The sequence below is a fragment of the Embiotoca jacksoni genome, unplaced genomic scaffold (assembly GCF_022577435.1).
Source record: "Embiotoca jacksoni isolate LCO1_2020_lvr unplaced genomic scaffold, fEmbJac1.0.p SCAF_2, whole genome shotgun sequence".
NCBI classification, from domain to species: Eukaryota; Metazoa; Chordata; class Actinopteri; family Embiotocidae; genus Embiotoca; species Embiotoca jacksoni.
The window spans coordinates 19,449,032-19,521,120 of NW_027185340.1; the positions used below are offsets into that span (position 1 = coordinate 19,449,032).

Here is a 72,089-nt window from a genome sequence, read left to right on the forward strand (position 1 = left end):
TTTCCGTTTGTCCACTTGGCACTCATGCAGCAACGCCTCTGCAATGTTTCCGTCGCTCCCCCTCTCCCTCTCCTCACTCCTCCTCCCGCCTCCTCACTCACTTTGGCTCCTGCTGGCCCTTCTTTCTTCATCACCTCCTCCTCTTTTTTTTTTTTTCTCATCACCATCCTCTGTTCATTTTCCCACATCCTCCTGGACTCTTGTCTTGGTCTCATGCTCATGACTCATCATCCCACATGGAAACATTTTCTCTGTGGACGTGAAGGAGATTTTACTGCTGTTAATGAAAATTTAAACAACACCCTCTCTCCCCCCCCCACACACACGCACGCACGCACACACACACACACACACACACACACACACACACACACACACACACACACACACAAGTTGGAGAAAAGACATGTGGAAAAAAAAAAAAAAAGGGGCAAGAAATTCACGTTTCTCTTTTCTTATCCAAACATTGCTACTTTTGATGAAAGCTTTATGTCTATGCCTCATTTTAGCATCTGGGAAAGAGTCATGTCGGGCAACTGTGCGGTCTCTATGAGATCACGCCATCTGTCAGTGAAGACTGCCTCCCATTTGCTCACCCCCCCCCCCCCCCCCCCTTATGTAACCCCTTCCCCCGTCGAGGGCATTCCCCGTTAGGTCAAACTTCTCCAGCAATCGTGAGCCTGCTTCTGAGCTGTTCTTTGATGTATGAGCTCTGACAGACTAAAACCACAAACCCTGCATCATCCATCCAGTTTGACAACAATAGAGTGTGCAGAATAATCTGCATATATCCATATTGTAATGTAACCTGGCTGCGCTGACTGTTGCTCACAGCTTCAGTTTTCTTCACTGCGAATACAGTCTGGTTAACTCGGCTCGTTTTCGCGTTTGCAAAGCCACTCTGAAGGGCGGACCAATCAGCGAGCGGTGTCCTTCACTGTGATTGGACGGCTGGTGACACTGACAAACGTAGCGCTAATATTTTTCAATTCTGGCTGACCGGAAAATAAAAATTAAAAAAATCGCTGAACGTTCAGTGTTCAGCGCAGAATAAACGCTCATCACCTTGTCAAGCTGCTGGTGTTCATTAAAACTATTGTACAAATATGCTGTACTGGTGGACACTGTAGGTAGTTGCAGCGGTAGCGAAGTGTCGACCGGTGTCGGCGCATGCTGATTGGTTCAAATTAACCCGAGGTCTACGCCCAGTAGTATAGAACAACTGCAAACGGTTCTCTGTGGAGGATGACCAGACCCACATTCATGCAGTGAAATTGGGTTCTGGTTCGCACCACGTTAACTGCAATGCGCTAATGAGCATCACTTACTGGTACGAAAACAAACAGGGAACTACTCCGGCGCCATGTGTTTGCACATTCATAAGAACACTGAAAACAGGAGCTAATTTGCCAAACTGTAAATAATTACAAGCTTTAAAAAACAACAACAACAGGGCTTTGAGATGTAACACAGCAGGTGTGTTCGTGCGGCACCCCCGCGGTCCTCTATAACATCATGACAGTGACATGTGCTGTGATGAGACAGAAGTCACCTATGACCCCTGGAGAAAAAAATGACCTCACCAACAAGAGTTCCCAGCTCTCTGCGAGCATCTGTGCAAAATGGCACGAAGCCACCGACTCAGTTCGCACGGGTTTTGTTTTTTTTCAATTACACAGTTTTTATTTTTTAAAAAAAAGGAAAGAACACAGACTGTTCAGTCCTCCTACGGCTTTACTGCCTCTCCTGTGTTCATGCTAATTGCTGCTAAAGTCTGCTATCATTCGTCTTACTGTGAATAAGATGATTGCACAGAACAGATAAACCAGTGATCTCAGCCTCTTCAAATGAAACAAGCTGGACTGGAAACATCTGAATGACAAAGACTTCTGCAACGTGGAGGCCGTTTGCATGCGAGGAGTGAACAACTCAGCAAAGACACAACTCATTTTAAAGCCTGACAACTATTTTTGTAACAGAAGCTGTAATTTCTCACAGAACATTTGTGTTCTTGATCAGCGGAAATGGAAAATCCCACCAATGTTCAGCCTTTTCCCGACAGAAGTCTTGCCGATATGTTATCAGTCTTATCCATGTAACTCTGGATGAAGGCATGGCCTTTACTTTCATAAAGGCTTAACCTTCAGTAAAGGAAGTTCCCACTGTTTGCCTCGGAGTCGTTTTACTTTGATGCTGAAAATCTATGGGGTTGAATTGGTGTCATAACAACTGAACACAATCCACCAAAGAGAATAAACATTTGCAAGTCCAAAAAAATGTATTGTAAGAAAAGAAAAACAAACTGAAAAATGTGTCAGCAAAACTCGAAAAAATGGCCGCAGAGGAGAAATGTCCATAAGTGCTTAAGAAAGACAAGAATATTGTGAACACACGTCACTCATGCATCATTCTATTGCATATCTAGCCTTTGAGATCATTTTTGGGGTTTCAACATTTTCAAATTCTTTTACAATTTATTGATGTTTGCTCGATTCTTGGCAGATTTTGTTCAATTATTATGACATGGATCGAATACCATAAAATTCCGGTCATACAAGCGTGGGACAGACAGAAACATTCTTCATTGAACCAAGATGTGGCTGAAATCTGCTGCTAGACGCAGAGCAGTTGAAGTCCTGAGAGCCCCGTTACAGAAACACAGTGACCTTGTGTCTTCACTTCAAAGAGTTTCCCCAGCTGGTTCAGAAAACTGTCTGGACATATTTTATGTTTTATTTGAACCTGTAAAACTGTGTTGGTTATCCGCACGCATCAAGTTACTCACTGCTAATGGTCTGATGGGCACCGAAGTTGCACCGTTAAAACTGATTTAGTGTCCGTGGCAGGATATAAACTCAGGTTTTTCAAATTAGCTCAGTTTTCTTGTTGACTGTCTCAAAGATGTCCAAAGTTTGGAGCTGCACGGGGACTGAATGTATGAAAGCTGTCAGTTTAAATACAAAGATTTAGATTGGAAGGTCTGATGGAACAAAGGAACTTCATGGGTTTCTCTTTCACTTCTACACACACACACACACACACACACACACACACACACACACACACACACACACACACACCAAGGTGCGGTGAGTCAGCAAATCCCAAATTATAGAAAAACGAATGTTAATGGGAAACGTAATTCAAATATATTCTTGCACTGTTCTTGATGTGCAGACAGTGAAATAAATGCTGAAGGTTCATAAGGAGTAAATAACCTTTTTCATTTTTCTTCTGTTAGTTATTAAGATTTCATATTTTCTTTAAAGTTACTTCCGCCGTGAGCTCATGTCTTTGGTGTAGATTGTTTGTCAGCAGGATTACAGAAAAACGAACAGCCCGGTTTTTATGGGACTTGGTGGAAGGGTGTGTTGGGGGCCAAAGAAGAACCCATTACATTTTAGAGGAGATCTGATTCACGGGACAGATCCACAATTTATTTTTTCACTTTCTTTAACATTGCCAGATAGGGCACTTTGCCTACTAAATGAAACGCATCTTAAAATCCAGCAGAGGGCAGTAAAGTTCATCTGCCACAAAACATAGGTCATTCTGAAGAACACTGACTTCATAATACAATCCACAGCCAAGGGTACCAACAATCCTTCAGGAAACACATGTACCCGCTCAACCTTTATATAGAGAACAATCATCATGGAGGACTCAGTTTATGGTTTCATTACAGAGAAACGATATGGTAACAATCACTGAGAGGCCTGAGGTCAGCACAAGACTATTCTGACACCCTTCAGATAGTGCTGGAAATATAACCAGACATATATAGAAGTGAGAGTTGCAGATCTGCATTTCAAAAAATAGAAGACTATTGACCTTGGCAGATGGTTGCACGCTCTGCGTGTGCTTCTAATTTAATAATGCGTCTACTCATGTATTCACTTTATCAGGAACACTGCGGCATGCGGACAAGAGTAACTTAAGTAGTAACTCAAGTGACTCACAACCAAGTCGTAGACAGACGACCCAAAGAGCCAAATAAGTTGCTGTTAGCCACATGTGAACAGAGGTGCTGCTGCAATTTGAATCGTCCTTTTCAAGCTGTGTGGGTTCATCTTACCAAAAATATGTTCCAACTAAATTAGCGCACACAGTAAGTTAAGACGTACAGCAGGCATACTTTAGCTTTTAAACGGAGATACAGTTGACACTTCACTTCTCTCTGACTCCGCAACTTCAGCTCGGCGTGTCGTCAGGCCAGATGAACTGTGTGGCTCCCTGACATGTGCCTCTGTGTACTAATTTAGTCGCGCTGTGACTCTTCAAGGGCAGCAGGAGCGATCAGGTTCGGTTACCTTCTAACAGCACTTGTGTTGATTGACTGTGTCTGGAACGCTGCTGTCATGCAGCCAATGCTGGTTCAACACATGCCCGGACATGGGTCGGAGTCCACACGTGTTTGTTTACAGCATATACACCAACAGATACTGTTACATTCCCATTTACAGATGAGATTTATATATATATATATATATACACAATAATAAATGAGCAAAGAGACTGAAAACTTGAACCAGAAAAAACAATGCGAAGATGTGTCTTTAAATAGGTTAAACTGAAGAAACCCAGCATGCGTAAACAGAATGGCAATTTCCATGTTTGTAGTCGTTTCCAATGTGTCATTTTCAAGATAAAACAAAGCATGCTATGAAATAAATGAGCTCCTTGCAGCCGCAAACATGCAAAGAACGGCCCTGACGTCGGTGATTTCACACCAAACGCCTGCCACTTCCTTTTTAATGCCAAGCCACAATGAAGATAAAATAACTCCAGAGGAGAATAAGTAGCGTGTGTTTCAAATTCTGCTTCAAAACAGGAACCAGAGATGGTGAAAAATGAAAAAAATAAATAAATAAATCAACAGCAGTAGTTCATTTTTATGAACCGACGGATGCCAGATATGCCTTTACGGAATAAAATGTCCCATTATTTTGTATTTATTTATTTTATACACTTTATTAATCCCCGAGGGGAAATTTCTTCACTACAGCAGGGGGGCTCTCAGGGGGGAGATGCTGCAGCTCCATGTCAATTCAAGCTGATTTCAAAAGCATCAGTTTTTTATGGTTTTTATATTTAGCAATAACATGTATTATTACTTTGGGGGAAAAAAAAAAGCAGTGAAACGAGCAGAAAAACCTTCAGCCTGTTACTTCTAATTATTTAAAGGTTGATGTTACATCATCTTGATTTAACTGAAACTTGTTTCATTTTCCAAAACGATTGATGTTATTTTGGGGGCATACGTATGCAGTTTCTCAAATATCAACTCACCTGATGGTCTGATGTGGTTTTATGATTGCATAAATACACTTTGCTTCCTCAACCATCGTGTTTTTCTTCGTCTTAACGTGTTAACTGACCCGAGCGGTCGCTGTAAAGCAGCACCGACCTGAAACAAAACTCCTAAATGAAATGAAATGAAATGAAATGAAAGAACACTTCATTAGAAACAGCAAAATATTTATTCACCAGTCAAAACATAAACTTCAAGATGTGAGATGTGAGGATTGAACTCCACACGGTGACGCACGCATGCCAAGACTCCCCGTTAACCTGACGACGTCTGTCCCGAGGAAACTTTTAAGTGCAGCAACAGAATGGTGTGTCCTGTACGCGCTGGTTTATGGAGGGTTTGTTAGGCCAGCAATGACAACAAAGTGACGGTGATCAGAGACGTACATCCTTTGAAATTTGACCCAAATTTACACATGTGAATTAGAGGGCGTGTTATTCGCTGAACATAAATAGTCACGTGTTGGGAGGAGAGCTTGCAGCATTCATGCAAGATGATCTGTGTTTTTGGTACATCTTTATGAGGGAGTGGGACGTTGCAGGAAGGACGCAGAGTTTGTCCAAACTTCTTCCTCAGTACCGAGCGGGTGAAAAAAAAATAAAAAATAAAAGGGGGGTGGTGGCCGTGGTTGCTGTGGGTTATCAGTTCTCGAGGAAAGCCACGTAGTCAGTGAGTCTGGCCAACTGCTGCTCATTTGGAACCAACGAGACAGGGGGAGGATCTGTTGAGAGATGAGAGGAGAGGGGAGAGAGGAGAAGTTGAGTCAGAGGGGGATTCCTCATCGTGCCAAGCTCAATCGATCTTTTTACATTTCGCTGGTGTAAACTCTGCAGCTACAGGCCACGTGTTGCAAATCAGAGACTCGGCGGGGCGCGGGGGCCTCGAGTAAACCACACCGTCTACATCTGCATGTGAGCTCAGCGCCTCCTTCCCCCCGCTTAACAACACCACCTGCGGAGTCTGCCCATGTGGCCGCGAGACGTTTTGCCTGGAGGCGATTACAGCACGTTACATTCATCCTGACCGGAATGACTTCCTGTGCGAGATCCACTCTGCAAACAAAAATCACCTAAACAGTTTCAGTGACGTGCACAGAAAGGGAAAAAAAAAAAAAAAAAGGGAGACAACTGGGGATTAATGGTGAGCGGCTACATGTGCACAGCAGATGTTTCAGCAATGCAAAAAGGTCCGATGATTACAGACAGCAGCCGTTTCCTCGTATAGCTGTATAAATCAACAGGTCTCTCGTACATGCGCTCAAATCAGACGGATCCATCCGTGTCCCTCTGACTTAAAGACAAGTGATGATGTCATATAAATTCTTACCAAAAAAAATCAAAAAAGAGAGCACGGGAGGAGAAAAGAAATGGGAGCAGGAAAGATTTGGAAATATGGACGAAGAGATTCCAGAAATAGGACATCAGTCTTTCCCCGAGATTGACATGTCTCGTAAATCAGGGCAGCATTTTTATTTCCGTCTCATAGAATCGAAGAGGAAGGGAAGCAGGGAGGTGGGAGCGGGGGGGTTAGCTGGGAAAAGAAAACCTCCAGAGTATCGGGAGCTGATATTGGGTACGAGTCAACAGAGCAATACTGCCACCTACCTGGCTTTTTGGGCATCACCATCCTGGTTGCGGGGTCTGCCTGCCAGCCTTGGCTCACCACACCTTTTGTCACAAAGAAAACAGCCTCGTCAGCGGATGTATGAATGGTAATTCGATGGAAATGAAAAGCACTACGGCCTCGTGGGAGTACCGCCGGACAGCAACGCTTATTATTACCAGAGATCTCCCATCGTTTGGATTCTTTACGCACAATGACAGTGATGCTGAGGTATTTCCTGCGAGGAGGTAGATCCAGTCTTACCCTTTACTGCCTCCTCCACAGAGTAGCCCACGAAGGCAGCGAAATCATCGGCGGCGATGGAAGTGTACGCCTGGGCCACGAGACTGTACGCCCTCTGCCGCGTGCTCTCTGCAAAGACAATCGATATCAGATAGGCGCACACGGGAGTGCATACGAGCTAAATGCGTGCTCTGGTCCTGTTTAAAGAGCGTGCAGTCCACAGGCAGCGTGCAGCAACTCGCCGTGATCTTCCAGAGGCGGGACGAGCATTTGAACACGGTATTCGAGCGTCGCGTCTCATGTAGACGGAGCAGCTTAATGAGCAACAGCGCTGTAAATACCAATGACTCGACAGTGACTTACACATTTACAGTGGAGCCGGCGACGATCGCCAGCAATCGCAGTCGAGTATGTTTTGGTCAAATGTCGAGCGAGAGCCGGATGTTTGAATGGAACGGTTTTCTTTTTCTATTTTGTGCTTATCCTACAAATCATGCAAACTTTTCATCTTAATGATTGCTCGTGTTTAATCTGTGTGTTTGACAAGTCGCTCCCGCTCTCCCCCCAAAAACGAGCTCAGGTTCACATGCAGCTGCAGCTCTAGCAGGAGCCGCTCCGGGGCCGAAAATAAAACAAAGCAACTCAAACTCCGGGTTGTCTGCCTCTACTTGCTTTGACCATCTGGGTTTGCTTGAAATGAAATGGCGCAGTTTCTTGTTTGGGAATGTTTGATTTGACCGAGTTGACCGTTATGAGCTAAAAGAAATTCGGTAATGAAGAATACTTAACAAAAGATCTCACTAAATGAAGCAGGCTCGGGACAAATCGTGGGTGTTGTATGCGGTGAAGTGATTATGAGCAGGCGGACAGCTTCAGCTTGCCCGCTGCCCAGGCGGCCCCGTTCTATCTGGCCCGATCCGACGTGCTGCTGCGATAGCGGAGATTAGTCTAAGAGTGACGGTGGCCTCAACAACGTGTATCCGCTCCTGCAGCTATCACGTAAATGCCTCGGGGTTTATGGCCTTTGGTGTTTTATAGCCTAGCAACAGGTGATGTGTTGCAGCAGTAACAATAACAAGCGGGATAAGAAAGGACAGCTGTGGAGGGGAAAATCGGAGGTTTGTCAGGAGCGCTGATGTCCAAGGAACTTCCTGCCCTCCACGTGATTGAAGTTGTTTATAAGGACGCGGAGTGGGAGATGATATCTCGTTGGAAAAGGAATTCAACACTGTGTTTATGTATCAGCTATGTTGAAGGCACTTTACTTTCATTCTGTGAAGGAGTTAATCAGAGTTTTGCCTGTGAAGTAATATCTGCAGTTTTAACTTAAACGCGATGGTAATTAAAACCGACTATTTAAAAAAAAAAGGTGTGTTCACAGATGTTTTGTTCCTTTGGTGTGTCACCATTAACGGACGACTGAGGAACCTGACCGAAGTGTTTTCCCATCTCTGGTCAATATATAATTAGCATGTGTTAAAAGTGAACCATCTATCACAGCTCATAAAAGAACTTCGTGTGCTGGAACAACCTTCCTGCACCTGACTGCAGATTAGTTTTCTCCCGACCCAGAATAAGCGGGTCATCCGCGGGGGGCTTTTTTGTAACCCAGTCCCCAGGAAGACGAGTATTTTTACCGTGGCCTCTTGACCGCCCAGTGGTGACTTGTGTGGCAACTGGACCGGCCTTTCTTAGCTCGACCCTCTTGACACTTCAGAGTCGGGTTGGAGGCTGCTGAGCAAGCCGACCGTGAGTGGGAGCTCTTATGGAGGAGAAACAGGACCTGGCCTGTCCTTCCCTGACAATCTATTCCGGGGCCGGTATCATTTCTCACCCTCTCACCTGCTAAAAATAGCCCTCACTTTTCACCAGCAAAGGCAAAGCAGACAGGACGTGGCAAGGACTTTTATTTTTAAGTACAGTCTATCGCCGAGTGAGAGCAGCAACAGGCTGGGAAACATTTGGATGGAAGCAAGAGTTCATCAGGTTTTCTTCCTGTTTGTGTCCCCTTGATTTAAAAATCACGTTTTTATATTCAACCTAACAATAAAGCAAGCCGGCGCTTAACTTCATGCAGCTTTATTCCATGTACCAGTAAAGACAGATTTGGCGTTTACAGGTTGATCATCTGATCACCAATTAAACACAAACAGACAAAGTGAGATAAGAAATCTACGAAAACAACTATTTCCATAAGCTACATATGAAGAAGGAAAAAAAATGTGCATTCTTCAGACGTTCTGTTATTACATTTCTCCCGACTTATTTTCCATTTAACTGAAGTACAAAAGTATAAAAAGACATCAAGAAAATGTACGAATGACGTTGGAAATCAAATATTGCACTGAAAGTAAGGGCAGTCATTTCAGTCCACGTCCACGTCCACCGACCCGAACCTCATATTTCATTCAACATCAAATCCAGAGTCCTTCCGATCAACACCTCCGTATTTCCAAAAACCTTCAAAAGCACTTTAAAATAGTCAAGTCCGTAACTACTTCGGTTTTCATTATTCCTCCTCCTCCTCCTCCTCTTCCTCCTCCTCTTCTTCTGCATCCTCAAATTCATCTTCATCGGCCACTCCAAAGGCCATTTTTGAAAGGACTGCTTCGGCATGCTCTGTTGACAAAGTGAAGTGGTCCATCTTCTCGAAGCCCGGCTCCGGCCTGTCTTCTCCCAGCGCGGACTTGGCTGCGTCTTTGGTCTTTGTGATGAGGCCCTTGGAAGCCAACAGGAACTCGGCGGCTCCCCCCTGCTCCAAAGCCCTCACGGCCGAATCCGTCAGCACCGTACTGGCCTGCAGTCGTTCGCCGTAACGTTGAGCCAGCGCCCGCAGAGCCGCCACCTTTTTGTCTTGCTCTTTCCCGATCTGCTCGAGTAGAATGCCCTTGCGCTCCTCGAGGACGGCGTACAGCAGATCGAAGCGTTCAGACAGCCCTTGTTTAGCGCGCTGCGCGTTCTCCTGCACGGCACGGCAGGCGTCGTCCATCTGATTGAGCAGAGCCTGCAGGCGCCCGTTGCTGGCCACCAGGGTGTCGATAGCGTTACTCAGTTCACCCTTCTGGGCCTGGTAAATACTCGGTAGAGCTGCCACCTCGCAGTCCTTATGCTGGCCGAACACTTTGCACATGGAGCAGGTGGGTACCTGGCAGGTCACGCAATATATGTTGATTCTCTCATCCTCGTGTTCTTGGCACATCGGTTCTTTGCTTTCCTTAGGCTTCAGGGTGGTTTCTGTGTTTCCGCTGTTGCTGCCTTCTTGCTGCTGCTTATAGATGTCGATGATGTTCTCCACCAACAGGTTGCGCTGGAGCCCGTGCACACCGTGGCGGTCGAGCACGACCTCAAACCGGCAGGTGGGACAGCGAAAGACGCCACCGGAAAAGCGGTAGGGGTTGCGCGAATCGTAGAGGTCACTGGCACAACTACGGCACAGGTTGTGCTGGCAGGGCAGGATGACCACAGGTTTGGTGAACATGTCCAGGCAGATGGGGCAGCTCAGCTGTTTCTCAAGACTATCCATGGGGCTGGGAGGCCGAACCACAGATCCTGATCTCTGGACGTCCATTACGGAAAAGTCTCTGCCTTAACTTTGACGAGCAAGTTTTCAATTTCCACAAGGAGAAAACTAAACGGTTTAACTAAAATGAGGAGCAGACTCGAAGGTCTTATCTTCAGTCTGTGCTGTTACTTGTGAAATGCTGATATCTATTCTGGTTGCGAGCTAGCAGCTCTGTCCTTTATACCAGCCCCTCACAGCTGGTGACACCTGATCCACTCCACCAACGAGAGCACACATTCCTGGCCTGGGATCTTTTCACAGAAATGGCCCCCTCCTACCCGGTGCAGCATGTGTCACATGTCCCAGTGGGCACTGTGTCCCCTTGAACAGTCACAGGGACAAACAGGGTCCATGTGACTGTCTCAAAGGAACTCCAACCTGGGAGAAGGTGCTCTGTCTGATTTGTAAACAAGTCACTGTCAACATCCTGTTTTTCCATTATTTTCTCTGGATTTGTTGTCATGTGCCTGGTTTGTTATTTAACTGACCTGTTTTGTTTGGTGCAGTAAACAGAGTGACTTTTAACTGAAGTTGATTTCAATCAACTGATCATATAACTAATCATCTGACCTGTTAATATCTTTTTTTTTGATTCCCAGATTATAGAAAGTTTAACTTTTTAAAAATAAATGAAACACCAAACATTTGTTAGTAAATTATTTCCAAATGTCACAATTTAGTCGCTTGTGTCTCTTTTTAAATTAAATATATTACCTGGGATGTTGGGACGTTTGGCTTTTTATATAGTGGCTCTTAAGATAAGACTGCAAAATGTTATTTTAACACAAACAATAGCAACATGATGTTCTCAACAGTCTATAGAAAGTTGACCTACAGTAAAGACCACTTCACCGGCTAAAATTTTGAAGTAGTTATTGTTATGACCTTCTGTAAAACTGCTTTGCTAAAAATGTTTTGATTAAACTGTATTCCTTTCGATTCAAACTCTCATTATGCACAACATCCTCCATGCCGTTACTGTCCGTGGTGACTTAAGTGTCTTCTGACATCCTGTACGTCAGCATCAATAGAAGAGCAACACGAAGTGCCGTAAACACGAGGGAGAAGCTATTCTTGAACTCTTGCACAACAGAACCATCACATGGTACCAGCGCCACAACAATTGTGAGCATGAGGGCAAAAATGTTAAGTAAGGATGTTTCCACAAAATTATTTCAATGTAAGAACAAATCAAATTAACAGAAATATTAAAATATTTCACTGTTTTCTCCCGATCAGAAAGTGTCATGTATGTATGTAAATACATAAACTGAAGTTCTGAGTATTGTGTTATATCCATTTGAACTACCCTTCATGATTCTGATAAGTCATAAAGTTGGATTTGCTGATACATTTTCCAGCATGTTTTACTTCCCAATGATAAATTGCATCATGCTGTGCTTAGCTGGTGCCCCCTGCTGACTGTAATTCTAAATCATGCAGAGATAATCTAAATATTGAATTCACACCAATGTCCCCACAGGAATTCTTGCCACTTTTCCCAGAGCGAGATGTGCGAGTCATATAATCGTTACTTGCGATTGGTATAAATCTTTAGGATACATCAAAGTGATGGGAGCGAAAGGTCAGACGGGGCATGTTTATTTGTTGTTACCTCGAAGGGCCTCCATGACTGGAAGGATATTCTCTGTCCATTGGAAAGCTGCGATGGCTGTGTAGATCCCTGGAAAGTCTCTCTGCCAAATGCGCTGGCCAACAGCCCAAATAGCTGTTAACTCAGGGTTAGCCTGTATGCAACAACAGAAAAGCACTTGAAAAACCTTCAGTATGCAACACTTGACAAGGCAGTGGTTTGAGTGCTACTGAGAAGAGGATTCACGCCCAAATACTTCGGATAATGACTGACAGTGGTGACATTTTGAAGTATCTTGTCTATTTTAAAATGCGATTGAAAAAACAGATTGAGTTGTGTTCATGCAAGATGAAGCTTGTGTTTATACAATCTGGGCATTTTACAAGGAGACATGACTGGATTGGCACTAACTATATTATATTCCTTCACAGCTGTCATGGAGGACATCATTTTTTCAAGCGTTCAAGACGCCAATTATGTTTCTAACTAGTTACTATTTATCTAATATTGAGCGAAAATGGTTGTAAAGGGGTAAAAATGTCATGTATTCAGTATTAAATAGGATTAGGAATATAGGAATAGGATTAATTTAACATAATAGCATATAGCCTATGTTGGACATCCTCCGTTGTTTGTGTTTCAAACTCCTCTACGTCAAGTCATGTGTATACGAGTCCAAATTTAAAAAAAAACGTTCCAGATTGTAATTATCATCTGGTGCAGCACAAAAGCCATGTTGAGCATCAAATTAACTAAATGCCTTTTCCCTTCTTTAACAAAGTTAAGTCTTTAAGGCTTTTGGGGTGTTGTTTGTTTATCCGCTCTAACTCTATCATTTTTGGAGAATTTGTACACAGATACGGTAATAAAAATGGTCAACAATTATATAAAAGAACATAACATTTACTGTGGGGGAGGACCCCCCGAAACACCCACCAAATAGGTGCCATGTTTTCCACAAACTTGGGGAAAAAAAACCCACTCCTTTCAAACTGGTAAACATTTTAACTTGTGTAGAGAGCATCATGAGCAGGATAACTACAGGACATATGTTGCACTAAAATGGATTTCTGCTCTACATTAGCAAGTGTTTACGTGCGTTTTTTTTTTTTTTTTTTTTTTTTTTTTTTTTTTTAACGTGCTTACCGATTTTATTGCTTGGGGAATCCTCTTCCATAGATACCTGGCATTATTCCTGTTGAACCCACGTCAACGCAAGTTAGCCAATACGTTAAGTAAAAATGCCGACGCACGCAGAAAAAAAATACAAAGCATTAAGCTGTGACATAACTGATCAAACACGAGCCACCAAATGTAGTTTTCCACATATAACTCGCGTATTATTTGTAATAATCAGTGATGGTCCATCCGGGCAGAAAACATACTTTTGCATAGTGAAATGATAATTCAGCTGATTCCCCCCCTCCCCTCCTCCACCCTTAAACCAAACAAAGAAACTGTGAGCTGCAGAGTTAAAGACTCACAGTTGACTTACATGTCGTTGTGAAGTAAATAGAGCACCAGCAGCTGAGCGTAGACCTGAGGTGTCGCGACGCCCCCTGGCGCCTGTTGGGGAGAAATGCAGGTGTAACGTTGACGTTTGGAAGTACAGCGAGGCGAGTTTACTTGTATTGTACATTTCAACAACAACAAGACAAACACACAAACATTAGGCTCCAAGTTGCATCCTCAGATCTGGTTTCAGTGAACGACACCAAACAGAAAAGTCTTCGGTGTTGATGTGAAGCAGCTGAGAGTCTCTGCAGCTTCCCGGGAAACACCGCGGGACGCCTATATTCTCTCTACAGTCCCACTGGACGACGACAACCGCGAGCCTGAAGCAGACAGTGACGCGTCGCAGTTGTTGTCCCTATCGTGGACATGTTCTGGTGTCGTTGCTGCAGATCTGGTCTGTTAACGAGCCGAGCTGCTGAGTTCAGCTCACAGCAGGGAGACCGGCCATCTTCTTAGCCACGACGCTTAGCCTTCACTGCTCGCGCACTAAAACGGTCCGTTGTCAACGTTACCGCCACGCAGACTGTTGATGACACACGATATCATCCATTTTTTTTTGTGTGTGTTATTCGGTGCTTACCTCGAGTTCTTGAGCTTCGCACTGCTCTAATAATTTATCGAAATTTTCTTCCATAATTACAGCAATCGGCATGATGATGCCTGGCTGTTGCACCGGAAACAACTTCTTCTTCTGTGTGTTTTGCGGGCTAGTAGGAGAGCAGGGGCGCTGCTGCCCCCAGCTGGATGAAGCGAAGCACTACACCGCAACGCAGCCGAGCGAAATACCATGAATTTGAATGAAATAAATTAGGCAGATATCGATGATCATCAAATTAACAAAAATATTAAAAAAACAACAACAACAACAACAGGAGGAATAATGTCATTTTTAATATAAAAGGTTGACAAAATAAAGTCTGCTTTCATATACCCAGGAAATGTATCTTGCATGTATTTTTTATATTTGCTGTATTTTTCATCTTTACTGTGATGTCCAAATCATCAAAACTTTGTAAATTAGCATGTTAATCTGATGGCAAGGTGTTTTAAAAATACCTCAGGTCATTGTTACAAAGGAAATTAAAAAAAGTCTAAGTCAGTTTTGCAACAGTTCAACTAGTTGTCACTTCTAAAAGTGTTTCCAGCTGTATTTTTTTTAACCTTTTAGAAATAGAAAACAGTAAGTTTAGTTCAATACTTTAATTTTCTATTTTATCAGGGAAATAATCAAACTTTTTTAAGAATTTAATCTGGTCTCACTGAACTCCAGTGATGAGGAAGACTGCCTTTCTCCTTAGATTCACTAATGATCCTCTACTTCCTGCCAATGTCAGAGATTTCAGAATTTTACATATTTTTCATCTTTCCATTTCCTTTCATGCTTTTGACTACATACCTTTTATTCCCTGTGCCTCTAAAAAAAAAAAAAAAGAAGCTTGGCAACAGCTCTAACGTGCCTTCTCTATTTTGACAGATTTCTTTTTGTTATTGTCGATATGGAGAATATGGAGTACTGAAATGTGGAAAAAGCTTTGCAGTTTGCAACAGCCTCTTCCAAATGATTCAAAGTCAAATGAAATCGTAATATTGTACAGTAAAATGTCAAATCTTCAACAAGATAGTGAATTGTGTACAATAAAGTATAAAAACACAACGTACACTTTGGATAATGAGCAGACTATCGAACCAGACGCGTCCCCCAAAACACGGCTTATTTTCTAATTAATTACAGGATTATCTTCAGATGGACCGCCAGAAAACTAATAAGAAGGAGCGACTTTAGTCAACAACACTGTAGTAACTAGTGGAAAAAAATGTATTGACTTCAAACTTCATGAGACAAGATGAATGAGAGTCTATGGAGCCTAAGGCTTTTGGAGCAAACCTCTGGTGGCACTCGGTGGTATTGCAGCTTAAAGCACTTTCACATCAACCTCATTTTTCAGATCCGGAAATTACATCCACTTTTATATTCAGTCTGTGTATCTATAACCCAAATACTGTCAAACTAAGAGGGTCTGCGCTACCATTGACCTGCTGCTCCGACTCCAAGGTGAGCCTTGTGTCCTCTGCATCGCAGCTAGCCCCTTCTGACGCACTCGCATCCTCGTGGCTGGGTCTCTCCTCCTCTCTGCCGCAGCTTTTTCTGATAGAGGAAGCTTTACGTTGGTCTTTTATACGAGCTACCAAACAGACATCACAGTTAAAGCTAGGTGTTATCTATTAGCGGCTAAGTGGTGATGTTTAAGCCGGCTAAATGAATGATTCACCAAACTCTCAAAAAATACTCTCCACCCTTATGGCAGGTGGGGCTGCACTTGTTGTAGCTACATCTTCCTCTTCAATATCTTTTTTTTTAGTTACCTTGCAAATTTGGTATATTTTTTCTCTCGGCTTTAGAGGCGTGGCCGACGTATTCTTCACGTTACAGTTGCGTGACCATTTTTACATTATAGACAGGGGAAAGTAAAACTGCTTTCAACCAATATGTTGAGGAAAATTAGTAAGATTGAAATAATAATAGTAATAAAAATAATAATAATGATAGTAGTAGTACCAAATAACAAGCATCGGACTAACATACTATATACAGTTTCTCCACAAATGTATATTTTTGCTTCCCCCCCTTTGATTACTTGACAAGCAGAGAAAAGCAAAGCAAACTAAAACTAAAAAATCTAATAGTAATAATATAAGCACGGATAATTTGCAAAAGCAATCCTTGTACAAACTTCACAATCGCAATTTTCCTTAAAAAGAAGTCAGGTTTTAAATGAATGTCTTTCGCATTGCAGAGGCAATGTGTTGGCATTATAATACAAATAATGCAGCTCAGTGGTCCTTAGACCAAGCACCTGATGCACAAATATTCAATTATAACTCCTCAAAGGAAAAAGATGAATTCCATTGAAAAAGAGACCGTAATTCTGTCATACATGATTCTGCAATGACTTAAGTCCCCACTTGTGAGCAGCAGTGGTCACTTTTGTGGTGTACAAGTATTTTTCCAAAGCACTGCAGTTATTGGATCTTCCTGTGTCACAGAATTGCTCCTATTGGTTCATTTTATAGAGCAGTGAGTGGTTGAAGGCCCAAACATATTTCTGCTCTGCTGCTCCATTATGATCAATCCAGACCTTTCAGATTGTCTGCCTAACATTTTGAAAGTTTTTGTTTGCCACTGATTTTTAATTAATTCAAATTCATACTTTTTTTTTTTTTTAATTATTTCATGTCCCCGTCCACTTTGAGCTTATTTTTAGCTTCTTATATTTCATTTGTATTTGGCATTTCTTTTATGTCTTTTTATGTCTTTGAATTGCCTGATCTTGTGTAAAAATTGTAGTACTGTTCACATTTTTCCAAGAAAAAAAAAACATGAATTTATATATTTATTAGCAATTACACAATCCAGTCCCACATATTAATGCAACCTTCATCTATAGATAAAATGGAGCCCTCATCTTGTGCTCAAACTAAAACATCCACATATGATAAACCCAGAAGAGTGTTTCTACAAGATGGTACCTTGGTGCTCTTGTCATATCCTCAATAATTAAAGCATTTGGAGACCAGACTCCCTGTTATGATATGGGCTATTGGAGAGGATCAGAAGAATGCAAAGCAGTGGTGTTAATAGTTTAAAAATGCTGAAAGAGAATCCCTTAAACACATGAATGAATCACATTTGACCAGAGGAAAAATGTCAGAACATCTTTTCTTCTTTTTCAAGTCTGGAGTGATGAAATAGGATATAAATAATAATAAATAAAAACAGTATGTGAAGTACAGACTTTATTGACGTAGCTTCTCTGCTGTAAATCTATCTCAGTGTTTAGCTTTGTAGATAAAACTCAGTTCATAAGGACTCTTGATGTTTCCAATTCTTTATATCAAATTGTCCCCTCCAGACCTTCAGGGAACTCTCACCTTACAGAACCTCTCTGGTTTGCTTTGTTCACGCCTTTGTGTGTTTTTCAAAGAGGGAGAATTTGAGAAAAATGCTAATTTTCTTCACCAGTTAATCTGAAACAACCAGCTAAATGTTGAACAGTTCACAAGAACATTTTCAAAGAAAAAAATAAGTAACTCTGATTTCCAAGAGAAAAGACACTCTGCTTTAGACTTGATACTGAATGCTTTTATCTCCACCTGCTTACTATATATAGCTGAAAAAGTGTGGGTGCTTTGATCTTTGAATTTTAGCTTGATGACACTGAACACATCTTTGGTATAGAGGTTGTGTTGTGATGGGTCTCTTTACCTCCATTTAACTAGTAAACAAATAATAAATAATGGTGTCTCAGAATTTCCAAATTATTGTTGTGTCCGCTTTTATCAGATACGCATCTTGATAAGAGCCACTCCACTGAATAAAGAGAAACAACAGTCAAGGTCAGTCAGTCCTGAGAATTTCAAGAAAGTTTCTTCAAGTGCAAAAAACCATCAAAGTCTGTGATGAGGACTGCCCCCGGAAATGAAGATCAAGAGTTCCCTCTGCGGAGGAGGAGAAGCTCATTAGAGTTCCCAGCCTCAGAAATCAACAGCAGCTCAGATTAGAGAGCCTTCAGCGATGCTTCCCAGAGTTCAAGCAGCAGACACATTTCAACATCAGCTGCTGAGGAGGAATTCATGGTGGAACTGCTGCAAAGAGACGTTGACTGACGAGGACCAAGAAGAAGAAGAAAACTGCTGGGACCAAGAAACACAAGGAATGGAAGATAGACAAGTGGAAATCTGGACTTTGGTTTGATGAGTCCAGCTGCTGAGAAGGTCAACATATGGAGTGGTTCTCAAAGATAAGCATGGATGAGGAGGGGGTGGTTGACACACTTTGCAATCTGGTATGAGCTTAACGGCACCGTCACAATTTTTTCTGCAGGACAATGAGCCAAAAGACCTCCAGGCTGTGTATGCTCCATTTGACCGAGAATCAGAGAGATGGAGGGAATCATCAGATGACCTGACCTCCACCACCCCCGCCCTAAACCCAGCAGAGATGGGTTGGGATGAGATGAAGGAGAAGCAGCCAACGAGTGATCACAAAATGTGGACATTTTTCAATGCTTCAGTTTAAAAGTTAGTTTTTTCACATGCAAATTTAGGGGAATTAAATGCACAATGGGGAAGGTGCTCACTGTTAAAAGAGATACTAAAATACATCGGTAAATACAAGTATAATCTTGGCTGAAGGACAACATGAGAAGTAAGTGTTCAAACAATCAATATGCAAAAACTGATTCATATAACATTTTAATTCCTTTTTCCTTGCTTTTATATGATCATTTCTTTGCTTAAATGAATAAAGGACACCAACTCATTTGGGTTATTGTGCTTCCTCTTCTCTTTACTGGCTCTGAAACAGAACCTTCATTGCATTCCAATATCCATACCACCATTTAGTATGCCAAAAAAACAATTAGTATGTCCCAATATATAGTATGTTAAACGTAGTATGCCAAAAGTACCAGGAAGTTCTACAACAGCCGGTCCGATTTTGCAGTCTGCAGGTTAGCATGCTACTTGAGCTGTTTTGACCCACAGTCCTCTGCAGCGGAAGAAACGTCACATCGACTGTGCCTCCGAGGCAGTTCCAAAAGGAAGAAGATGTGGTAGTAGTAGAGGAGGCATTAAATGGAAGCGTACTCATTCCAAATCGGATCCTTTTTCTTTTTACTATAAATGTTGCGATATGACCAAGAGGGTCAAAGTTCAAGGCGCATTTTTATGATGATGTAGTATGTCCCAATTGTATACATACTACGTGCTAGAGTACATACTTTTTAAGGGTAGCTGTAGTACGTACTAAAAATAAAAAGGGAATAGTATGCGATTTGGAACACAGGTTTCTACAACACAGACCTTTCCAGCTCATTCATCCATCTTCCCTTAACGCAGACAATCTTTTTTGAACGCCTTTATTTCTCCTCAAAAGTAAAGTTTGACCATGAAAGTCCATCCATTGACTTTTCAGCCAAATACCTTTACGCTTCAGCTTGGCAGCTTTGTTAGCAGATATTGTCAAAGCCTAAATAATCCTTTACATTGGCTCTACTTCTGCTCCCGTTGCTTCATTCAGCTGTATGAATCCTTCACTCCTGACTGTCGGTCCCTGCAGACCAGAAATGAGCTCTGTGTTTCGACAAAGTGAAACATTTGTTTGCATAAAATCAGGTCAAGCTGCATGTTGTCACTTTGCATCCGGCATCCAGGTCATCTGAGTCTCAGTCGTGTTGCTGTAGCCGGTGTTCCCTGTGGAGGATCTAAGGCTTCTGCTCCACCTGTTCCCGTGTTTAGCGCTAAATATGTTTTCTCAGGCAATTCCTACTCGGTTTGATGAGTGGAATAAGAAAAGGGAAAACAGCAGAGAGGGGAAACAACATCCAGCAAGAGGACATGAATTTGAGATATGAGCAAAATGTTTTGTTGTTTTTGATGTGTGAATGCATGACTGCTCATGACTTTATTTGAAAATACAGTGTTGTTTGTGTTTCAATGGCTGAGGCCAAGTTACATCCCTAAATCATTCTTTCGTCTTTTTTAATCTAAGTTTATACCTCAAAATGTACTTAATCATAGTTGAAGGTGTTTTATTAAGTGTTTTCATTTGAATTAATCAGACACGAATGTTCTCTTTTCACTTTCTTGAGGTCTTCAACTACTTTCACCCAAAGGTAAGATCACCTTTAACCATCAGAAGAATGAATGATCCCATACCTCAGAGGATATAAGAATACTGATTTTTGAAGCTATGGGATGCACCATGGTTGGCTGCGGACTGGAACCTCATCAAACCAATTCTTCTATTTTTCCAGTTAGTTTTTTATTGCGCAATTTTTTTCAATATTTTACCATTCATCCAAAATCTGGGTTACTTTCATCGAAGGTTCCTCCAGGGAGATCCCAGGGCATGCCGGCCTGACAGGATGTGTTAACACTTTGCAATGTTCTCGATCTATCTCATGTTCTCTTTATACTGGATATGAGTGGTCAGCACTTTTAAGTCAAGAGACGTGTCACCTAGTTGAACTGCTGAGAAGTTGTATGGATGTGATCGCCGTAAGTGGAGTCAGGTTGATTAGGGTTAGGAAAAAAATTGTGTTTCAGTTCAAATGGTGAAAACATAACTTCTCACTGCAGTCAACAGACCAGACTGAGAACTTAAAATCCTGGGGGGGGGGGGGGGGGGGGGGGGGGGGGGATTTACGTTTTTACTTCTGCTTAATGAAAATTGTAAATTAGAGAGTAAAGAACAGCCTTAAAACAATGAGTCAGTGGCACTGATGTTAGTGAGCCTGTTCTAAAAATGTCCAACTGCCAACCTACGAAATCTGATGCAACAGAAATGAAGCACAACAATGCTACACCCATCTTAAGGAGAGTAGTACTGAGCGACCTGGGCAACCCTCTAAAAACAGACACAGCATGTTGGATGGACCAGTGACCTCCAGGATGGAAAGCATTAACTCACTGTGGAGTTTTTTCGGTATCTCACAAAGACCAAAATGTTTCCCTAAGCTGAACTTGACAGGCGCTGTGCTTAAACACACACATACATTCTTAATTAGGTGTCTATGAGCAGACATTAAATTGCTACAAACAGCCTTTGCAGATTTGAGTCGCTAATTGCCATCATGCACATTACAGCAACAAAGACGATTACATGAAAAGTGAACAAGCAAACAAAGTCCCTCATTTACAGGTGTACAGCTATTATAAACCTCCGCAGAATTAATTAGACTACAAATACGTTAAAAAAACTAGCCAACTTTGTTGACTTTTAAAACATATTTGCTGATGCACATGATCAATATATAAACACAAGTTTGATACCGTGACACAAAATTGTTGAGGCAGTATCCTGATCTGATGCCTGAATAGTCTAACCTTGTTCATTTCAGTTCAATGGAGCAGCAGTTGTACTTCGAGGTTTCTATGGATATCCAACCTCCACACGTAGTCCCCAGTCAATACGACTGTAAAGCTACGGAGGAAAAGGTATTGCACAAAGCAACTGTCAATTTTACACACATTACCCTGACAGGAGCTAAAGATACTTCAAACTCCTTCATTTGGGGCACCTTTTCTTATCTAAAAGAATGCAATCAACCATATTCTAGTACCGATGCCTCAGGCTGCTTGAACAGACCCTTTTACAAGGTGCTCCACGTTCATCTGCAACAACCATAGATTGTATATAAAAGTGGACGTAGCTTCCAGCTCTGAAAAATGAGGCCGATGCAGAAGTGCGTTTAATCTGCAATACCACCGAGTGCCACTAGACTAGAGGTTGGCTCCAAAAAGCCTCCGGCTCCACAGACTCCCATTCAACTAGTCTCATAAAATTCTCAGTCAATAAAATTTCTCCACGAGTAATCTTGGTGTTGTTGGCTAAAAGCGATCCTTCTTATTAATTGTCTGGCCAGCCATCTGAAAATAATCCCGTCATTACTGAGAAAATCATTTTCAACAAGTCATTTTTGGGGGGGGGGGGGGCATGTCAGTTTGATTGACAGGCCTGTAGTGCAGTCAGGATGCAGCTATCAGTGGGCGGGATAAAGTATTGCCAGGTTTCCAATCAGATCAAGTCAGATCCATCGCTCGTTCCCCCCAGCTCGTTCAAATATGGTCACTACTGACTCCAAACCGCTCTGAACTAGCAAGATGTTGCTGGCCAAATTCTGAACTCAAGGCTTCATAACGGCCGTTACCAAACCAAAGGGTGACGTCACTGTTGGTTGCTGCTTGGCAATTACCCAAATGTTAAGGTCACATACTGGTGAAGCAAACACATATCCTACAAAAAAAAAAAAAAAAAAAAAAAAAATCCTGCATTAATGAGGTGCACATTGAAATCTTGGCCATTAAGAATCACGAACACAAAGAAAGCCACAACCTCAACACTGCACAACACCCTCTAAAAATAAACCAATGTTGGTATTTTTAATTAAAAAGTAATTTACCACTGAATAAAAAACATCCTTGCTTTCCACTTGTGTTTTGACATCTCACTCTACAACACAGAGTTGTACTCCAGAGTGTGTCAGTGCACCATTAAATCAACACTGGACGTGGTTGCAGGTTAAAAACAGAGCCCACTTTGCACCATGCCAAACTCCTCAGTCAGTGATGCTTGGTGTGTGAAACCAACTTTCATCCAGGAAAAACCATGAGCAAAGTTACTCTTTTAAGTAAGCTTTAACCTGGAAGACAGTTTCTTTCTCCTGAACCCTTTGTGCTCGATAGCTGTATCAAGAAGTTTCCTTGAGCTTGTCATGACTTAGATCCAACAAGAAGCTACCACATATCACATTTCATCTTGGCACAATCCCAAACTCCTTTGATCCTGCGGTTTGTTATGTTCTCTCGCCAAGAACGGCACAGTTCATCGCCATTCAAGTTCTCTTATGTGGTGGAATTAACAGATGGTAGGCGGCGCGCGTCAAGATTTTTTCTGATACTCCCATCGGGGCTGGAAACATGAAATATTTCAGATTTTAAGGCGTGTGTGTGGTGAATAATGTCTGCCAGGTCTATGTAACTGCCCCCTTGAATCGCTCCTGTTTCTCAACACATGCATGCAAAACACGTGAAGTACTTCTCACCTCACAATTCACACTATTGTCACCTCAATCCTCATCACATTTTAATTTGGGGGATTTTTAGTGGAGTAAACCTCAATAAGAACAGGTTTCTTAAACTTAACCTGCGTTTTAATGCCCTGACTAAATCTGTCTGCCAGCAAATCTAAGGCTTCTTAATTCACGTTATGGTTCAATTCTTCACAACAACAAAAGTCAGTTTCTGAGGTGTTATGAGGCAAATATTGTTACTTTTGGATAAAGCTAAGAAGAAAGCAAATACTTTTTTTTTTTCTCAAAATGTTGAACCACTGTTTCCCTAAAGTGGAGAAGTGAGAAAAGGAAGAGGGACAAGAAGGAGAGATAAAAATAATTTTAAAGTTTCACACACGATATGTACACGCGTGCATCTACATATCGTACAGTGCATCCGGAAAGTATTCACAGCGCTTCACTTTTTCCACATTTTGTTATGTTACAGCCTTATTCCAAAATGGATTAAATTCATTTTTTTCCTCAAAATTCTACACACAATACCCCATAATGATAATGTGAAAAAAATTGGTTTAACATTTTTTTAAATCTTTTAAAAATAAAGAACGAAAATATAACACGTACATAAGTATTCACAGCATTTGCTCAATACTTTGGCAGCAATTACAGCCTCAAGTCTTTTTGAGTATGATGCTACAAGCTTTGCACCTATTTTTGGGCAGTTTCTCCCGTTCTTCTTTGCAGGACCTCTCAAGCTCCATCAGATTGGATGGGGAGCGTCGGTGCGCAGCCATTTTCAGATCTCTCCAGAGATGTTCAATCTGATTCAAGTCTGTACTCTGGCTGGGCCACTCAAGGACATTCACAGAGTTGTCCCGAAGCCATTCCTTTGTTATCTTGGCTGTGTGCTTCGGGTCGTTGTCCTGTTGGAAGATGAACCTTCGGCCCAGTCTGAGGTCCAGAGCACTCTGGAGAAGGTTTTCATTAAGGATGTCTCTGTACATTGCTGCATTCATCTTTCCCTCCATCCTGACTAGTCTCCCAGTTCCTGCTGCTGAAAAACATCCCCACAGCATGATGCTGCCACCACCATGCTTCACTGTAGAGATGGTATTGGCCAGGTGATGAGCGGCGCCTGGTTTCCTCCAAACATGACGCTTGGCATTCAGGCCAAAGAGTTCAATCTTTGTTTCATCAGACCAGAGAATTTAGTTTCTCGTGGTCTGACAGTCCTTCAGGTGCCTTTTGGTAAACTCCAGGTGGGCTGTCATGAGCCTTTTACTGAGGAGTAGCTTCCGTCTGGCCACTCTACCATACAGGCCTGCTTGGTGGAGTGCTGCAGAGATGGTTGTCCTTCTGGAAGGTTCTCCTCTCTTCACAGAGCAACGCTGGAGCTCTGTCAGAGTGACCATCGGGTTCTTGGTCACCTCCCTGACTAAGGCCCTTCTGCCCCGATCGCTCAGTTTGGCCGGGCGGCCGACTCTAGGAAGAGTCCTGGTGGTTCCAAACTTCTTCCATTTACAGATGATGGAGGCCACTGTGCTCATTGGGACCTTCAATGCTGAAGACATGTTTCTGTACCCTTCCCCAGATCTGTGCATACAACCGTGTCTCGGAGGTTTACAGACAATTCCTTGGACTTCATGGCTTGGTTTGTGCTCTGACATGCACTGTCAACTGTGGGACCTTATATAGACGGTGTGTGTCTTTCCAAATCATGTCCCATCAACTGAATTTACCACAGGTGGACTCCAATCAAGTTGTAGAAACATCTCAAGGATGATCAGTGGAAACAGGATGCACCTGAGCTCAATTTTGAGTGTAATGGCAAAGGCTGTGAATACTTATGGACATGTGATTTCTTTTGTTTTTTTATTTTTAATAGATTTGCAAAACTTTCAAAAAAACCTTTTTCACGTTTGATTATGGGGTATTGTGTGTAGAATTTTGAGGGAAAAAAATGAATTTAATCCATTTTGGAATAAGGCTGTAACATAACAAAATGTGGAAAAAGTGAAGCACTGTGAATACTTTCCAGATGCACTGTACATGACCATCTGCTGACTACTTTTCCCTCAGAGGAGCGCTTCTGAGTATTTACAGCAACAAATTGCTGTTTGACAGATTGAGTATTAAACAAACTATAGAGTGCGCTCATGAGGAAGGAACATGTTCTCTAGTGCAACAGTGTGGCTCAACGATGAGTTTTTATTACAGCTTTAGAGCTCTATGAATAATCCACGCTAAGGATTCACACACAATACTTGTTTGTAGGATTACATCATCGTTGGCTTTGGTCTGTTGACAGTGAGAAAAATATAACATATCATCAGCTGTATCCCGAGGCTGTGCTGCAAAGCAAAACATAGGGGGCATCCTGTATGCAGCAGCAGAGGTAAAAATGATGAAACTGAAAGCCAGCTTAAACAACATCTTCCTGCCTTTGCTCTCTGCGGGTAAGAGATGCTTCTGCGAAGCCTGTAGCTTTGCACCCTGCTGTGCTTCCTCTTACACAATGCCTGCCTCAACCTCAGCCTCAGACAGCAAGGGGACCACTGGGGAAAAACACCTGCAAACTATCCTCCTTTGTTATAAGGAATTTTTTGAAATCATTTTTTGATTGTTTCCAATTCTAACACAATCAACAGTACAGAACAGATGCATGGTTACAAAGGTGATGACTTCTGATTAGAGTATTGATCATGTGAACAGTCAACAGTTGTGAATGGCTGTTTACAGTGACGTTTTGCTGTTTATGTATTGAACATACACACATATTTATATATATGTATATACATATATGTATATTCATTATGACAATTATGACTAAATGAAGCCTACATATACAGCTCTGGAAAAAATTAAGAGACCACTCCAAATTTTTCTTAAATCAGCATCTCTACCTATATGGCAGCCATTCCATTCCAGTGTCTGTTGAATTCCAATACAGGCACACCTGATTATAGTTAATGAGGTACTGATTAGGTGATCAACTGAACCAAATCTTATTTAATGAAGAAAAGTATAAAAACCTGTGCTGTGGTCATCACTATCCTCTTGCAATAGGACCAACTGGATGGCAGAAACAGTGCTAGTAGTACCTCAAAAGTAATTGGAATAAAAAAAAAGTGCCTATTGACCATGCCAAAAGAGTTAAAAAGAAAAGTTTTGAGTGAGGAAAAGAAGGGTTCAATTCTGGTTTTACTGACAGAGGGATACAGTGAGCGTCGGGTTGCTTCCATCCTTAAAATTTCAAAGACGGCGGTTCATAAGAACGAGGTCAAGCAGCAGACATTAGGGACAACAAAGCTACAGACCGGCAGAGGACAAAAATGACTCCTCTCCACTCACCGGGATGACCGCCAACTCATTTGAATGTCAGTCAACAACCGTAGGATGACATCAAGTGACCTCCAAAAAGAATGGGAAACGGCAGCTGGGGTGAAGTGCACGGCGAGGATGGGTAGAAACTGGCTCCTAGGGGCGGCTGAAGTCCTGCAAAGCTAGAAAAAAGACCTTCATCAACGAGAAGCAAAGAAGAGCCAGGCTGAGGTTTGCAAAAGACCATAAGGATTGGACCAGAGGACTGGACGAAGGTCATCTTCTCTGATGAGTCCAATTTTAAACTTTGCCCAACACCTGGTCATCTAATGGTTAGATGGAGACCTGGAGAGTCCTACAAGCCACAGTGTCTCGCACCTACTGTGATATTTGGTGGAGGATCGGTGATGATCTGGGGGCTTCAGCAAGGCTGGAATTGGACAGATTTGTCTTTGTGAAGGACACATGAATCAAGCAAAGTACAAAGTTGTCCTGGAAGAAAACTTGCTTCCTTCTGCTCTGACAATGTTCCCCAACTCTGAGGAGTGTTTTTTTCCAGCAGGACAATGCTCCATGCCACACAGCCAGGTCAGTGAAGGTGTGGATGAAGGACCACCAGATCAGGACCCTGTCATGGCCAGCCCATTCTCCAGACCTGAATCCCATTGGAAACCTCTGGAATGTGATCTAGAGGAAGATGGATGGTCACAAGCCATCAAACAAAGCCGAGCTGCTTGAATTTTTGCACCAGAAGTGGCATAAAGTCACCCAACAGCAATGTGAAAGAGGTGGAGAGCATGCCAAGACACATGATTGTAAATCAAGGTTATTCCACCAAATATTGATTTCTGAACTCTTCCTAAGTTAAAACATTGGTATTGTGTTGTTTAAAAATGAATATGAACTTGTTTTCTTTGCATTATTCGAGATCTGAAAACACTTTTTGCATCTTTTTTGCTATTTTGAACAGTTGTCATTTTCTACAAATAAATGCTCTAAATGACAATATTTTTATTTGAAATTTGGGAGAAATGTTGTCAGTAGTTTATAGAATAAAACAAAAGAGATAATTTTACTCAAACACACACCAATAAATAGTAAAACCAGAGAAACTGATAATTTTGAAGTGGTCTCTGGAGCTTTATTTTGTCATAATTGTCATAATTATCCACAAATTGGTGTCTTGCAGACAAAGATTGACTCTGTTCTAATCACATTCGCATGCAGCATTTTCTGTGCCTTAGCACTGACTTTATTAGATTGTAAAGGTTCTTATTTGCAGTACATGTTATATAGTTTAACATTAAAATTAATTTGCAAAATCTTTTTAATTGCATTACTTTTTAGTATAATCCCATGTTCTACCTTTCGTTTGATCTTTGTCCAGTGCTTTTTTTCCCCTCTGTTCTAGTTGTTTTAATACATCCTCAGAATACTGTTCATTTATATCCCTCTACTTTCTTTTGCCTTTTAGTTCCTTGAGTCTGGACTCATAAGGATCCTTCTTAGCTGCAATAGTTTCCTAGAGCCTAATTCTGTTTCCTGTTTCGGTCAAAACAGGTCACTTTTCAAGGAAAAAGAAATGATAATAAGTAATTAGTCAAGTGAAGAAATGACAAATTAGCATGGATGCTGGAGTAAACAGGGAAATACATGAGTTGTTTACTGTATGTTCCATTTAACCAACATGTACCGAACAGAACAGGGTTGAGACTGGACAAAGACATTGGTGAGCATGTAAACATACTCAGGAAATCCACGTCGGTTTGTTTTCTGTCTAATGTCTCTTTAGAAACATACATTTTTTTATAGATTCATGTTAAATACTCAAAGATGCTTTAACATATAAACTGCCATGTGTCTGTTTATATTGTCTCATGCTCTTATAATAAAAAGAGACACACACACACTCATGTACACACACACACACACACACACACACACACACACACACACACAAAGCTTTTTGATACCACATTAGGCTGGCCATGCGTTTCCTGATAAAATGTGATAGTGACCTGAAAACTGTACAGATGAGGCATGCACAGACACAAAAACACACACAGAGACAACTGCCTGTGTGTGTTCATATTTTGAGTAAAATAGTCTCTAAAAGTATTCAGACTAGTCAGAGACTCTTAAAACTGCCCTCTGGGTTCATGCTAACAAAGATTTCTAAAAATAGGTGTCTCTCCTTCCCGTCTGGTTTTGGACAGATGTCTTTAGACTTAAAAGTGATTCATTTTGCCTCGTCTGTGTGAGAAGCATACTGTTTCAAGGACCGACAGTACAGAGATCTATCAGCGGTAAGCTTCAAAGGTGGCTCGATAAAAATCGATTGCAGTTTGACACAGTTCAGATGAATTCATCTTGATGAGGCAAACTGTGATGTTTTGAAGCCTTAAATATAATTTTGATTTAAAATCAATCAAAACGTCAATCCTTTCTCAAAAGATGGTCTGTTTAAGGTTTAATGGCACTTAGCAGAGTCTTAATGCACAGAAGAAAATAGTCTTGATGGCATTATCATTCTACAGTTTACTGAGGGTGGACATTTTGCAGCTTGTTTCCTCCATTTTTGACTCAGTAAGTTGTAAATCTGACTTCCTCTACCTGCAAAAAAACCCCTAAATGTAGGTAGTATTAGATCGAATTTCAGATGGGTGCAGCATGAGTACAAAATGTCAAATTATAGTGTCAAAATATTTGCACTGATGCTAAGAAGTGAAAGAAAACAGAAAAGCCCAACTTTTTATTGAATGACTTTAGGAAACGACTGTATCATAATGCCAACCTGACCCGCGGCAGTATAATGAAAAGAAAGCAATGTGCATAAATAATGTCATTATAGTGGCTCTAAAAAAAGCTACAACAAACAAAACTGTATTCTTCATAGTTTATAGTATCTATCTATCCATATATATGCAGTTCCGTACTACGGCAAAGCGTGTAATACACACGTCCGTCCACGAGAGGGACGTGTATTAGCGTTTTGTCTTTGTCCTGTGAGACGTAGGCTGTCTGTGTCATGTATTTTAGGAAAACAAGACCAAGTACAAACCCACATTGTTGGCGTTAGGTCAAAAAATATTTGGTACGGGTGAATGAAAAACTATGTCAGTATGGTTAGGAATTAAAAACACAAAAAAAACTGTTTGTCACCTCTCTGACTCGAAATGTCTCTTCCCAGGTTGTAGTCCTTCCTACCTCCTTGGACGGTCTTCAGCGGCCCTTGTACTTTGTGTAATTACCTCAATCGAGTTACTTTTGTCACATGACCCGCCCCTGTTTACGTGCGTGTTCTTCTCACATTCTTATAGTGGACAGGTGTGTGTATTACACGCTTTGCCGTGATACTGGGCTGATATATGTGTATTTCACTTGATGGTCTAGTTGGACCATTAAATAAAGTTTGAGGTTCACATACTTATAACAACATATTATTTCATGTTGTTAATGGAGTATTTCTGATTTCTGTAGGATTCTGCCAAAAAAATGTATAAAGCTCAGATCATGTTGTATGTCAGCTGTATGTAAAAATAAAGAGCATTTTCAAGTGTTCACAAACTTTTAAGTGCCACTCTATGTCTGTGCTTCTTTAAAAAAAAGTTTGCCATTCACCTACTTATTCTTTTTGTCGTTCTTTTAAAAATGATTTTACTGCATTATGTAAAGAGCTTCAAATTTCCGTTGTGTATAAAAAGTGCTAAATAAAGCTTAGATTAGAGAGTTTGCTGAGTCAGAGTATTCTTCGGTGACACCATTAACTCAGACTTGCACATTGATTTCTCAGCGGCTCTTAATTATGTTGCAAAAGCTGGCAGTGTTGTATGCACCGGGCATCGCTGTTTCCAGTCACTTCCTCCTCAGTTCACTCAGATGCTTTCACATTTCATCACGCACCGAGTGGCCGGCAGAGGCAGCTTCATGCACTCATCCTGAGCTTTAGAACGAATGTGCAACTGACCCAAATTTGGTCAAACACTGTAACTGTAAATAGCAGCTTTGCTCCAGTTTGCAGGGTGAAGTCGTGGAATTTTTAGTTTTAGTTTTTGGATTATATTTAATCCATAAATGAGCACATAAAGTAGATATTTTATTGATTACACTGATGTTGGTGCTAATGAAACTACTTTTCAGCTTGTTTGCCAACAATATCACACTGACATAAAAATAATACGACGTACTTTCCATAGGCGGGCGCAGTGCTGAAAATATTTCCAGACAACAAGAAAATAAAGAAAGGTCTAATTCTAAAAAATAATTTCTACAATAACTTCCCTGATTAATTGCCAGGTATTGAAATCACGCAGATGTAATAACGGGGCATCTCTCCAAAACTGAATCTTTGAGGATTACAGTGCGTTGCTGCGGTTTCTGCTCCACCTATCATATTTTATTCTCTGCATCCCGGCAGCGGACCAAACAGAAGGTCCTTGGATGTTTGCCAGTGGGCGCTGCAGCTCCGTGTGTGTCAACTAAAATCAAAGTCTGTGTGCATCAATTCATACATTACAGTAAGTTGGCTCTCTGGGAGCGATGATGGCTCCGGCTATTGATGACAATCTAGCAGAGTGCATCAATAATGCAGTCTTATCTGCAGTCTTCTCTGACTGTCTGATGGTCCTGTTTAGATTCTCTCTGAGGCTAACTGCACAGACAGGCTTTCAATTACTGGTAGCACAGACACAACACGCAGTCTTTGAATGTCCTTCAGAAAATATTTATGTTGAAACATTTGTTTCCCCAGGGCTGCATGACGCACCCTAAAGTTTCCGTCTTAATATATTGAACCTCTACACTTCTAATGTGCAATCATAGTTTGTATTTTTGCTTCAATACTGAATTAAATTGCTCTAATATTGCAGTGTATTTGTTTGACCTTTGTCTGTGGACCTCTGTATTATTTCAGCTTTCAGCTTCTGTAATTTGAATGTGAAAATTTAAAAAGAAATCTGATGTAAAAACAATGATTATACAAGGAATCACCATTGAGCTTAAGAGCCAAATTCTCTCCTGATAAATAACTACAAATGTGGTTAGATAACTAGTGTATTTCCTCTAAACTAGGACAACATTTATCTGAGGATGGACCAAGTGGCAACCAGCAGTGATGTTACCCCTTGGTTTGTGAACCCCTTGTTCAGATTTTGTCCGTCGTCATCTTGCCAGGTCGGAGCGGTTTAGAACCAGTTGTGACCATATTTGGACGAGCTGAGGGAGGAGCGGACGGTGGATCTGATTGATCTGATTGAAAACCTGACGATACTACAACCCGCCTACTGATAGCCATAACCTGACTGCACCACAGGCCTGTCAATCAAACAGACACAGCCTCATTTTTCAGACCTAGAAGCTACTTCCACTTTTATATACAGTCTATAGCAGAGGTCTTCAACAGGGGGTCCGCGACCCCTGGGGAGTCCACGGAGGTACTGCAGGGGGTCGTGACATTTTTGGTTGATTAGACAATTTTTCATATTTTTTTAAATATTTTTTCCCTCACAATTTTTTCCTCACAAATTTAAATGTCTTTAAATACACATTAACATGAATCCAACATATTGTATAGAATGGATAAATGGAGGCAGAAGATGTTATCTTTCAGCCAGAAATGCACACATTCAGCGACACACAGGAGCTCTCTCAAGCTGGACACCGGTTCACTCACAGAGCGAGACGAGCCTGGACTTTTCCCTCCAAGCCTCCTGCACTCCTCCAGTTTAATATAAAACACAATTTTATACAATATATATAGTAGGGGGTCCGTACTCCATCTCTCTATCAGTTTGGGGGTTCTTGGCCTGAAAAACGTTGAAGACCCCTGGTCTATGGGATGGACATGTTGCCTGTTTGTTGTCCTCATGTGAGCTTCTGAATGAGGAGGGATGTCCCCAAATAAGAGCTTTCCCATTTTCCAGCTTTCTGAATAAGCAGTAAGGTTTGGCATAGGGTCAGTGACCAATTGAAACAACCAACCACAGCAAAGACTCTCCAACCAATTAAAGCAGTAAAGAGTTTAAAGTCCTTCCAGCTGCTCCAATCTAACACCAGCCTCTGTGATGATACAGTGTTGTGTGTTAAAGGTGGTTAACTGGATATTTTTTTTGGCTTAAAATACTTAAAATAAACATGATAAACTGCCCTACTAAAAGTCTCTTTTGTGAAGCTATCACTTTCCCAAATAGAGTAAAGCTGACATAAACGAATGGACTTGATTTGAACTGTCTCTCCTGTGAAATATTCAAACTCTCTAACATACCATTATTGATTTTCTTATTTCTTTTATTTGAAAGATCTCTTTTGAATCTGAGATGTGCCACATTTTAAAAAGACTTCTCTTTCTGATAGTGCTGAGTTTGTCTTCACAATCAGAGGCATAACAACATCAAATTAACTCATCCCCAAAATAGAAATGCAGTTCAATTTTAGCACCGCATAAATTTACCCACTGCAGGTGCCTATTGCTAATTTATTTACATGCCATGCCCGTAGGATGTGAGAGTTGAAGAAACATAACGTGTGGAGAACAGAAATAGCAGCAAGAAGCCGGAATAATAACAACAACAACAACAACAACAGCAGCGGCTGCAGGGAAAATTCACAAAGATGGGGAATTTGGAGGTTGAGCAATCATTTGATCTGTCAAAAAGGTGCAGATATCCTCTAACAGGCTCAGACGGCTCCGCCTGATTCACTCTGACGGTGTTGACAAAGGAAAAATAAATCTTTATATTATAACTCGCACCAGGTGTTGGCAGCAAAGAAGTGGTCGTGGGACCGGGAGGAATTCAGCTGGTTAAACCATCACGGCACAGGAAAATATTGTTCATGGTTTCTATGAATGTGTCCATTCAGTTCGTATGAATTTGAATTGAAATACCGTCTCTGCTGCATATCTGCTGATGCGGCTCAATGGCACATCAATAAACCATACAAGATGCAGAAAGAGACAATTGTTTTGGGGCTCAGCACAACACTTTGCTTCACACTCATGGAGCAATTTAATGAATCTCGACTGGATGGGGAAACATATGGCTCGAGTACCAGTTAGATTTTGTCTGCTCCAGTCCCGAGGCAAAGTATAGATATAGATCTCCCAAATCCAGGTCAAAAACAGAACCAGACGTAATCTCAGGTATCTCTAATTCAGGGTTTTCTTTATTTTCTCCCATAATATTTATTTTCGATGAAGGTCACGGTGAACTGCTCGGCATCTCACACCATAGAACAACGACTGAGTAATGACACGTGTCAAACCCCGGCAGCAGCCATCTTTATAACATGATGCATTTACTGACAGGGCACTAATCAATTAGAAGGAAAGGGTCTTTCAACTGAGGGGGAATTGAACTGTTGGCAGGTGATAGATGTGTTTTTCACTCAGCTAAATGCAACAGAATATTTTAATGATATTGGATAGACATAAAATAAGACTCTACTTTGTTAATTTTGAATAAGTGTTAAACTGAATGAACTGCTGACTGTTTTGAAGTCTGTCTGCATTCTGCTGACACTGCAATGTGTTCTTATTATGAATTTCATTCAACAGTAATAGTGCTCACACTTTCAGCATGTATTTATTTAGGTGTAAGCATGACTGTATTTCTTAATCCTCCAGTATTTCTTATGGTAAATTATTAAATGTGGATGTAAAATGGCCTATGGTCATGAGAGCAATCAATGACCTTCTGCTGGTTGCACTGCTTACTTCAACAACATGTCAGAGGTTTTAGGATCCAAAATGGTCAAAAACCGAAAGATGAAATAAAGTGTTTAAAAGACACACATCAGGACTTTTTACCAGCCCTCTCAGGTCACACTAACATTCACAGTCTTCTTTTCATCATTTCAGTTATCATTCCATGACACTGACTTGCTACAAGTCCAAATCCACTGATGCCAGTTTAACAGTGGATAATCTGAGCGCAAAGTAAGGCGAATAGATCTAATTCTTTGTGTATAGGTGTGTATTGGGAGTTACATAAAATAAACCAATCAGATTGTCAGCATTCCCTTGAAAATGTTGCTATTATAATGGAAAATTTGCTAAGTAGTATAAAAGGATGCTTTTCTGCAGAGGAAACAGATCTGCTCATGTGCAGATGGACATAATAAATGTTTCACCTTTTAATCACTATTTGTAATTTGTTGCATGTTTGTACTGCGCTGCATGTTCCTGTGTGTGTAACAAGCAGAGTCAAGTGCACTATACCAGCCAATGTAGGCAAATATTACTCACTTATTAATGTTCTCTTATAACACTTTCACACCACGTTTTTGTTGGTAAATCCCTCTCTGTTGCCTCAAGATAGCGCCAACAATGAGCCTGAGCACACCTCATTTGAAGGCCAACACGCCCATGAGCACACATATGGGAATACACAAGTGTATTTGCTATTTAAACAATTTAGGCGCCGGATGGGAAAATGACAAGTGTGTCGTTCTAAAAATTGCAAAGACACTTGTGCTATGTTTGGGGTGTCAGAGTCATTTGCCATTTAGGGCAACACCTGTCCTTCTCACCAAAGGAGTGTGGGCCTTTATGTGTACAAATCAAACTTTAAAACGATATCTCTGAGCTAGACTGGCCATTAAGAAGCACTGGGAGAACTCCTGGTGGTCATCTGTGTATAAATGCACGATTAAACAGACAAACAGGGCAGCTGCTGTTGACTGAACAGCTTAGAACGGCCTTAAGCACCACTGAATGAAATTATACGAAAAATGTAAGAAATCAGAACAAAAGGAGAGAATCCTACAGTAACAACAGATGTGCAGGCAGAGCCAGAACACTAAGACGATTATTATGTGGTTCTTCTTAAGAAGTAAACAACACCTTTCAGGACCAAAATAATTACAATCAATGATAATTTAATTATATGAGCAAAAATTGTTCTCCGGACTACAGTATCTGCCGTGTGTTTCCAGACTGAATATCAATGTACTGTATTCAATTCAATTCAATTTGACTTTATTTATATAGCGCCAAATCACAACACAGGTTATTTCATGGCACTTAACACATTAAAGTCCTTACAGCAAGACTTTACAACATTAAACAGAGAAACCCAACAATTCAAGAATTCCCACATAAGCTAGGAGGGAAAAAAAACCTCCTCTTTAAGGGAGAAAAACCTCCAACAGAGGGAAGGAAAAGCTCCCTCTTAACAGGAAGAAACCTCTGACAGGACCGGGCTCAGAGGTGGGCGGCCATCTGCCTCAACCGGTTGGGGTGAGAGGAGAGCAGAGAGAGAAAAGGACAGCATAGAGATAGAAGTGAAGAACTGTTGGTTGGAGACGACAAGCGCAGGACAGAGACATGCAGCTCCATGACGGGACATCTGCAAAAGAAAGAAGAGAAACTATATAAGCGAGGGAACTGAATGGAGACAGCAGACAATAAGAAAAACTATGGGAGAGAAAAAGATAGTGAGGTATGAGTCAGTTAAAGAGTAGGAGGAAAGAAAAGAAGCTCAGTGTGTAACGAGGTCCCCCAGCAGTCTCAGCCTATAACAGCATAACTAAGGGTTGGTTCAGGTCTACCTGAGCCAGCCCTAACTATAGGCTTCATCAAAAAGGAACGTTTTGAGTCTAATCTTAAAGCTCGAACACAAACTGGGAGCTGGTTGGTTCCACAGGAGGGGAGCCTGAAAGCTGAAGCTCTGCCTCCCATTCTACTTCTGGAAACTCTAGGAACCACAAGTAGACCAGCGTACTGAGAGCAAAGTGCTCTGCTAGGATTATATTAAGATCTCTAAGATATGATGGAGCCTGGTCATGTAGGGCTTTGTAAGTCATCATATGTTAAAAAGCAAATCATAGATGGTAACAAAAGCTATGCAAAAAGACAGAATTTAAAAGATTGCTGGTTATTTATTGTCTGAGTTTGCATATTATGATTGCCCTCAGAGTTGAATAGGATTTTCCATATTGCTAGTTGGTCAAAATATTTGTGACACAAAAAGATCAAAGAGCCTAATTCTCTGTTTACTGTCATCTCATACCGGGTCTCCTGCAGTTCCTGCTTTTATTTGACCTCCGCACAAATGATTGTCATAAAGATCCAGATATATTTTCTACAACTATTTGTGTTTGAGATGTACAATGATGTTCACAGGATTCCTACTTCTCCTGATTCCAGCAGTACAAATAGTTGAGTCAGGTGCATCATCCTGAAATCTTGATGCTTTGCCTTTAACGGTAAAACAAGTTGTATAAAAAGTAATAACTGAAGGTTTTGTCTTTGTGCACTGATACCATGTCCCAATGGCTCATAGCAGCAATTTACCATCACTGTGTACGTGACATTTTTATCAGCAGCAAACTGTTTCTGGTAGACATTAATATGCCAACCGAATCAAAACGATTAGAATCACAAAGTACTTGAAAATCTCAAAGGGAGTGCGTCACCCAAATTACCTCTTTTAAAATGAGCACAAAAAAATAAAGAACCCTGATGGTATTCACACTGTGCAACAATTGTGATAGAATATTATACTGAAGATTTGAAAGGCCTTAAAAAAAAAAAGCCATCATCCTTTTGGATTAGACTGGGGATTTGTGAGTGGCTCCCACATGTCAGTTTAAAGAAATGATTCATGGAATTTGTTAAAAGGCCAAATGGTTTTCTATTTTCTCTAAAAGGCAAAAAAATGTATAAAGATATTAGAGTCTTGAAAAAAAGCATGCTGTAACAACTTGACAGTTCTGAAAGTCATTTCGTAGTCATGGCATTTTCAATAAGAAAAGGGATCATAAGAGGAGTCTTTATGTATTAACAATATGAAATGAAAATGACTAAATTAAATGTATTACCATAAGCTCCCAGTGTGGTGTTCAATAGTTATCCAATTTCCAAAGCTGTACTTATAACACAGTGCTTTCTCAAATACTGGGTCAAATACCATTAAAATATAATAACATTTCTCTACGGTGCATGTGTCGCAGGCTTGGTTCTCAATTCATCACGGGTGTCTTACTGCGAGGGCTATTCCCTTTGTGGATTTAGTTTCTCTTCCCCCCTATTCTCTCTGTAATTACAAAAAGTCTTAAATAGACCAGTGCATTCATCATTTTCTGTCAGCCGCGCCGTATAGTAAAGTGTGCCGTCGCGCCAGTACCCAATACGGCAAATAATCCACAGAAATGTGATCCTCGCTGTGAATGTCGGTTCAAGGTTGAATCTTTACTCCGTCACGTATTGTAATCAGTCCCACCAGGATATCGCCATCTTACGATCGCAATAATTAACGCAAATTCAAGCCATCTTTGTAATATTTGCGGGAGCTCGCACTTTGCTTGTGATTTTTCAGAGAAAAGACAAAGGTCAACATAAGCTGTACTGAAATTATTAATGTCATGAAGTAAAAAAACAAACAACTGGCTTTATTAAAACAAATAACTCATTTACAATCAGCATGGTTCTCTTCCTCTCCGCTCATCACTAAAATAAACTCACACCGGAGAAAAAAAACGTAACAATCGGAAAACCCAGAAGTGACGGGGTTTGCGGGAATTAAAATGATCTAATTTAATGCTTATTATCAAAGGAAGTGATAACATATTACTGTATGTTAAATTAGTTCTATACACATTTCAGGTTGCACTTGGTTGCACTTGTGAATATATTTAGCCTATGTGTTAAATTAACATGAATTAAGCAGTATCTAAAGCTCTTATTTTGACAGCAAATGTAGCCGTCCTATTTTCTATATTACATTCACAGATTGTCTGCTCTGAAAATGATTGTTTCTGTAACTTTGAGCCCTTGGTTCTCTAAGTTCAATAAAAGATTCATGTGTGATGTGCAGCATGATTATTATCACAGAAACTGATTATATATCATTTTTTATCAAGTAATATTAGTGAACTTTATTTCTAAAGCACTTTCATAAACTTGAGTTACAAAGTGCCTCATTAAAGGCCATTAAAACAAAACAACCTGTGAATTAAAAGACGCCTTAACAACACGACACAACAACACAATGTTTTCTGGTTCTAAAATTGCTAATTTTGTGGCAAAAAAACTCACTTAAAACTCTACAAATTACATTGCAATTATTTGAGAAATTCCACCACAAAATCAAATATTTTTGATCACAACAGTCACAAAACAAACTCCCATGAAATCTTGGAGGAACTGATTAATGCACAGCAACATAAAATGTGCAATGGGGTAAAATACGGCGCTGACATTTTACTCTCGAACAAAACAATACAGGGAAACTTCCTGAGGCCTTTTTATGGGCTCACCATTTAGCCCTGTGCGATTCATCCACGGGACCTTCCTTAATATTTCCGCTTCGAGACAATCCCTCGTGTAGCCCCCCCTCTACCAACGGCCCCATACCATCACTGCTCCTCCGACTCTCTTCAGAGACCTCTGCATCATTCATAATTAATGGGACGACATATAAAAAGGTGAGGGAGAGCAACCCCGGAGAGCGAGCGTAAAAACAGGCTCGGAGACTCTGATGTCGAAGTGGAATAGTAATGTGAGGAAGGTATAAAAAGAGAATTAGAGTGTGGTGCTGCATGGGCCCCGGTTCTGATTAGATCAGCTTCCACTTTAAGAGAATCAAGAGAGGTAATCAGAAAGGAGGCCGGGAGGTCAACCCACCTAATTTACTGAGAACAGACAATGAAAGGTCCCACAGCTCCTTTTAAACCAAAGTAAATGCTCACAAGTGAAATCTGTACACTGCTCGTTAAGAGTAGACAGGGAATAGGAATAGCTTTGTTTTAGGAATGATTTTCTTGGTTCATGTCTGCTTGTTACGAAGGTTTGGAGCAGTGGTGGTTGCTGATTATTTCTATGGTCTTCAACATGAGGATCAACCTGTTTATACACTTCTAATTTCCAACAGCAAGTGTGTTTTTAAAAAAGGACCAAAATACTGACTGGATCACACCAGCTGCTTAGATGCAGGGTCCAAAAAAAATTCCCTGTTTTCCATTGACAGTTTTCAAAAAAGAAAAATTCAACTGCTAGTCTTTACGATAATGGACGTTTGTACTGAGAGTAATTCATAAATCAATGCTGCCTCCTGTTACCATGGATATGCATGTAGTCAATAATCATGCATTAAAAAAAAAGGGAATGAGTAAATACAAATATAAATGTGCATTATTTCAGAAAACTCATTAAACAAATGCAAATTCAGGCAGCGACGATTCATTGTTGTGGTTACTGTAATTTACATGAATGTAAATAGATTGGCTGTAAAGATGGTGTGGATGTCTTTTCCCATGGGTACTTAGTGTGGTAATACTTTTCTATAAGTGAAAAAAAAAAAAATCCTATTAGAAGATGATAAATAAATGAAGTACAGTGATCAACTCCCAGCAGCCAAGTTCCAGGAATCCATCAGAGAGAAAACACCAGCATTTTGTTTGTCTCGTCCGTTTCGGTGGGAACAGTAGCATCCATCTCACACTAATCCACTCCTCTGTATGAGAGGTAACAAGAATACACAGCACTCGGTGTAGTCGCTGCTAATGAAAGCATTGGACACAACGCCTGTCTGCTATCGTGGGTGGAGATTTATTTAATGACTGTGAGTGACTGTCAAGCTGGCTGGCATCAGATGGCTGTGTGTAAATAGCATTTTCTTGCCTAGACTGGAAATGTCGAGGATGAAAAAAGAAAAGAAGTGACAGTTGAAGAACACAAAAATATACATCCCGATTCTCCCTGGGAACAGACGGGAAGAGACGGGGAATAATGGAAGGAGAATTGAAGGAGAGATACACCTCGCTCTTCTATTTCCTCCGGCTGATTGAAGGAAGTGGTGCCAACAGATTGATGGACAGATTGTGACATCAGGAGGTCAGGTTCGGACTGACGCAGCACTCGGTCTCTGACCGAAGGCAGGAAAGCTCTTGACTTGCTTTCCAGGGAGCGATCATGTCACATAGATCAAAGAGGAATCGATCATCATACCTTATGAGTACACACATGCCGCGCATGAACGAGAGCCGAGTGGCACCGAGGACGAGATGAGACAGATTAAAAGGAATTTCTGAGTGGACAAAGTCAGAGTTGTCACTGTAGGGGAGCATCACATGCCTAATTGGAGCAGTCGTTTAGTGAACCTGCATTAATGTGCTGCTTTCTGAATACAAATTTTGACTTTATTTGATGTCTAAAAATGATCAAAAATAAAGAGGAAAAAAATAAATAAAATGACAGTATAAAAACAGCAAAAATCAAAAGAAGCAAAAAATAAAGTGGCTTCAAGCCGCTATAATAAGAACAGTTTTGGATGGGAAAAAAATTGTTATGTAACATCAGGCACATTATATCCGCAGGCCGCAGATTATAAAAGAGTCAGAGGGATTAGTACACTTGGCACCCGTGTGGGCAAGGCCAGTGTGGCAGGACAGAAAGCACTGAATCAGCTTATTGTAAGCTGCAGCATATCCACCACAGCAGCTGATCTCTTGCAACAGATTTGATGTCATAGTGTGGTGGGGAAGCCGCAATCACGTTTCTTCTTCCTTAAAGGGGAAAAAAATTAAAATTCAGGAAAAATGCCACAGTGTGTGCAATCTGTGGGTGGATACATAGAAAAATATGGCTGCAGGGTATCCGCCTGCTCAGCCGCGATACTAAAGCATCACATGAGGCTCCTCCAATGAAACACGGTAAACACAGAGAGTGCAGAAAAGGGTCCTACTTTGCTCTTCCAAATTTAATTTGAGTCAAAGCTCTACCTTCACGGCTGCAGTAAAGAGCATTTGTAGAGTCGGAGATGAGTCCAAGTACAGACGCAGTCCAAACAGGTCATCCCAGGTCAAACCGACAAACTTATTAAAGATTATTCATACTGTTGGTATACAGGGAGAGAATTAACTGTATTCCATGAGGGAAGTTGGTGGACTTGAATAGGAGTCAATCAGAGCCACGTTCTTTTCTTTTTAAGCCAGCCCCTAGTGGCCCCGAGTGATATCGCACTTTGAATCATTTCATTGGCTTCACTTTTCAGACCTGGAGACAACAAATATTTGAATTCTTATGGATCACAAAATACCATTAGGGAGGAGTCTCCTTGTACGTAATTCATTCAGCAGCATGAAATTAACCCTGATTATACAACAAGCAGTTCCGACCCAACGATCTCATTGGTCAACTGCACATTTGAAACGTGCTCAAATCACCATAAAGCAACCCTGCTCATCACTAGAAATATCACTCCGCCTTCTCAATGGGAATATGTCATTGGTATTGAATTTCATACAACATGCAGTATAATGTTGTTTTACTTGTTATAGGTCTATTAAATGTGACTTATTTGGTGAAATCGGGTCTCTGTTGGTCCTTTTTTGTCGCTCTGAGCACCTGTACCGTAACACCACGGATATTCGGGCACTTAAAATGATAGTGGCGGCTAGCTTGACCGGTTTGGTTTGAACACGACACGGTGCTAAAATCTTAAAAAAATACATGAGTGTATTGATATCTTTTTTCAGCGGATATTTTAGGTACAACCAGACTGAGCGAGTTAAGCAGTTTAGTGTTTCTATGTGCTTCAATTATTTAGTTTGAGAAACTATCGCCAGAAAAACTAAAACAGACTAGATCTCGTCTCTGTTGCTAGGGTCGTTGCTAAGGGTCGGCCTACCTCCCGGAGTAGTAAACATTGCATACATTACATTCGCTTCTACTGACGCGACTGATTGTTTTCCAGTTGTTATGTTAGTCATACCCCATGTATTGCCATGGAAACGGTGATCACACTAACAAAAGGTTTTGTATTTGGAGAGCGAATTGCCCCACAATATGAATACACTGAGTCCATATTTTATTTACATATTAACTTGTTGTATAATCAAGGGTGTGCTTTAACTTGATTATTGGGACTTCAGTGATATTGCTTAAACATCTAACAAGAGTCTCTTTGACCAAGAGGAAGAACAATTCCTGCAACAGGTGGCAGAGACCACACAGAAGTCCTGACCTTAACATAATGGAGTTCGTCTGGGAGTACATGAAACAACAACGAAGACGAGCCGTTACTTTTGAACGCATTCTCACTTCAATTTTTGTTCCTTAAAACATTTGCACGGTACTGCACATTCAGTAGACTCTAAAGTCTGTGACTACATTAAAGATCTGTCATATTTGGATGGACTCCAGACTCCATTGTATTATTTCAGCAATTAGTTTTATGCAAATTACAGACTTGTAAGAGTTGTAACCTTCCATAGAAGCAGCGTTCAGATGACACTCGTGGATTTGATTGACATGAGTGAGTCGACCTGCAGTTATAAACGGGGACTTCCGATCATCACATTAGGAAAGTCAAATCATGGCTCTAAATATACTTCGTACTGCAGCAAGCACACAGGCCCAAACATACCTCACAACTTTCAAAACCTGCTTCAAGACCAAATAAGACCAAAGAGTGCTGAGTGTGAAGGACTTTCTCCCACAGTCATCTGAAGTCAACCCCATTGAACATTTATGGGGCACTTAAGTCCTGCCCGGACAGTCCTGACACAAGAAGCTCTCTGGAACTTCAAGTCATGCTGGGATAACGCGAGTTATTAGGTTTGAACGGAGTCCATGGACATTGAGTCACTAAAGCAGAGGAGGACGGTGGGTCCAAAATCAACACCCCTGACTTTGGATTTTGCTCTTGATATGTCTGGTTCTACTGGATATCATTTTCTTATTTTATTTCAGGAATTACTGTACATACTCATTTACTTTTGTATTTTTTTTTTTTAACTTATTTAAATGCGTGTGTGCAAAACTCATAAAAAGAGGTTTGTTTTATAAGGCTGAACAAGTCTGAGATCATAAAAAAAAAAAAAAGGCCTCTTAGGACTGAGAGCAAAATCCATTACGGCTGTAATAGCTCAGTATAAGAGGGTTTGGACTTCAAAGCATGACTCCCGGATAAGACCGGCTGGTTGAAAGTGTGTTTTTTTTTTTTTTTATTGTTAGATGGGCAGGCGACATTTTGTAGGGAATATAAAATAGGTATGATAAAAGAAGCATGAATTAGCATGAAAATGGGCAAAAAAAAAGCAAGCAGGCAGCAGAAGGGTGAAAACACTAAGGCCAGGAAGGCTTAATAGATGATCTGGAGTAGGTGGAAATAGATGTTTTTATTTTACAGAAGGCATTTTGAAATACAGGTTTTGAGTTCACTTTGTGAACTTATTGTCCAGCTATTGATCAAGCTAAACTAAACAGTTTGCTAACTGACTATTAGTCAGCTTGCTAGCTTGGAGAACTTTATCTCCCTTCCTAAACAACTTTTCATTTAATTCAACTGTTTGCAATGGTGGATTGATATTCAAGGGAGGTAAACAGAGCAGTGAAGAGAAAGTAGAGAGAAGAACCGGGAGCTGTGAGACACAAGTGCAATCCCAGCTGGGGTGCCGAGTAAGCTAACGCTAAGCTTGGCGGCTATAGAAGTTCATCAACTTGCTGTGGTGGAATTCAGGAAGCGTCGTCACGAACGATCATCCGATGCTGTGATAACTACAACCTTGCCCGCTTTCAATCTACCGTACGGGATCAAGTTAAGGTCATAAAGATTTTGTGCTTGTGAAATGATGTTCACAAATAACTTCACTAGTCTGCGGTTGTATTTCACGTTTTTGCGCATGTGAAAAATATGGCATGCTCTATCTGAATGTGAACTTGTAAAAAAAAAATTGCTTACTTTTGTGTGTGACCCTGAAGTTACGGAAACACACATTTCCTGTACTTCAAGTGCGATACTGGGGTTACAGCTACAGTGCATCCAGAAAGTTCATTTTTTTCCCTCAAAATTCAAATTCAAAAACACACAATTCCCCATAATGATGATGTGAAAAAGGGTTTTTTGAAATTTTTGCAAATCTATTAAAAATAAAAACAAAAAACATCACATGTCCATAAGTATTCACAGCCTTTGCCATGACACTCAAAATTGAGCTCAGGTGCATCCTGTTTCCACTGATCATCCTTGAGATGTTTCTACAACTTGATTGGAGTCCACCTGGTAAATTCAGTTGATTGGACATGATTTGGAAAGGCACACACCGTCTATATAAGGTCCCACAGTTGACAGTGCATGTCAGAGCACAAACCAAGACATGAAGTCCAAGGAATTATTTGTAGACCTCTGAGACAGGATTGTATCGAGGCTCAGATCTGGGGAAGGGTACAGAAACATTTCTGCAGCATTGAAGGTCCCAATGAGCACAGTGGCCTCCATCATCCGTAAATGGAAGAAGTTTGGAACCACCAGGACTCTTCCTAGAGTCGGCCGCCCGGCCAAACTGAGCGATCGGGGCAGAAGGGCCTTAGTCAGGGAGGTGACCAAGAACCCGATGGTCACTCTGACAGAGCTCCAACGTTGCTCTGTGAAGAGAGGAGAACCTTCCAGAAGGACAACCATCTCTGCAGCACTCCACCAAGCAGGCCTGTATGGTAGAGTGGCCAGACGGAAGCCACTCCTCAGTAAAAGCCACATGACAGCCCACCTGGAGTTTACCAAAAGGCACCTGAAGGACTCTCAGACCAGGAGAAACTAAATTCTCTGGTCTGATGAAACAAAGATTGAACTCTTTGGCCTGAATGCCAAGTGTCATGTTTGGAGGAAACCAGGCACCGCTCATCACCTGGCCAACACCATCTCTACAGTGAAGCATGGTGGTGGCAGCATCATGCTGTGGAGATGTTTTTCACCTGATTGAACATCTCTGGAGAGATCTGAAAATGGCTGTGCACCGATGCTCCCCATCCAACCTGATGGAGCTTGAGAGGTCCTGCAAAGAAGAATGGGAGAAACTGCCCAAAAATAGGTGCCAAGCTTGTAGCATCATACTCAAAAAGACTTGAGGCTGTAATTGCTGCCAAAAGTGCTTCAACAAAGTATTGAGAAAAGGCTGTGAATACTTATGTACGTGTTATATTTTTGTTCTTTATTTTTAATTACTTTTTTCGCTTTGCCATTATGGGGTATTGTATGTAGAATTTTGAGGAAAAAAATTAATTAAATCCATTTTGGAATAAGGCTGTAACATAACAAAATGTGGAAAAAGTGAAGCGCTGTGAATATTTTTCGGATGCACTGTACGAGCAACAAAAACAAAAATTTTGACCCTGTTTTTACGCCTTTTTTTTACACATTCAGATACAAACATGCAAATTTTGCATGAACACAAAAGGCGATATAAAACTGCAGACTGTGAAATTATTTGTGAACATCATTTCACAAGCACAACATTTTTATGACCGTAATTTGACCCCATACAACTGTGCTAAGGTCTAGCTTGAATTATGATTATGAAATCAATATATTCAGATTTTCCATATCAACGTGCATCTTAAAAACATTACAATAAATCACATTCCTGCAGCTGAGAGAACAGCATTTTAAAACACCCAGTTCACACCTGCTCCTCCTTGTTTTCTGTTGTTACTGCAGCTGTAGCGACAGATCGGTACTTTCCGGTGACATTTTGGCGTTTGACTAGTACCACATTTCCTCTCACACCTCGACCTTTCATGCATCAAAGGACCATATCGCCCAATTTCTAAAACTGTACACAGGCTTTCATGCGAAGGCAAGCTGTGGCCTTCAAAGATCTTTTACTTATTGATGCTGAGATCACCAGGCAGAGTGGACAAACTGCAAAATTTACAGCTCACATTCATTGTACTGTCACTAGAGGGTGTGGTGCCATTTATACCTTGCCCGGTCACACATTTTCTATTAAAACTACAAGTAGGGTGAGACATCTTCCGAGCTTGTTGCAAGCTAATTATCAAAATGTCACCGCGGTCGGGTTTGCAGGTGATTTCAGTTTGTTGATAGTTAATACTGCATGTTACACCGACACCGATGTTTGGATTGAATTACTGACAGCAGACCTCGAGGTGAAAATTTAGTTGTTTTTTTTGTTTTTGTTTTTCTAAATAATGGCACAAGTAATAAGCTGAGTACTGTACTGAGACATTTACTATAAATGTCGACTGCAAAGCCTTCTCATGCGAGCAGGGAAAACACCCAGGAAATTGCTTGTGACCTCTGAAGATGGAGCCCTGGCCGGAGCATTGGTAATTCTTAAAGGGACACATCTGTCCTTTTAAAACTGCATGCTAGGATTGGCAGCAGTAAAATACACGATACCAATCTAGAACTCAATAAATCGTCATCGTCGTCGTTCTACTCATATCTGAGTATTCGTGACCTTTTTGATTAAGTTTCTCCATTCATAGCGGTTTTGAGCTTTGATGTAGCAGCTATAAATGTATTTCTTTGTGAGAGTTGTAATTCCATCTGTCCAGCGGAGTTTCTGTCTTCCTCTGCTTCTTTTCCCTTCCACTTTACCAAACATAATCAGCTTTTCCAGATTGTCTCCTTCACGCCTAGCAATGTGACCAAAATATTGCAGTTTTTGTTTTGCAACCACTTTGACAAGATTATTTTTTTTCTCCACTTTCAAGCAGGACACTCTCATTGGTCCTTTTGACTGTCAAAGGAATACACAGAAGCTTTCTCCAACACCACATCTCAAATGCTTCAATTTTTATCTGATCTGCAGCATTGATAGCCCAAGTTTCACATACATATGTTGCAATCAGGAAAATCAAGCTAATGCTTCTGTCCTTCCATATCTTGTTCATAGCAGACATTGATGATTTTGCCATTGCAAGTCTGCCTTTTATCTCAGTGGAACAACCACCTTGGTTCGATATCATTGACCCAGGTTAATTGAAATGGTCGATTACTTCAATTGCGTCATTTCCTGCATGAATGGATGGGTTCTCTTCACATTGGTTGACATTCATCACCTTTGTCTTGTTTACATTTAGAAAGAGGCCAAACCTTTCACTCTCTACTCTTACTCTTTCAATCAGATTCTACAGTTCATTTGCACTGCCTGCTAATAGAGTAGTCTTATCAGCATATCGCAAGTTGTTCATTGTTCTGCCTCCGACTGATATTCCACCATCATAGTTTTCAAGGGCCAGTCGCATGATGTATTCTGTGTAGGCATTGAACAGATGAGGAGACAGTATACATCCTTGTCGTACCCCTTGCTTGATGTTGAACCAATCAGTGTCACCGCATGCAGTTCTCATTCCTGATGTTGATTCCTGATGGTCATAGAGTGTCCTCAGCAGTTCTTTAACATGTTTTGGGAAGCCCATTGATACTAAGGTAGTCCAAAGTTTTGGTGTTGGACAGTATCAAATGCGTTAGAGTAGTCAATAAAGCACATGTAGACTGGAAAATTGAATTTCATAGCTCTCTCCATTATATTCTTTACGTTTTCTATCTGATCTCTCGTGCCCCTTCCTTCGACAAAACCTGCCTGCTCTGGGGGGATCCCATGACACATACACTGCTTTATTCTCTCAACAATAATGTATAGCAGGATCTTACTTGCATGAGAGATAAGAGAAATGGTTGTGTTGTTTTTGCATTCTCGAGTGTCACCTTTTTTAGGAAGTGGTAAGAATACTGATCTTGTCCAGTCTTTTGGCCAGTTCTTATCTCTCCAGATCAAATTGCATAATTTATGCATCACACTCACTCCCTCTTCTCCTGTTTCGTTGATCAGTTCGGCTGGCATATCATCATGGCCTAGTGCTTTTCCAGTCCGCAATTTCTTCATTGCCTGTACCACTTCTGCTCTCAATATAAGAGGTTCCTCTTCCTCCATCTCAATTGGTTCTGATGCACCTCCTAGACCATCTCTAGTAGCATACAACCCTTGGCAGTACTGCTTCCACATTTGCTTGATTTGATCATCCTCAGTTAGAATTTCTCCATCTTCATCCTTGACTACATTCAACTTTGGTGTTTTCTTCCATGTGATTTCTTTCACTGCCTTAAAAAGATCTCTAGAGTGATTGGAAGATGAATGTGACTCAACCTCCTCGCACTTCTTTTCAAGGAAAGCCTGCTTATCCTGTCTAGTCCTACGTTGGATGCTCCCGGTCAGATCTTTATACTGCTTTTTGTCCTTTTCAGATTGTAGGCCCTTTGCTTTCATCAGTCGTCTTTCATTAGCAAGTTTTACCAACTTCATCTGATAGCCATGGTGACTGTGATTTCTTTGGTTTTGGCAAGTTCTTTGGTGCCGCTTCATAGATTGGTTCCTTTGTCTGTTCCCAAAGTTCATTTGTGGTCCATTCTTCTTCCTTTTCAAGCAGTACTTGGAAATAATTTATCACTTCCAGTCAGTATTGATCATTAATCCGCCTCACATCATATCTACGTGGAGAAGTCTCCTGTTTCACTGACTTCAACTTCATCCGGATTTCAGCTACAAGTAGTTGATGATCTGAACCACAATCTGCACCACGGTATGTTCTTGTTACCTTTATGCTCGACCTCCATCTTCTTCTGATTAAGATATAGTCTATCTGATTTCTGGTTTTCCCATCTGCCGAGATTCAGGTGTACAATCGCCTTGGATGTTGTTGAAATAACGTATTGGTTACACTCAATTCATTTTCATTGCAGAAATCGATCAGTCTTTCACCTCTCTCATTAGCTTTGCCCAGTCCAAACTTTCCAGTAGCATTGCTGCCTTCCAGGTCATTCCCAACTTTGGCATTGAAATCCCCTATGATGATGGTAATGTCTCGACTAGGAATTTTGTTGATAGTTTTCTGGATCTCATGATTAAAGGAGCCAATTTCCTCATCATCTGCTGTTGAGGTTGGTGAGTAAACTTGGACAATGGAAATGTTGACAGGTTTTGCTTGAAGATGAATAGATATCATTCGGTCACTGATTGGATTGTATCAAAGCATGCATTTTGCAGCCTCCCTTGTTAAAATGAATGAATGAATACCAATTGCTAAATGTGCACAACACTTAATAGTTCTCTAATTTAATAGTGTTTCCTTTATACCGTTTAGAAGATCTCTATAGATTTGGGTCTTAACTTTTTAAAGCACAGCAGCCTTTACAGAGATTTATTTTGTTGTTGCAACAGTGCCTGACTTCTGCATTAAGTTCTGTGCATTGGGAGCTCAGTGTGTTGTCAACAACAGCTATATGTGTATTGTATAGTGCAAGTATCCTAATGCTGCTTCCACTACCCCAAATTTGATCAAATACCAGGATTATTTGATCCGCACATGAAATTGACTCCCTGATATAACATTGTGTTGGACTGCAAACCAAAATTGGTGTTCACTCTGTGCCTGCACTCCTCAAGCAAATAGGATTTCAGATGTTGTTCAGACCTGCTATTACAACCTCACTGTCTACCCATCACCAGCATGACCTTCACGACATGCAAGGAGTTTCACCTGAGAGGTTAAATCTTCTCCCTGCTGGCTTTACTTCCCCCCCCACCCCCGAGCAGCAGCAGCCTCCAAACTCCGGAGGGATGCTGTCCTGTTTCCGTGGACGCACATATAATGAAGATGCTCCACGTTGAGTCCAGTCAGCAGAGCCTTTCTGTCACAGGTTTACCCTCATTATTCATCCCTGCCTTTTTCTTACTGTTATTCAGGCCTATACTAATTCTCATTTAATTTCAGACACTTATCATTCTCCACCAGACTAGAAGATGTACACCCTACCCCATCATCACCTGATCCCCACCTGTCCCTCATCATTATCATTATTAATCCCTCGTATATATATGTATATATATATATACATATATACAGTTCTTGCCCTTTGGCACATTATCTATGTGTAACAAAAACCATACTGTTCCAGCCCCTGTTTGTTTTTTCCTGCCTGTGAATGACTTTCCCTGACTCAGTTTAATACATTCTTGTCTGCGCTGTAGACTGTATATAAAAGTGGATGTGGATTCTGGGTCTGAAAAATGAGGGCGATGCTGAAGTGCCTTATGATGCAATACCATCGAGTGCTACTAGGTTGACTCCAAAAAGCCTCCAGCTCTATAGACTCCCATTCAACTTCTCAGTCAATAACATTTCTCCACGAGTTATTTTAGTGTTGTTAGCTAAAGTTACTCTTTCTTATTAGTTTTCTGATGGTCCATCTGAAAATAATCCCGTCAGTAATTACAAAATAAACCTCAAAAAGACATGTTTTTTTTTTTATTGGGGGGGTCTGTTTGATTGACAGGTCTGTTGCGCAGCCAGTTTATGGCTATTGGTGGGTGGGATGTAGTATTGTCGGGTTTCCAATCAGATAGAGTCAGATCCACAGCTCGCTCCCCTCCAGCTCGTCCAAATATGGTCACTTCCTGCTCCAAACCGCTCCAAACTAGGAAAATGGCGGCGGCCAATATCCGAACTCGATGCTTCATAACAGACGTTCACAAACCAATGGGTTACGTCATTGATGGTTGCCGCTTGGTCTGCTTACTTTGGACTTGCCAAACTAGTTCTGACACTTTTCTAAGTAATAATAATAATCATATATTAATAAACTGTATTTGTACAGCACCTTTCATACAAGAAATGCAGCTCAAAGTGCTTTACAGCAAAATAATTACATGCAGTGTTTGACATAAAAACAGATATAAAGGAACATTTAAGTATAAAGAAGAAATGAGATGCATAGTAATCTACCTCTTTCCATACCTGCTCCGACTCACCTCACACCATTTGTTTTATCGATTTTATTCGTTGTGCTCAGAACAACTCTCCTCACCTGATTTTACACTGACTGATCTCTTCCTTTTGAAATACAATTTAAGAAAAGCACCCAGGATGAAGGGTGATGGTATCACCTTTTTTCAAACGCAAGCTGAATAACGATTCACAAAATACTTTTCCACGGTTGATATTAGCAGGAGAGCCATAACCCAGTTCTTTGTGTAAAGTACTCCCCATCAACAACTTTAATTACACCGAGGTCCCTCCGCTGGAAAATAACTCCTTTTGCTGTGTGGCTCTGATGTATTACTTTAAATTGATGAAGTCGCTTTGAAAATCGGGGACCTCATAAAGGCAGTGTGAACAAAACAAATGTAATATAATAGCTTACAGAAGCTCAGTTGTGACTTTGAGTTTTTAATCATGAGAAACACTGAAGAGGTTACATTACCTGGAGAATATAGAGAAAAAAAAATGCAGTGTTTTTATTGTTATATGTTTACATATCCAACTCACAGCTGAAAGCCTCCATTCAAATGACAACAAAAGCAAACAGCCAAGGTTCATCAATATTTGGTGTGGGAGGGAAACTAGGGCTGCATATATTTACTATACTGTTTATACTATTAATCAAACGCTTGTGTCGGGATTTGTGTGTATAAGGGACGAAGAAAAAAACGTTATGCATAATTGACAAAAATGTTATTCAAGTCGTTTTTATCTACAAAACTGACTTCCAAGCGAGGTGAAATTAGTACAATGTGAAAAGTAAAAGCAACAGCATTATGCTGGAAACCAAAATACAAAATAAACAGCCTGAAAGGACCTGTTGTCTTCAGTTTTATCATGTTATGTAATCTCGCTCCATTATGAGCTTTTATTTCACAAAAAGAAAAAAGTTAATTCCCGCCGAACGTCAAGTCTTTTAACGATTTGGAATTTATGAGAGGAAACAACAACAAAAAAACAACAACATATTATTCTGATGGATTATAAAATGTAATGTTTGTGTTCAGCGTCTGGCAGCCAGATTGTTCCTAGCCTATTATGTTATCTGGCTGAGTGAGGTCTAAGTTGGCTGTATCGAATGAATGAGCAGCCCGTTTGCCCTCACAGCTGGCGCACCAGTAGAGCAAGTCTTTACGCGCGAGGCATCATTGGCTGAGAACTCGCGCGTGTCGCAGAGAAGACGACGAACCGGTAAACAGCCTGAAACCAACCGGTTTACTGTCTTCTTTTTTGTTGTTGTTGTTTGTTTGTTTATTTGTGAGTCCAGTGCCGTAGACTGACTTGATCTCGGTGCTCACTCAGCTGCAGTTTTTTTTTTTTCCGATACGCCGACTGGACTTGGATTTTGTTCTTCTTCTTCTTCCTCGCGGAGTGGAGCTGTTCACGGTGCTGAAACATGAACCAGAGCGCGGGAGCGGTGCAGCACACCCGGAGGTACTCAGTGGAGGAAACGGTAAGCAACGTCAGCGCTGGTGATTCCTGCTCCTTGTTTCTTACGGAGGTCAATAGGATTACACTTACGGACGTGTCCCTAACTTTCACCGGGAGAACGAAGTTTGCAGCTGCTTGAATAAGTTGCTAAAAAAAAACTAAACCACGTGCATGAAGTTATGAGTCACGTAAATGACACACAAGCTCTCTGTATCGCACCTGCAGGCAGAGTTTCAACCTCTTGACCCGTGGTTGTGTTCCTCCAGCGCGGGCACAATGTTAGATAAATGATTTAGCTGCATGACAAATGGCGTTCCCGTTGGAGGACGGTCTCTGTCGAGTGCATCCACTTGATTAAATGATTTATGGGCGTTTGGATATACAGACAAATACGGCAGACCAAATATTAACATTTCATATCGGACCCGGAGAAAATGCGTTTATTTTCTCCTCGTTGATGTGAAACCATGAAAGTTTTTATTTAAGTATTGTTTTAACGTTGAAAGGAGTTGTTTTTCTGGTCGCTGGTGAAGCTGTGCTGCATGACAGAAAGCAGAATTGTTAGACAAAGCAACAAAGAGAAGCGATAGACAGCAAAGTTGGGCACCTGAAGGTGGCACAACCTTCAGATTACAAGAGTTTAAGGGTCATCTCAGACTCAGAAGCAGGCTCAAATTTAAGTCTCAACCTTGACTGTTGTAAGGATGTTTTCTGCCACAATGCTCAGTAGTATACATTGTAATATTTACTGTAGATAAAATAATAATATGTCGAATAAAGACTGAGATCGGGATCAATAGTTATTCAACTGTAGAAATAGGGCACAAAGTGAGATGAAAAGTAATTTTCTCACATATTTCACCACAGAGGCAACTCAAATTGCTTTAGAAGAAAACGAAAGGGATTACGACGAGATATAGAACCCCATAAATACAAAGAACAGAGTGAAAGAGGAGAGAAATAAGCTTAAATGGAATAAAACTGAACAGTAAGATTGGAACAAAAGGCAGCGGCACACGTGAACGTTAGACACTTTTCTGTCGGATGTGTTGCACCGAAAATGAACGCTACATCTGTGTTTAGTTTGGATTTGACGGACAGTGAGCAGACCTTTCCCAGGTTATCTGAATGGTTTTAAAGCAGCAGGAGGTTAAAAAAAATATTAAAAACAAATATATATATATACTGTAGAAATAGGGCACAAAGTGAGATGAAAAGTAATTTTCTCATATATTGTTTATATATATATATATATATATATATATATATATATATATATATATATATATATATATATATTGTGGCTAAAACCTCTCAGCAGCAGTTTGTTAAAATCAATCTTGGTCAGATGGGAAGTCAGGGGAAAGATGTGAGTCTGCTGTTTCATTCTCTTGGTCTTAGTGGTGATAAAAACATGAGTCTATGAGATGCAAGAGATGTAATTCAATGCAGGGAATAAGACTTAACAACAGTATAGTCAGTGTGAGGGCAACAATAAAAGAGCATGATTGTAATCTGTCAATGTTTGGCGATATGTGCTGCGTTCAAATGGGGTCATATTTACTGCAAAGAGTCCATATGAACGGCGCCCTCTTGTGGTATTCACGACGTCGGAAACCAACGTTTTCTTTACGCTTCGAGTTCACAAGTTGTGACGTGTTTGCTGACGTTTACAGAAATGGCAGAAGCCATGGAAGTTCATTTTTTCGTTGGATGTTAAGCTAATATATTGTAATTTTAGTCATGTAGAGTTTGTCTTCATAACTTAGATAATAGTCTACATCTGAGGAAAATCTTGCTCTTCCCAACGGCCTCATCTTTTGTCTCTGTGCCATTGCATTTCCTGCATTACGTTACCGCCCTGTTAGCCTGCTAAAAAGTTAGCCTGTGTGGCTTCTTGACGCCTTCCACATTGCCACTGCCTAGCAACAGTGTTTTTACAACTAAACCACTTGAACGCCGAGCATATGGTGCAAACGACTTCCTATGTTGTAACTCACGAGTTCCATTTGAACGCAGCAAAAGTCCATCAGAGAAGAGCGCACCAATGTGTAGCCAGCTTATATGTGCATATCATGTCAAAGTAGGCTACATTGTAGGCTGCTTGGATTTGGTTCTCTTCAGAGCTATCTTGTCATGAAATTAAATGTGCAACGAATGGAAATCATGGCCTGTCTTTTGCTGCACATGTTCTAAATATTTAAGCCATATATGTCGGCTATTCGATTGTGAGAAATCACTCAGGAAGCGCTTGGATTGACAGACTAATGGACAAATGGACCAACCGACTCACGCTGCTATTTCTAGACTCGCACTACTCGTGTGGCTGAAAAGTGATAGGGCTCTCTCTGAGGAGCCAAAATGAATTTCAATCACCTTTGGCTGTATGCAGCACTCAGTGCTTGTCTCATTCTGTAGTCATTAAAAAAAAACAGCTGAAAAGAAAATGGAAAACGAGGATGACTGTGAAATCCCCCTCACCTCACTCCCCTGGGGGCTTTCGGAGAGAAGTAAATGTGCATGCGTTGCTGGGGGCGATCAAGTTGTTCATTTGCTTGCCTCCTGTGGTCCATCAATTAAACTGTGAACGTGAGCAGTACGATTTTTCTTCTGAGACGAATAGTTTCCCCGGTGACACGTTCTGAACAAGCTGATAGTTAGAAACACAGAGTTGTTTACCAGTCGTGTTTCCTACTATTTCACTGACAACACAACATCCGTCTGGAGACGTCATTTTATTCCAGAATTAGCCCGCAAGGTGTATTTTCTTTAAACAGCTGCTGTCAACATAGTAAGACTGGCAAATTGTTTCCACTGGTATTAGGACTTTTATTTATAGGTGAATTTCTTTGGTTAACATTAAGGAATGGAAACGATTTAAACATATTTTCAGTTCTTTAAAAAAACATGTCCAAAAGGAATCAAAAAAGAGCACAATTATGTGTTAATAGTGGAGTAATGAAGGGTCATTGAAAACAATTTGTGGGTCTCGAGCCTGAATCAAACCACAGATGCAGTGATTTTACGATCAATCCCTCAAAGATTAGGCTCCCAAGGATGCTCCAAAAATTGGATTTGTTTGACAAAGAGTCTTTAATTGCTAATAATTTGCCAAAAATAAACTTAAGAAATGAAAAGAAGACTAAAGAAAGAAATATGATAAGTCGATATGATGATTTGTACATCTAAAGGTTCCTGGAAATGAGAATGTCTTTTGGGTTTAACTACGAGAACCAGGACTCGTATCATAGACTGTATATAAAAGTGGACGTAGCTTCCGGGTCTGAAAATGAGGCCAATGCCAAAATACCAATGCTGAAGTGCATTAAGCTGCAATACCACCGAGTGCCACTAGAGGTTGGCTTCAAAAACCCTCTGGCTCCATAGACTCCCATTCAACTTCTCTCATAAAATTCTCAGTTAATAAAATTTATACAAGTTATTTTGGTTTTGCTAGAGAAAAGTAGCTCCTTCTTATTAGTTTTCTGGCCGTCAATCTGAAAATAATCCTCTCATTAGTTAAAAAAAAAAACTTCAAAAAGCTGTGTTTTTGGGGGCATGTCTGTTTGATTGACAGGCATGTGGTGCAGTCCGGTTACAGCTATCGGTGGGCGGGACGTAGTGTTGTCAGGTTTTCAATCAGATTGAGTCAGATCCACCGCTCGCTCCCTCCCAGCTCGTCCAAATATGGTCACTTCCTGCTCCAAACTGCTCTGAACTAGCAAGATGGTGACGGACATAATCTGAACTCGAGGCTTCATAACGGGCATTCACAAACCAATTGGTGACATCACTGCTGGTTGCCACTGGACTTGTATACTTGTTAGTTTTGTCTTCTAATAGTCAAATAATTAGAATTCAGTTACTTAAACCAACACATCTTTTAGTAATATGTACGAGTCAGCTGTAAAGAGAAACAAAGCCGTTTACAGAGTGATACTCCCCCTGTGGACTATCCAAATACTTGAAGCAGGACTCACAGCTATGAAAGAAACTTCCTCACCATGACTTATCCCTCTTTATCCTCTCTAGTAAGCGCATGACCACACAGCTTTTTTTTTTTCTTCCTGAGCTGTAGATTGCCATTATCTTACTCTGTTTGGATTCCCCAGCAGGAATGTTGTTATCAAAAGAAATATGTCACCAGAATATAAAAGTGTTTTGGAGCCGGACTCCATCTGCTGTGCGGAACAGAGCAGATAAAATGTTGTTGTGTTTGGGAACAGTGGGTGTTTGCCTTGTGCTCACAGCATGATTGGTTAAGGCTCGGCTTAGAGATTTTATTGTTGTATGCTTTGTTACCTCTTTGTGTGTCCTATCTCTCCGCAATGTGCTGTCTAGGTTAGGAAAAAAAAAAAAAAACACCTTTAGAACCCAGTAACATAGAGTCACTTCATAGCTATCAGGTATTAAAAGAAGCATTACCTGCATAATGATTAATGATGCATACTGCAGTACTACTCAATGAAAGAAGCCACGACAGGGTACATCCCCTGTCATAACAGCATCTGAAGTTCCACTAAAATTAACTGCCCTGTTCACGGTTTCGTTAAAATGAAGCTACTCCAGTAATTACAACATATAGGTCATACTGCTGCATTTTCTCGCATATTTCTGATTCCTGATCGGTACAACCTCTGAATAATAGATACGTGTTAGAGCTGCACAAGTGAGGACCAGTTTATTTCACTTCTAGTTCATGAAAATAAAATAATTTGCAGTATCTGATTAGATTTGCCAAAGCACAGACGTAATTCTGCTTCTGGCATTTTGTTAGAAACCAAACAGCTTCAAAAGCATCAGCAACACAATCCGAACAGCAAGAGGCAGGGATGTTTTGAATGTAGCCCAGGAAACCCAAGACACATCACATATATGCAGCTAAATATCAATAAAAGTGTGTAAACGGGGCTTTGGAGGTTGCATTTAGACGAACATTAACCCTGCGTGAAACAAAACAGCCAAAACAACGAGGCAGAACAGGTAAAAACAAAGGAGTCAGCAGGCTATCTAAATATGTCGAGCATGTTGTCCTGGTGGGTTCATTTGTAAGCCGAGCAGAGCATTGTGATGAAAGACAAAAATAGTTTGTAACCACTGTTCAGTGTTTTGACAGACGATAAGCCTTCACACTCACGGATCTGTTACTCAAACTGGATTTCCTGCATTGAATTCCTTGTCTCACTGGTACTTGAGGCAAAGAAGTCCGACCATCACAGACCTTGTGCCGTTTCAATGCCCGGCTATATTCAGTCTAAATGCTTGCTGTAGGGAACTAAAAATGCACTCGGAAAGAGTAAACCTCCACCAAGGCCAGAAATCCACTCTTCTAGGAAATGAAAATCTGCAACCACAAGCACTATATACGTCTGGATATATTTACAACTGAGTCAATGTTACAATTGTACCAGTTAGGCTCGTTTCCTATGAAATTACTGTCCCCAAGCGCTCAGAAACAACTGCTTGCCGTATTAAGTTTTAACGAGTACATGTGTATCTCAGAGGATTATCGGTACCCATAAATGTGGATTGTGATATTGAGTATTTGTATGTCTACAATGGCCTATGTTTTGATACAACTGAACGTTACTGCCACTTATTGGATTTTCAGATGTATGGCATTTTGTAGGCCAAGAGCTCTATCTCGTAGTGTCAAGAAACGTGAAAAATAACTCAAAGATCTGACACGTTATTTGGATTTACTCAACATTTGAATGGGTTCTTCCGTGACAAATGATACACCTTTCCACCGAGTTTCATGAAAAACAGGATTGTAGTTTTTCCAAAATCCTGCTGACAAACGGCATTGAAATATAACCTTGTTGGCGAAGGTATAAAAGTACCCCAACCAGAACAACCGTATGAGTTGCTTTTTCCTGCCCACGCAATTTGACCAGTCAATTTTAAGAAAAGATCACGTTTACGACTACAATAAAGAACCTTCATTGTAATGAGAATAGAAAGCAGTTTAAGGTTATGGAATTTTAATGGTTTAAACGAAGACTGAATATTGCTGCACAAGGTGGAAGTACGGAGTAAAAATGGACAGGCATTAGGGAGGATGACTCAGCAAGACTCGGGCCCTTTCCCACTGCTTACGCACCTACCCACCTATTCCATTAAGCACTGCCAATAAATGAACATTGTTTCCACAACTGAGCATCTATAACATACATCAGCAAATTTCCACGTACATAAGAAGCCGTTAAACAGTTCTTACACCTTTGGTTGATACTGAACTGTGTTAAAGTCCATCGTTTTGTTGACCCAGTCATCAACCCCAACCTCCTCCCTCTGTGGTTCTGTAACTACGTCACCTTCCCTCCTCCCTTTGCTCTTTGCTCCTGTCGGAATTGTTAAAGCCACTCACTAGAGGGCGCTGTCAAAATAAAACATACTGTGACGGATCTACCAAAACCCCACCCAAATCTGACCGACAACCGTCATCTTTAAACTTGAAATCAACGAACTCAGCGATGTGGGAAACATCAGTGTCATGACGACAGCTCTGGCTGCTTTTAGTCAGAAATAACAAACAGCTGCTGCGAGCAGCTTAAAGTGGATGTTTGCTCAAGACACCGAGCCAAAACCTGCACACGGGACAATGTTTTATTCCCTTTCTCCAGCATGCGACAGATTAAAGTATCCTAGACTCAATTCTCCGATGTTTTAAAACAAGTTCAGCCAAAAATACAGCACATTTATAGTTTTCTCCAGCGAAGCACACAGATCACCACAGAGCAACAATTCGCTTTCAGAAACAGCCCGGTGTGCAATTTAAGGGAAATTCCCGTCGGCACGTCAGCGCCCTCCTGAGACAGACCCGGGAGCCACAGCCGGCTCCCACTGCGGGCCAGATGGGCGAGCGGTCGGGCTCCTGTTGCCTCGCTCTCTGCAGAGAAAAGCATCAGGAGAATGACTGAGCGGGAACCGTTCACCGAAACCAACCGGGGGGCGTTCGGAGATTCAATCAAGTGTGCAAACTCTCGCAGCTTTATCAACGTTGCTTTGTCGTGCAAGCACAGCCCACTGATGCACCCAACACATGAATTAAACAACACATCGCTCTACGAGGGAATACTGACAGGCGCTCTGAAAAATTTAAAGTAACACTGTTGTAGAATTGCTCCTGGAATATCTTGACCATAAAATATATCTAAGAATATTTGAGAGGGGAATTAAAAAGTGAACAGACTGTGAGCACATGATTGAAAGGGAAAAAAAAAAACTTGTACTTTCACTGCTGAACCTTGTGAAACAGCAAAAGCACCATAATTTCACAGCTGCTTCGGTATTTGACAAGTGGCTGTGTTTCTTCAATTTAAATGTTTGCGTGGTCACAGACAGATGTCAGAAAAGTTCACAACGGGATCTGAGTAGCTACAGAAAGACGGCAGACATGCAGTGTGCTGCTTAGAATTTTAAACCCAGCTGTCAGCTTTTTTTTGTTCCACGTTGGCTGTTCTCCACATGATGAAGTCATGAGAAAAAAAAATCCTTGAAATGGGTTCAACTCTTACTCAGCCCGCTGCCAGCTGTGGGTTTGTTGTATGTAAGCTTCTTAGATTTCACAGTGCTATTGTAATTGGGAAACAAACAACAAAGACAGGATGAGCTTGTTGTCAGATGAATCTGAACGCTGTTAACACCGGCTAACTCACATTTTCATCACTTTTACTTTTACAGTTGCCCGAGAAAGATTAGGCAGCAGAGGAGGTCTAATTAGAACAATTTCTTAACTTCCACTCCAATGTTTGTGGAGGACACTTTTTTTTTTTACTGAAGTATCAAAGCAGTGTTGGTTTGAATGCCGCTGGGATCCTCTGGTGTCAGTGCCGCATAGAGAGGTGTAATCGGTGGAGCAGCAGGAGAGCCAATCTGAGTCGTACTCTGAAAAGAGATGATTGTGATTGCAGTTTCCCAGCAGCTCGCCGTGCTCGGCTCGGAGCACAAAGCCAAAACGACATGTGGAAGGCAGACATGCAATTCTGATAGAGTGCATCATTGTCCGGGAGCAGGTGTGTGTTTGTCTCATTGCGTGTTGATTGCATGTCATCCACATGATTTCCCAGCGTGCCGTATTGCCGTGACTGTTTCAGTCCACGCTTAGAATCACCTGTTGTGGATTGGGTTGTGGAATACAGGAAACCGGCTGAGACAAGAAGTTCTCAAGTGGAGATAAGTTAGAATCCTGAACATTTCAGTCTCATTTAGCAACAACTGTGGTGGGAATGATATGTGTGTTTTGATAATTCAGGTCCCAAAGGCGCTTTCGAAGTGACACATGCAACTGTCTCATCCCTGCAGCTGAATAATGCTATTGTCTTTTGCATTGAAGAGAGAATGCACACATTGTTTCCTATGTGTGAGTGTTAAACTCCTAATGGGAACCTATACCCTGGCTGAACCATAGACTGTATATAAAAGTGGACGTAGCTTCAAGGTCTGAAAAATTAAGCCAATGTGGAAGTGCCTCAAACTGCAATACCAACGAGGGTCACTAGAGGTCAGCTCCAAAATGCCTCTGGCTCCATAGACCATTCAACGAGTCTCATAAAATTCTTAACTAATGAAATTTTTCCATCGGTTATTTTGGTGTTGTTGGTTAAAGTCATTACTTCTTATTCGTTTTCTGGCTGTCCATCTGGAAATAATCCCGTCATTAATTAGAAAATAAGCTTTAAAAAAAACAAAACATGTTTTGGAGGTGTGTCTGTTTGATTGACAGGCCTGTGGAGCAGTCAGGTTACAGCTATCGGTGGGTGGGACTTAGTATCACTGGGTTTACAATCAGATCCAGGCTAGGGAATCTACTCTGTTACAAAGAACAAATTACTTGTACATTCACGTGGACGTCCTACATCTGTGGAAGGGGCTGACTGCCGACCTCGATCGGCACAAACACCGATGCTTTCTCTCTCAGTAAAGTGATCAGTTCCAATCTGCCACCACAGAAATGGTGACAGATAAAGCTGCCAGGTTAGTCAATAAACAGGCTTCATAACTGGCTGCCGCTAATCTTCAGGATTATTTAAGATTGTCATCATATTTGACCTTTTTTTTTCTTATATATAATTGAGTTAAACAAATTAGAGCCTTTAAAGCTACACAGCATCGATATTTTCTTCTTTTTTAAAACTCAGTGAGGCATGCAGCCTTATTGAGTCCTTTGCAGTTGCCCCCTCTGAAAATCCTGTGAGCCAAACTCAGCAATCAGGCAAGCATTCAACAAGGGGCAGCATCTCTTCCCGTCAATCACAGACAAACTGAAACAGTTTGGTTCTCTGATAAATGACAAGGGGGCAGGTTTTGTTCAAACAGTGTGGAAAGTGGTTTCTGTGGGAGACAAAGAGTGTGTGAACATGTCAGCAGAGTTCATGTAGAGCAATAACGCAAGGACACGCAAGTCATTATTGTACCGTATGTCGAGGTGAAGTGGATTCATACGATGGTATAACATGAGGGCAACCCATTTATAGGAATGCAGCAGAAGGAAAATCATGTCCAAGCAATCAATTGCAGTCTTTTTCTGAACTAAAAGTAGATCAGATGTCGATTACGTTTAAAGTTACACAGTGAAAAATCCATGAAACAAGATAAAACACTGTTTTAAAATGTAAAGACTGGAAATAACATTTATATTCTAACATTATAAAAGGCATGACAGCGGCCATTTTACTTTAAGACCCCCATCAGGAGGAAATTAAGTGTCGGAAAGAACAGTAAAACTGCACAGCAGGTACGTCAGCTCTACAAACTGATGATTTATTCAAACTGATGATCATGATGAAATGTCAGTTGCATAATGTTAAATATTCATAAGGAACACATTTAGACACTCGGTTTTATCTATTTAATCAGCATTTGGTATATTTTAATATAAATAAAACAGAATCAAAATGATAATTCTAAACATGAACTAAAGTATTTTTGTATACTTTAGTATATTATTGTTCTTCCTGTTAATGGTTTTGTTTTTTGTTTTTTACTTCTTTTTAAACCATTCTTTGGTGGATGAGCTCTCATCCTGAGGATTATTTTGATTAAAGGTCCAATTCGGGATGAACTTCAACTTTTGGACAGATGGCCTGACATCATCTTCAAGTACTTTTTGATATGATTTGGAATTCAAAGAATTAATTCTACAAGCCGCCTGGGGCCTGAGGCAGCGCAGTATAACCACACACGTTTGCTTCACAGCAAACAGCAGGCTCGCTTCCCATGCAGGTCAACTTTGTACAATCTCTTTCTGATTGAAGACGCATGCACTTTGACACTAACAGCTGCCGACTAACCTGCTGCTCCTGTGATGAAATTAGGGTTTTTGGGGGATTTCTTTAAGCCTCAAACACAATTTGCTGGGACAGCCTGTCCTAGACAAACTGGCCGGTTCTTTTGAAATACACTAATTGTAGATAATTTTCCTCACTGTAGAATGATTTGTCACAAACAATTTGGAGACCTTTTTTTAATCCCTTGTCAGACTCAAACATCCACAAGAGATGTTTTAGATCTCGGCCTAATGACATCACTTTCCTTAGTTGCAGAGCATCAGAATCAGAATCAGCTTCATTGGCCAGGTACATTATGTTAACACATACAAGGAATTTGACTCCGGTTATAACTTCAGCTCTGTGTGCAAAAAATAGACAGACATAAATAGACATATAAAACATAAATAGACGTATATACAGCTAAGAAAAAAAGAAATGAATATGTACATATACAGCAGAACCTGGATGTCAGAGGTTTAAATAAGAGATGTTTCATACTCAACTACGATTGTAATTTGATGGATTTGATGGCGTGATCAATGTCAGGGTGCACTTACTTTTTCTGTTACTGATTTGTTTTTTTATTGATTCTAATTATAAAAAATGACTTTAACATTAAATTTTGTGTCATTTGTTTGAGTATATCATCTTTATTGACATTTCACTGTTTCAAAGATGATCAAATGTCAGCTTGCTCTAAAAATGACGACATCTCAATGGGATACTCATATTCTTCTGTTTTTAGTCTTGTTTTAAAATCCAGGATTTCTTCGAGACGGCTTTTTGTTTTTCATACCAAAGTCAGCATTTTTTAAGTATCACATATAATCTCATTTGTTTGGATTAGTTGAAAACGGGGCCTCATGTCAAAAATCTGTAATTTGTTGCTCAAAGAAAGAATAAGAGCGACATCTATTTGGTCTTTATTTATGAGCAAACTAGGTAGGTATGTAGGTAGGTAGTTACTTTATTAATCCCCAAGGGGAATTTTTTTTCCGCTCCAGCAGCATACAGCTGACCTACTGGCCTTTCTCACTTCCCTGCCAATGTGCTGAGGGCTGATGCTCTCTCTGAAGAACAGGCGTTAATTGAAAGCCCCTTTAAAATGAACATTTCAGGAACGGTGCATTGTTCGCATAAAACAACAATCCTTAAAAAAAAATCGGCCAACTTTTCCAAACTGGGTCACACCAACACTTTCCCCTCAAAATAAATTAACTATTCTCAGCTGTCATTACATTTTGTGCTGTGCAGACTCAAACTGCAATTATTATAATTTGTTTCCTTTCATAATTTGGGAAATGTCGGGTCTTTACATAACACACAATCCACATGCAACAACTTATTTGAATATCTGAAGAGGTGCTGTATAATTCTTGACTAATCTTACTAGATTTGGGATTCTGAATGACACACTACCAGGTCTAAGGTTTCACACTAGGCTATGGTAAGTATTGTTTTTATACCCTCAATGTGCTGTAGGACATAAAGACGTTTACAAGTATCACAGGAATGTTATAAAAATAACATTCCTACATTTCTACATGGTTTGAAGTGTGAGTTGTGCCTTTTTTTAGCTGCTGTCTCTTCCCCTTACATGTTTTCCGCCTATCCATAAATAGTTGCTGTTAATGAGCTCAACAGCACAGGAGCACAAATGTTAATACTTTAAAAGCTGGCGGAGGAAACTAAAGGACGGTGAGACAAGCCAAAAGAAACTTCAAATATACTAAAAACTGAAGTTGTCAAAAGGGGAAATAGAGAAGGTGCTGTGACTGTAACAAAATAGAACAAAGCCGTGTCTGCAAGCAGTAAATTTCATCCAGACTTTAGAGCAGGCAGCTGGCGTGGAGACGGAGCGGAGCTGCAGAACCGGAGAGTGGGCCGACTCCAGATTTCGCTCAGGGGACAGGATCAGACTCTGAGCTCCAGTGGCATTGATCTCAGTCCTATAACGCGTACACGCCTCCCTCGCTCTGCGGCGTCTCTCTGAATGGACAAACTGGATTATTAGCTGTACAGTTCTTAGTTGTGAATCTGGGTCAGGAGGAGCGGTGCCGGGAGCAGAACAGGTTGTTAGGAGAGGAGCGTGGACTGTGTAATGAGCTGGGTGGTGGTTGTTGTTTTTTCTTGAACTAACATGTCCACCTACACCTCCATTAAAACTGAATAAGGAATCACAGGTTAGGAGACACAAACATTGTAGGGTGTTGAAGCAAAAATACAACACAAACTGAACTACAATACAAAAACCTCTTATTTCTATGACCTACGCAGATTCAATACAGGCCACATGGCACATTTGGTATGGTCGGCATCGCCGCTTGCACAGAAAAGAGCCTAAAGTGAGTGGGCATGCCATCCTAAGAAATCTGGATTGTCCAATTATGTTTCCTCTTTTTCCTTTTTTCAAATCAATCAAAAGCAAGTCCCACACCAATCTTTTCACCATCAGCCACTGCACAACATAAAACCCAGATTTCCTGTTGTGCTTTTTGTACATCGTCTTTGAAGGCTTAGACAGGATTTAAATGTGTCGCAGCTTCATTCACAATATCGAGTTGGGAGCGTGCCGCATCCAAACCATGTCAGTCAAATTTAAAATCTCATTCCACGCATACTGCAAGCGAGGCCTCCAAAGCACTGAGATGTAAAGACCTGTTTACTGTCTTTTATTTTGAAAGGATCCCATTTTTCTATGGTGGGATTATGCCCTCTGTTGACTGACTAATTTGGACACACTGCGTGAGCCAAACACAGAAACTCAAACTTAGTTTTTCTCCCAAGACCACTTTAGAAGCATTCAACTTTTAAGCCAAAACAACCAATATTTTATTGACATTTTATTTTATTTTAACCCTACAGAAGTTTAAGGGAAACTACTGGCCTCTGCTAATTTGGTCATGTTAGTATGATATGTCAAATCAGTTTACATCATGTTACATTAAACTATAACCATAATCTTAACAGAGATGATTTCTAGTCCATTTTAATGCTTTCTAGAGATGGTCGGATTTCTCAAACTGAATAAATACCACACATAGAAACCCAAAACTGCTTAAATAGCTCAATCTTGCTGTAACTAAGATATCTGTTGAAAAAAGAAAATCCTTGGACACATGCATTTTCAAGATAGTAGCACCATGTCAGCCACTCACCGGCACAGATGATATGATCCAAACCCAACAGGCTAACAGTTCTCCAGAAGCATTGTAGAACCCACAAGTCAAAATTCATTGAGAAAAGACAGATGTAATAATTTCCAAATTTTACACCATGTTTTTATCTAATGAAATATTCTGCGTCAATGATGACGGAGGGATACTTTCTGGTGATGAGCAGGGTGTGATGTCATGCTGACTTAAATGAAATAAAAACTGATGCAATTTAGATTCATCTTAAAATACCCAGTATGTAACTGCTACTGACTGCACGTTGAGACCGTGAAAGTATCATTACAACACAGCCGGTGCCTTGTTGAAAAAGGAGGAAGCTTTTTGTTTCTTCTGCAGGTTTGTGCACATCAAGGTCTTTCAGATTTAACTTAAAATGTTGCTGCATGAGTTCTGCCATCTCATTACCATTGGAGAGTGTAACTAAAGCAGGTAATGAATCATCATGAACTTATTAGGTGCTCCAGATGGTGGTTGAACCGCTGGATGGGGAGCAAATGGAAATTACATTTCAACTGTGTAATTTTAGCATCAAATCAGCAGAACGGCAGTTTTGAGGTCTTTTCTTTTTCTTTTTTTTTAACCAAACCCATCAATTTTAACAGAATAATAGCAAGCTGGCCTGGGTAAGACGGTGTGAAAGTAACCGCACTGATGAGGCAAGACAATCACACTACCACACCTTCTGCTACTGGTAATGACTCATGTAAGAAACACTTGCTATTTATGGAAAGTTAAGGCAAAAACTTTGAGGTGTAAAGCTGAAGCAACATTTTAATGCAAAAAAATGCTACAATATAAAAAAAAAAAGAGATGGAAAAAAAAATTCCAGGAAAGGTGTTTGGACAGCATTACTGCCTCAGTGGAAAATAGATACCAATAGATTTAGAAGACTCTTGGGATACATGGCGACCATAGAAGTGTAAGAAGTACTGGATACCCGACACATTCATTTAGAAATAAAGTTTCTCAGTGATGCATCCATAGATTTTATATAAAAGTGGACGTAATTTTCGGGTCTGAAAAATGAGGCAGATCCGGACTTGCCTTAAACTGCAATACCACCAATGTCACTGGAGGTTGGCTCCAAAAAGCCTCCGGTCCATAGACTCCCATTCAACTACTCTCATAAAAGAGTTAATTCGGTGTTGTTAGCTAAAGTCACTCCTTCTTATTGGTTTTCTGGCCATCCATCTGAAAATAATCCCGTTATGAATTAGAAAATAAGCTTCAAAAAGCGATGTTTTTGGGGACGGGTCTGTGGTGCAGTCAGGTTACGGCTATCGCTGGGCGGGACGTAGTATCGCCGGGTTTCCAATCACATCCCTCGCTCGCTCCCCCCTAGCTTGCCCAAATATGGTCACTTCCGGCTCTAAACTGCTCCGGATTAGAAAGACGGCACCGGCAAAATTCCAAACTCAAGGCTTCATAACGGCCGTGACGTCACTGCTGGTTGCCGCTTGGACGCTTCCTCCGTGAGTCGCCCCAGTGTTCAGCACACTTCAACAGTTTTGCCCTTCAGCATCCTTCTCGGTTGAGCTGCCAGAAACTGAGACACCTGCTTGGCCGACTTCCTGCTGACTGATAAAGAAATCATGCGGCACGTCAATCCTTTCTAATTGCTATTCTAAAGTAGAGTCATGTCGGCTTGTAACGCAGAATTGTATTTACAGCCGTTCTGTTTTTAATGTGCATCACATGATGACTGCTGAAGTTGTAGTAACGCTGTGTTCCAACAGTGCTGCCCCACGGAGCTCATCAGTGGCACACCACTGACGTTTCTAGCCAAACCGACCTTCATATGTCTTGGAAAGTGCACATCCAATTTCTTGAATCTTCCAAACAGCCTCCACAATTTTGTTCAAAATCAGTTTCATACCTTTTAAAAGATGGAAGGTACTGACACAAGTCTCACTGCTTTTGTAGTCTTTACTTATTCCCTCCAAAATTAGGAGAACTCAAAATTGACATTTATTTTAATAGGTTTTGAGTCTAAACTTCAGTTGTTAGTTGTTAGAAAAACGACTTTTCCTGCACTATTATGATTAAGTTTGTCTGTTAATGATGCCATGGCTCACACAAACTCGGGCACAAAAATCTTCTCACAGCTGCACTGCACTTCTGTCTCTGGATTATACTTTCTGTTGTTCGTCTCCAGCTGGCTGAGCACTATCTCGCTGTAACAAACCAGGCGAGACACAGATATTTGTGTATGTTGCACCCATGTGCACTTCATCTGTTCCTGGATACCTGTCAATTTTGATTAGACCTCATAAGATATGGCTGCTTCTTTATCTTCCCAGTTGTGCACAGAAGGGGTGATTTGAATAAGTCAGCCACTGGAACCGAGGTTCTTCCTCTACAGTTGTTAATAGCAATTGTCAGCCCATGAAAGGTTTTTCCGGAACACAGCTGTTGTTTTCAGCCTTTGGGAAAAAAATTGTGGATGGCTTCCAGAGCAACTCAGAAATGGGAGGGGCTGTTGGAATATATTCCTCTGAAATGTGTAAAAGAAACAAATGCTCAGAAAACAAATGGAGGGAAAAAAGTGACTGCAAGCGAAACTATGAAAAACATGAGCCCCAGCCTCCAGTTCCTAGCGGGGTTTTAAATTGTATTTTTGATGGCTCCCTTGGGAGTGCATGTACAAAATGATTTTATCACTGAAAGGATTCTTTAACTTAAAAATCTGAGAACAGGGCTAACAACTGAAGCAGCTATATATACAGTAGAGGAAAATCTTAAATCGCCAATATTCATCTCAGTCTCTCCAGGATATTAGAAGAGATAACAAATCTCTACATGCAACCCAGTATCATGGCAAAACCTAAAATAGAGACATCCGTCCACTACAGAAAAACGTAAGGGCGTGACAGTTACTCATTTTGCTGCAGTCGACCGGCATGTCTATTACACGCTTTTTAGGCGTGAAACTTACACACACATAAATGTCATGTGACGGAGGATCATGTGACTGTGGTGCCGCAACAGAAGTCTTGAAACCAAGTACAAAGGGAATTTTTTGCCATATTAGGAGGTAACATGGGTGAATCGGTAGCTTTAATCACAGGCTTCTATGCGGGTTGATGGGGTTTGAATCCAGGAGGTGACAAATTTGTTCTTTAGTTGTTCATTTTGTCTAACTCCAACCATGTTTTTTTGCTCATGGTTTCATTTTCCTATAAATCACATGGTTGAAATCCTGCAGTAGGTTTAATTTTCCTAGAAATTGCTACAGGCCAGAGCGTGTAATAGACACATGCTTCCACCACAACAAAATGTGTAACTGTCACACCTAGACATCGGCAAGCGTAGCTATCTCACGTTTTGTTATGGTGGTTGGGCGTGTCTATTTCACGCTTTGCTGTTATTCCGTGTTGCAACGTGTGCTTAAGCCATACTCATTTTCCTTATCTTCTTAACACACAGGCACACACATTCTCATAAACAATATTGATTACGCTCAGCCTCCGTTAGCGTCTCTGCACCGCTTCACATACCACCCGTATTCTCCATTTACTACCTACCATTTTGTCCTCTTAATCCGTGCAGCTCCTCTGCATCTATATCTGATTACACTTTGGTTTACAGGCTTGCTGTGTGCACCCAATGTCAGAGTAAAACCCCAAACACCTTTTTGCATGTTATTGTCTGCTGCCCGTGGATGTCCTGCTGTGCGCGATGAAGGTGGCGGTCATCCACTGTGCGAGCAAGAGGCAAGATCTGAGGTGCAAGGGAAGAAGGAGCAGGAGAAGCGGCTGTTTGAATGTGCTGCAGCGCAGCCTCATTATGTAAATCCCTCTAAAGAGAACCTCCATAGGATGCAGACATGCACGAGTACAAAATGGCTTTGGAGAACAGAACATGCTCAAGGAATGAATCCACAGGGGAGTCTCCCTTTATGTCAAAATCTATGTGCGTGAGAAGTATATCTGCACGGAGGTTGCTTCTCTTCTACTGTTTCTCTCTCTGTGCTTTTTCTTTTGCAGCTCTGGGGACATCATATAGAACAACAAAAGTGGAACATGAAAGCTCATGTAGATTTACTGTGTCTGGTCCAGCCTCTGAGAGAATCCTATATGTCACACACTGTTAATTATGTGAAGGTGGTGAGGACACAGGACATGTCTAATCCATGGAGATTGCACGAAGGCAGTATAGAATAAAATAAAATTGCCCTCTACTTCCCAAAGATGTTGGGAAAGAGATTTTCTGAAACTACTGGACCTTGTGATGAGCTACTCTGATGAAGTATAATGAAGTATACTTTAGAGTAGATGGATGGAGGGACTGATGAATGGACGACGGGTAAATTTGAAAGTGACAGAAGCAGGAACTGAACATGTACCCGAGGTAATACCTCTCATCATCTATATAAAGCTTTGTGTTAGGAGCTTTATCATCAGTGATTCATGCCTCTGGCTACCATCTCCATTCATGGAGGAACACTGTTCTGCTTTTATAACTTGGCTTATGTTGGTTTCTTTTGGTCATGACCCAACTCTTTTCATAACGTTTTCCAAGTGTTTCTTACCATAAACATGGTCGTAACGAAGTGGCGATTTGGAACTTAAACAACAATGTTTTCATCTCCTTCGGAAGGGGATGGACCCTTACAGAATTTCATCGTTCAATTTGGAGGATTTGTTGGCCAATAATTCAAGTTCTTTACAGTTCCTGCTAAACTGACTCTGTGGTGTTCTACTGTGTGAGCCAATAAATCCGTCCAGCACAAAGCCTTTGATACACCTAACCTAGCTCCGCCAGATTATTGCTGACAGCGTCAGATTTCTATGCTGTGATTATAACCTGGAAACCCTTTTCAAATTAACGTTAGCTCAGCCACACCGAAGGGCAAACCAAGCGGCAACCAACAGTGATGCCATCCAGTTGTTTGTGAACGGCCGTAATGAAGCCTCGAGTTTGGACTTTGGTCGGCGCCATCTTGTTAGTTCGAGGGGTTTGGAGTGACCATATTTGGACGAGGAGCAAGTGGTGGATCTGACTCGATTTGATTGGAAACCCAATGATACTTTTTGAAGCTTCTTTTCACCTGTAAAAACACCATTGGACAAAAGCATTCCTAAAGTTTTTACTTAGCTTAATTTATCTGATAAGAATAATCATTTTAATATACACGAGCAGATCCAACCAGCTCATTCTGGCTCGGCTCCTGCTTTACTATCTAAACGCGTGTCGTTTGCTGCAGACATCTGTTCGTCAGGTATTCCACAACAATTGCTTCCTTGAGTCAGACATCGGAGAGTTATCAAAAACCATGTGGGTGGTGTAATTCTGGATAACACTCACCCTGCGGTTGTTGCTTCTGTGATGCAGTAGAAACCTCACATTATTATGCTTTCCCTGGCGAACGAACCCCTGAGGCATGAGTTAAGACAGTTTACCTCATGGCAGTAGTTCACTCTCATCTCACTTTTTTCCAACCGAAAGATGAAATTTCCTTGATGTGCTCCTCTGAAAAAGATGTGTCAAATTTGCAGCAGGTAAATGAGAAGAGTGCTGTTGCTTTAAGTGTATTAGGAAAAATCCATTAGAATGAGCAGTTTCTTGGACGTGTACACATCACTCACGGCTTAATGATGGAGAGCCCATTTCATACCTGAAGGATCTATGATGTCATTTGTGGAGTGTCACATAAAAGCTGTGCCGCGGGGCGTTTACAGTCAAGGCTGCTTAATAGATCTGGACCCTGCGTGATGGGACGGCAGCTGGAGGGCAGACGGATGGAGGGGACGGCCTGTTAGTCACCAGTTATGCTTGTATTGTGCTCAATGAATGAGGAGGTCTTAAATCATAAACAGTGACCAGGGAATTAAGCCTTATAGCTGTCAATATATTCACATTGGTTTTAAGTGATTTGTAGTTTTCAGTGGCAAACCCAGAGTATAACACATTTTGGTCTCTT

At 41.0% G+C, this 72,089-nt stretch overlaps 3 protein-coding genes across 3 annotated transcripts in view; 1 reads left to right on the forward strand and 2 right to left on the reverse strand.

Moving 5' to 3' along the window:
- Window positions 1-5,461: 5,461 nt before the first annotated feature.
- cops8 (COP9 signalosome subunit 8) lies at window positions 5,462-14,519 on the reverse strand. Its single transcript, XM_069154955.1, has 7 exons — window positions 14,408-14,519; window positions 13,808-13,878; window positions 13,459-13,507; window positions 12,334-12,466; window positions 7,178-7,285; window positions 6,916-6,978; window positions 5,462-6,032 (listed from the first exon to the last, which is right to left on the reverse strand). Exons 1-7 carry the CDS (start codon window positions 14,477-14,479, stop codon window positions 5,953-5,955), a joined length of 576 nt encoding a protein of 191 aa, XP_069011056.1. The 5' UTR covers window positions 14,480-14,519; the 3' UTR covers window positions 5,462-5,952.
- On the reverse strand, window positions 9,049-11,064 carry trim63b (tripartite motif containing 63b). The gene has a single exon (XM_069154954.1). The coding sequence runs from the start codon at window positions 10,722-10,724 to the stop codon at window positions 9,666-9,668; it is 1,059 nt and encodes a 352-aa protein (XP_069011055.1). The 5' UTR covers window positions 10,725-11,064; the 3' UTR covers window positions 9,049-9,665.
- A 37,938-nt stretch (window positions 14,520-52,457) lies between the features above and the next one.
- LOC138201444 (inactive dipeptidyl peptidase 10-like) overlaps window positions 52,458-72,089 on the forward strand; it is a 103,490-nt gene continuing 83,858 nt past the window's right edge. Inside the window, exon 1 of the mRNA XM_069154956.1 lies at window positions 52,458-52,738. Coding sequence (XP_069011057.1) covers window positions 52,682-52,738 — 57 coding nt within the window. The 5' untranslated portion in view covers window positions 52,458-52,681. The remainder of the gene's footprint in view (window positions 52,739-72,089) is intronic.

Coding starts and splice junctions, on each gene's coding strand:
- trim63b (XM_069154954.1), bottom strand. CDS start 10,724: ATGGACGTCCAGAGATCAGGATCTGTGGTTCGGCCTCCCAGCCCCATG.
- cops8 (XM_069154955.1), bottom strand. CDS start 14,479: ATGCCGATTGCTGTAATTATGGAAGAAAATTTCGATAAATTATTAGAG. Junction 13,508..13,807: donor TATTTACTTCACAACGACAT/GTAAGTCAACTG, acceptor TGGGTTCAACAG/GAATAATGCCAGGTATCTAT. Junction 12,467..13,458: donor TTCCCCAAGCAATAAAATCG/GTAAGCACGTTA, acceptor TGTTGCATACAG/GCTAACCCTGAGTTAACAGC.